This window comes from Euleptes europaea, chromosome 1 (assembly GCF_029931775.1).
Source record: "Euleptes europaea isolate rEulEur1 chromosome 1, rEulEur1.hap1, whole genome shotgun sequence".
NCBI lineage: Eukaryota > Metazoa > Chordata > Lepidosauria > Squamata > Sphaerodactylidae > Euleptes > Euleptes europaea.
This window is the reverse complement of record NC_079312.1, coordinates 13,824,609-13,883,309: the sequence shown is the minus strand read 5'-3', so window position 1 is coordinate 13,883,309 and position 58,701 is coordinate 13,824,609. Positions and strand designations below refer to the sequence as shown.

Here is a 58,701-nt window from a genome sequence, read left to right as displayed (position 1 = left end):
GAAGTTGGCCCTGTGACTGCCGTCACATCGGGTTTGGTCCTCAGTGTGCCGGATATGATCTGAATTCCTGATCTCCGTATCTCCACAGACACCCTTGTGCTTGTGCACACACTCAGAAGGACGATCCGTGGACTCTGCTGTGTAAGATTTTGGCAGGGAAATTCAGGAGGATGAGTAAGCAGCACGCAACTACAGAAATTAATGTTTGCCCCTCCTTCTCTTTTTTCTCTCTGGCAACAGTGCTTTCCCTCACCAAGTTTGATGGGACACCCTGGGCAGAAGAAGAGGAAAGGGCAAGCTTCCTGATTCCATATTCTCAGGACTCAGACAAAAGGAACCATTGTGAAGTCACCAGTACAGGTGGGAGAATCCACTGGTCTATTACCCAGTGCCATCTAATCAGAGGACTGTTCCTTCCAGGCTGCTACCTGAAGGTTTAACTGCCCACTATGCTGTTTCCATGCCCACCTCAGGCCACCAGTGGTTCCTGTCAAACCAAATGTGCCCAGCAGGGAGCTACATGTTGGGTGCTCACAGGCTTTCAGAAAACTTTATTCTCAGGAACCTGATTGTGCTTACACTTTCTACTCCTCATACAGTTTTCTTGACTGGAAATGGCTCCAGTGAGCCACTGATTTATGATATTAGGGAAATGTACCCCATCAGTAAGCCTGAATAACCAGATACCTGTACCTTACATGCATGCTCTGGACCATGGGGGTTTCAGGTTGAAATTTCTCAGGTGTGTGAGTGAGAGGGGGGTCCAATTTAGGGTTGCCAACTCCGGGTTGGGGAATATGTGGAGAGGGTTTGGAGGTCGGGGTTTGGAGAAGGGAGGGACTTCAATGCTCATTTTCTCCAGGTGAATTGATCTCTATTGGCTGGAGATCAGTTGTAATACTGGGAGATCTCCTGGACTGGAGGTTGGCAACCCTAGTACAGTTTGAATATGAAACATGATGTGTGGAGTGAGGGGGCTTAATCCTCCCCCCCACCCTCTCATGCCATCTTCCCAACTTGAATTGGACCCAGGTAGCCTTTAGTTGTTCTTCCAGGAAACCTTACATGTAGGCTTATCAGTATGCATATTTTTTCTGAATAGGGCAAATAATGGCTCCACGGACTGTTTCAGGTGGGAGAAAATGGTGCAGGGAAGAAGAATTTAATCCCCTTCTCTTCACCCACTGCTGTCCCCATCCAAACTGGGCCTCCACACAGCTGAGATTTATGTTTCAAAATCGCCAGAAGTGCTGTGTTGTGGTTTGACAGGGCCCACAGCAGATCCAGAAACAGTGTAATGGTTACAACTTAGGGTTGTTGAGAGGATAAAATGGAGGGGGGAATCCTAACATCCTCTGAGGAAGACCAAGGTAAAATATAATAGAATAAATTAAAGTCAATGTTAGCGGATCCTGTTGTTGACTGGCGACAGTTTTACAACTAACAGGTTTCATTCCTTGGTGTCCTTTAGCCCATATTAAAACACACCAAGCGGGAGAAAGTCGAAAGATTTATTATTCAGCTGAAAAACAGGCTCCAGTTCGAAGCAGAACCACTTTTAGTCCAGCATAAGATTATAAACTTGCCAAGATGTCAATCATTACAAACATCATGTTCTCCTTCTCTTTACATCATTCTTTCCCCACCTCAGACATACAAAATCATGTTAAGCCCACATTACATCTTTCCATACGACCCATTATCAGAAAATTGAGGCAGCTTTGCCTTTAGGGTGGGCAGTTTACTATGCTAATGAAGCAAGGCCTCTATACTTTGGCCTTGGCCAAGATAGCAACCTAATCCACATTTACTGAGACAATGAATGCCCAGAGGAGTTCTGTGGGAGGTGGGTATTCATCATTCTTTCTTATCTCCTGTTTCTTTTTGCAGTTACTTTGCAGCTATTGTATACCAAAGAGTCTTTCATCCATTAGCTCACGGTTTTGTGGCTGCCTTTTACTCAGTCTAGCAAAAGCATTTTAATTTCTTTAGTTCATTTTCTCATTAACCCTTTGGTCAAGCCTACAATGTCAGGGAATCCCAGGGGAGCTGAGTGCTTCAACCCACAGTACTGTAGAATGGGAAAGCAGAACCAAAAGTCAAACTTATATGTCTCTCCCCAATCCTTTATTCCAGCCCATGTTTTTGAAGGAAATACGAACAGGATGGAGAATAATCTACTGCCGGACAATTTTGTGCAAGACAAACCTCATGAGACTTCTTTCAGAAGCGCAAAGGACATACCTCTCCAGAATCATGGGGGAGGGGATTCGGCTGGGCATCCACGCAGATCACTGAGACAGCAAAAAAACCAAACCAGAGCCAAAGAGGAGAAACCCATTACTCCTCAGAATGGCTGTCAGGATGTCAAGAAAACTGCTGTCCAGAAGAAGATCGGTAAGGATGGGAGGCAAAAGGCATGTAACAAATGTGGAAAACTGTTTAGTTCAAGTATCCTCCTCCTTAAGCATAAGAGATCCCACATGGGCACAAAGTCTCAAAAATGCTCAGACTGTGGTAAAATCTTCAGCCGGCACTCCTACCTTAAAAAACACAAGAGAACCCACAGAACGGCGAAACTGTTCGACTGCTCGGACTGTGGAAAATCTTTCCATCGGCGTTCCCATCTTGCTTCACACCGAGGAATCCACACGGGAGTCAAACCTTACAAGTGTTCAGATTGTGGGAAGAGCTTCCGGCGGGGACCTGACCTTAACCGGCACCAGAAAATCCATACAGGAGAGAAACTGCATACATGCTCAGATTGCGGGAAGAGTTTCCTACTGAGTTCGAGCCTCTCTAAACATGAGAGGACCCACACGGGAGAGAAGCCGTATAAATGCTCGGACTGTAAGAAAAGTTTCAGCCAGAGATCTCACCTTATTGTTCACAAAAGAACCCACACGAGGGAGAAACCGTTCAAGTGTTCATTCTGCGGCAACGGTTTCAGTCAGAGGGCTCATCTCACAGCGCACCAGAGAACCCATACAGGAGAAAAACCCTACAAATGCTCTATCTGTGGCAAAAACTTTAAACTGAACTCAGCATGTATCAAACACAAGAGAAGTCATCCTCTGGATGCTCAAATGATGAGGGATGTTTCTGTCTGATGCGAAGAATCCATGTGGGGATTCAAACCATACAAATGAGTCACTTCAAGAAACTCTTGCATGAAGTGAGAAGAAAGAACTAGTTAGGTGTAGTGGTTACAGTGTAGGATTAAGAGCAGGGAGTTCTGGGTTCAAATCCCCAGTCAGCCATGAAGCTTATTGGCTGACCTTGAGCCATTCAATTTGTCTCAGCTTGGTGTAGTGACAGCGTGGTGTAGTGGTTAAGAGCAGTGGTTTGGAGCAGTGGACTCTCATCTGGAGAACCAGGTTTGATTCCTCACTCCTCCACATGAACGGCAGATGCTAATCTGGTGAACTGGATTTGTTTCCCCACTCCTTCACATGAAGCCATCTGGGTGACCTTGGGCTAGTCACACTCCCTCTGCCCCACCTAACCTCACAGGGTGTCTGTTGTGGGGAGGAGAAGGGAAGGTGATTGTAAGCCAGTTTGATTCTTCCTTAAGTGAGAAAGTCGGCATATAAAAACTAACTTTTCTTCTTCTTCAGTTTACCTACCTCATAGGGTTATTCTGAGGAAACAATACCGTGGAGAAAAACACATACAAGGCTACAGCTATGAGGTGTGTCAGGATTGATTTCCACAAGACAGAATTCACAGGGCCTGGATTATAGAGTGAACTCGAACACTGCCATATACAATTGGTATATTTTTTCTTCTCTCCGCATGCTGTTCCTGCTACAGATTGGCACCACGGTGTGTAGGAGATTCAGCCTCTCTCCCACATGGTGTTATTCTTAACAGAAACACTGTGAAGAAGGCACTGTTTGGCCTTTTGCACATAGGAATGTAAGAACATAATCCAGGAGGAGCCCTGCTGGATCTAAACCAGTGGTCCATCTACTCCAGAATCCTGGTTCGTATACTTGGCCAACCAGGGAATGGAGGCTGAGACCTACCTTTGTTGTTACTGACCCCCCCCCCCAACACTGGTATTCACAGGTACATTGCTTCTGAACAAGGAAGGTCCCTACACTAGTGGCCATCACTAGATCCTGTGGATGTGAATTCCACAAGTAAATTGTTCTCCATTACTGTGAGGAGCTATCCTAGTGTATATGTGTGGAGCAACACACATGAAGCTGCTTCTACCGAGTCAGACCTCTTGGAGAGCCAGCATGGTTGTAGTGGTTAAGACTGGTGGTTTGGAGTGGTGGACTCTAATCTAGAGAACTGGGTTTGATTTCCCACTCCTGCACGAGGCCAGCTGGGTGACCTTGGGCCAGTCACAGTTCTATTAAGAGCTCTCTCAGCCCCATCTATCTCACAGGGTGTCTGTTGTGGGAGGGGAACGGAAGGTGATTGTAAGCTGGTTTGATTCTGTTCTCAGTAGGCATATAAAAACCTACTCTTCTTGGTCTATCAGGGTCCGGATTGTCTACTCTGACTGGCAGCAGGAGCTCCAGAATCTCAGGTCAAGGGTCTCTCACCCACCCCCACTGCCTGGCCCTTTTAACTGGAGATGCCGGGGATTGAGCCTGGGACCTCCTGTATGCCAAGCAGATACTCTACCATAACCCCTAACACCCCCTCTCCGTGTGTCACTTCTGATCTCAATATAAGACCACTTCCAGGAGCAAGACAGACCTGGGTTTGAACAAAGTAGTTCTACGCTGTGGAACTAGGGATCTGGGAGATTCCAGGTTTGAACGCCCACTTTACCATGGAAGCTGGGTGACTATGGGCTGGTCACATGCTCTCAGCATGATCTACCTCATAAGGTTGTTGTGAGGATAAAATGGGGAGGAATAATTATGTTGCAAGCTATTGTAGCCCCCCCCCCCCGAATTGGGGAGAAAAATGGGGTATAATTAAGTAAGTAAATAAATAAGTTCTGTCACCATCTAGATCTAAAGTGGGAATGAGGTGATAGAGCCCTGATGCAAGAAAAAGGACTACACCGCGTTAGACCTGCAACTGGGACATGCAGCTGTGCCTGTAAAGCAGCTGGCAGCTTATAGCAGCGTGCAGGGCCAGATTATTAGAAATTGTTTGGCTCTCAGAGTTTTTCACTGAAAAATTGGCACTGACCTTTAGAAACACAGCTTTAGGAAGGATGTGAAAACCAACCAGATTGCAGCAAGATGTGAGACAAGCATTTCGAGGTTGCAGTCTTCCCTTCGCTGAAAATCTTTAGTTGATGCTTTTATATCCTTGTCTCAATTCCCTCATTTGTAACATAGGAATGGTAATAACACTAGCCTGCCCTACAGGGTTGTTGTAAGGGTAACTGAGGCAAACAGTATAAAATAGTTCAGTAAAAAATGCCTGTTTCTAACAGAGACACCTTCAGGGACTTCTCTGTTCCAGGTACATAGGAAAATACAACTAGGTGAACCAGAAGTGTTGACAAAGGTGTGAAACACCCCCACCCTAGGATCGCCAGCTCTGAGTTGGGAAATATTTGGAGATTTTGGGGGTGGAGCCTGAGGAGGATGGGGTTTGGGGAGGGGAGGGACTTCAATGGAGTATAATGCCATGCAGTCTGAGTAATAAAGAATATCTGTACCTATTTTGCACCATCGGCCTTGGCTTTATTTTTTATCTTCTGTAACTGGTGGGGCCTTTTTATTTCTCTTTCCAACCCTAATGGCTACACCCCCCTGGCTCTCAAAATGTTCACCAACAGGAGGCTCCATTTGTTTGTGCTGGAGTAAGGTGACTTGGCATGCCTGGACACTGGGGGGGGGATACATTATGCTCGATGTGCATATTTGTTATCTTCTTAATGAATGAGATGAACTTCTCTCTGACTCCTCCTCCTCTTACTGTGTCCTTTGTCCTCTCTCTCCTGGTGGACCTGCCATCTACAGTTCTCTCATGCAGAAGCCATGCCTTCTTATTTGCGCACACATAGAATCAAAGAGTTGGAAGGGACCACCAAGGTCATCTAGTCCAACCACCTGCGCAATGCAGGAAATTCTCAACTACCTCCTAACATGACACTGTTAACTACTTAACATGACACTGGATGCGTTGGTCAGTTGCGATAGGGAATAATATTCTTTAGATTAGGCTACTTTCTCCTTTTGATGGCAACATGGAAGTGAAGTGAACCTACCTCAATAAATGTATGTTTTGCCTTTTTGCAATTATACTTGCTTGGAGTTTATTTGCTGCACCTGGTTCCACGCTTCTACGACGGTGCAGCTTTGCTATATTAACTAATACATATCCTCAGTCATTTGCTCACTAAACAGAAGACTAATTGCACAGAAATATCGGAAGTATCTATGAAGACAACACGATGCAATGTAAGGGGGGAAAGGAAGATTTTATTTTAAAATATGCAACCATACTACTAACAGCAGCAATGAACAAGGAGTCCAGAAAACCATAAGACCTTACGCCAGACCAGAACCCAACAGTAAGCTGCATTAAGGCCCATCAACGTGCACTGCAGCAAAATATTTTAGAGCAGGGGTGGGGAACCTTTTTCCTGCCAAGGGCCATTTGCACATTTATAACATCATTCGGGGGCCATACCAGGTGTAGATCTCCCAGTGTGCGGGGGAGAGGCTAGAGTTGCCAGGTCTCCGGCCACCACCTGGAGGTTGGCAACCCCAGGGGACACCACGCAGAGAAAGCGTGGAAGGCGCCCCCGCTCCTCCCCCAGGTGTGAGGGCAGCCAGCTGTGGGCCCGAGCAAACGAGGCACCAGGGGGGCGCAGCCCACAGTCGATCAGCAAGGGAGGAAGGAAGGAAAACAGAGAAAGAGGAAAAGGGAGAAAGGGAGAAAGAAATGGAAAGAGGGGGAGAAAGAAAAGGATGGAGGGAGACAGACAAAGAAAGAGACAGAAAGAGAGGGAGAGAGAAAAGCCTTCCCCCCCACACACACACACCGGCCCCACGCGACCTGGCCCCAGGCTCCATGCCCTCCCACCCCCAGAGTCCACAAAAGGCCCCCCAAAGCCCGATCGGCTCCTGCGCGCATGCTCTGCTGCCAGGAACCACGGGCCTCTTTTCCCCCCTCCCTCTCGTTGCTCAACAGCCGACAGGCAGCAAGAGGGGCTTACAGTGTGCCCCGTCGATCCTGCACGCTGCGGCTATAGGGGGCAGCCTTGGGGGAAGCGTCCCTCCCCCTCCTCTTGCCGGCGAGAGGAGGTCCAAAGGCCGCTGCAGCGCCCCTGCAAGCCGTAGCCCCAGGAACACCCTCAGGCAGGGCCGCCCTGTGCCGCCACGGCGGGCCCCCGGAGCTCCCGAAATGTCCTCGGGGGCCGCATAGGGCCCCCGGGCCTGAGGTTCCCCATCCCTGTTTTAGGGGGTATGATATAACCAATAACTTTCTTAACTCCTACAGTCTCGGTACTGCGCGTACTGAAGCCTGATTCTGCGCATAAACTAACTCATCAGTCATGCTGCTTTCAGCAGGACGTACTTTTCAAGCAAGTGTAAACAGAATGTCAGGCTGAGCAGCGAACATGTTAGCTTACTTAATTCCCTGCATGGATAATTAACTCCAAATGGCTACCTGAAGCAAAACGGATCAACTCAAATTTAAATGAAAAAAGGCTATTCTGGACAAATACGGCTAAATCCAGGTTTACGAGGTCTTCTAAAATATTAAACATTATGGCAAAGAATGGAACAAACAAAAAGGGAAGAAGAACTCAAACTAGACAAAGAACTTAAAAGTTGAGCTGAAAATTATAATAAATGATAACAATTGGCCAATAAGTTTTATCATTGATTGATGATATACACATCCATACGACATTGGAAATATATTATAAGACCTCTGTGTATATGCCAATGAAAATCCCATATTTTACAACAAGTGACAACGAGCCACATAATACAGAAGGTTATTACTTTACAGCATACCTTTATTTGTATTTCTGGATGTGTTTATAAAATATGTGAATGTATAATTGACTACTGAAGGCAGCCGCATAGGCCGAAACACATTTGGTTTATTTATTGGTCATTTACATTGATTTTGTATTATTAGCTATGTTGAAAATTAGCAACTATTTTTATATATTCTTTTAATTGGCCAGCCTGAATATTAAAGGCCCAGTGTTTTTTAATTCAGTGTACATTGCTTAATAAATAATATCACTATTTGGTTATAATTTTCAGCTCAACTTTTAAGTTCTTTGGCGAAGAATGGAGCCAAAAATTCTAGAGATATTTTGAAGCAAGTGTCATGGGGTCAGCCTACCTACACCTCCTCAGACGAGGAGTCCACAAGCTGCAAGGAGTAAAGGCAAGGAGTAAAGGACAGGCAAGGAGTAAAGCCTAACATTTTAATGTTCATTTCACCCAGTGGGTTGCATTTCTAATTCACTAAAGGTGTGTGCTATAAACTTAATACAGATTCTACACCTGTTTTACCTGTTATGATTGCCCCAAAGATACTGTAACTGAGTAAGGATGCTAAAAAATTTCTGTTAGAAATCCTAGTTCCAAAAAAAGCAAAGATGCCTTCTACTGGGCAGTGGTATGAAGAGGAGTGGAAGCTTTTAATTTTAGATAAAACACGGTATCTTCACAACTCAAAGTAGCAAATAACTTATCTTAACTCTACAAACTTTTTAAATAGATGGCTGCCTTTTCTAGAACAAGTGGAAAAAGGGGCATCACAAAGTAAACGATACTCACGAAACTATTGTATGATTTGCATTTATTAAGTTCTGCTAAGTGAATACAACAAATGGTATGAGTTCTGTAAAAAGTACTGATGTATAATATTGGAACATATATTGGAACCAAGTATTGAAACATATCTCGACTGTACAATGTTTAATCTCTTGTGGTTGTATTTTTATTTTGTTGTTGTTGTTATTATAAAATAAACTTAAAGTAAAGAGTTAAAAAGAAAAGAAATCCTAATTCCTCTAGTACTACAGCTGTCAAGGTTCCCTGGAGTAAACGGAATGACCATTAAACCATTTAAGGTTGCAGATATGCCAAAGTGCTCATGTTCTACAAAGATGTGGTTCAAAAAACTATGATCTGAAATCCAGATTTATATGCTGAATTGCCCACTCAAGCCAATCCCTGCATCTAAATGTTAGCTTACCTCATAGTCAAGCCTTCGCTATTGGTCCTACTAAGTCCCACCTAAAACAGACAACGACATCACTGATGAAACATGTATACAAATGGAACTTATCCCAGCCATTCACATCTTTGAGTATTTAGGTTGCTTTCAAATACCCTTTCCATAAATATCCATTCGGAAAGATTCTCATAAGTGCTTTGCAGACTCCCAAAATGGTTTCATGGCAGAACCATGTCCACCCTCTGTAGACTCACATGGGTTTTCATCTTGGATTCTCAACCATGGAGTTGGCACAGTGGAACCAATATTCAGAGTACCGCTTAAGTGCTTCTCTCGTGTATTTTCTTGTGAACAGATACATAGGAACTCTGACTGAAGCACTTACCGCATTCAGGACACATATAAGGCTTTTCCCCAGTGTGGATTCTATGGTGCACGGTAAGTGCTGATTTATGAGTAAAGTTCTTTCCACATTCATGACACCTGTAGGGCTTTTCTCCGGTGTGGATTCTCCTGTGAGTAATGAAGGTAGACAGAAGGCGGAAATTCTTCCCACATTCTAAGCACTTGTGGGGTTTCTCTCCTGTGTGGATTCTTTGGTGAAGGTGGAGAGATGCTTTTTCACTAAATCTCTTCTCGCATATAATACACAAATAGGGTTTCTCTCCACTGTGGCTTCTTTGATGGGAAAGGCAATGAGAATTCTGGCTAAAGCTTTTCCCACACTCTGTACATTTGTAAGGTTTCTCTCCTGTGTGAGTTCTCAGGTGCCTAACAACATTCGATGATTGAGAGAAACTTCTTCCGCACTGAGGACACAGATACGGCTTCTCTCCTGTATGGGCTCTCTGATGTTTGACAAGATCTGCACTCCTAGACATAGTTTTACCACATTCAGCACATTTCATGAGATTCTTCACTGTATGGCTTTGCTGATGACGCCTCAGGTAAAGGTTTTTACTGAAACACTTCCCACATTCTTTACATTTATGAGGTGGTTTGCCTGTGCAGTTTTTCTGAAGTGGGTCAGTTGGTCTGTTCCATCGATCGGTTTTACCAGGTAGGTGCAGAACAATGTCTTCACATTTCTCCAAAAGTGTTTTGTAAGTAGCGTGTTTTACTTGTTGCCTTGTGACAGATATTTTGGCTTGCTTTTTGGACTCGCACCTGTTCTCAAAAGCATCACTTGCATCAGATACTGGAAGAAGATTCCCTCCGGGCCTTGCTTCAGCATCATTTACAATCACAACTTTTTTAACTAGGACAAAAAGAAAAGGCAGACATGATTAACTTCACATACTTGCCTAAATGTATTTGTATCACTCCTGCACGTGTCCTGCTTCAGGGATCTGTGCCTGAACCCCTTTGATTGGAAGTGGAGCATGTGAACCAACTCCCCTGAAAAGCACTCTGTGTTCAGAGTGATCCCAGGTGATACGAAACTTCTGTCTGTAGCACTAGAACGATGATGGTTCATTCAGTCATATGAGCCATCGCTGAACATTACAATAAAACATGAGCAAATATTCCCTATTTTCCCTGGATTTGTTTCCCCACTCCTACACACGAAGCCAGATGCATGACCTTGGGCTAGTCACACTCTCTCAGTCCCACCTACCTCACAGGCAGTGGGGAGGGGAAGGGAAGGTGATTGTAAGCTGGTTTGATTCTCCCTTGAGAGAAAGTCGGCATATAAAAACCAATTCTTCTTTTATTTTCTTTTAAATATTTTTAATCAATATGTGATTAATACTGTACCTAGTTGGAACTTGAGCCCTTGACAAAAGAAGGGTAAGGTTTCTTTACTACTGTAGATATCTTCTCAGTGGGCCTGAAATGTTAAGAAATGACTCCATGCAAAGCAAACATCAGGACTTGGAGGAGACAGACTCTAGTCTCTGCTGCAGATGAGGTATGGGGGGGAGAAGATGTGTGCCTGTGTCTGGGAAGAAAGCGTAGTTTAAGAAATGTAAAGAGAGATCCAGACAGACCCTGCTGAGAGTTGGCTGATCTCCTTCTGAGGACTTGATGTGGAGTCATCTACTAATTTAGAAAATTTATATGCCACCTCTCCAGAGTTGTCAGCTTCCAGGTGGGGGCATGAAGATCTCCCCGAATTACAACTGATCTCCAGAAGACAGAGATCAGTGCCCTGGGAGAAAATGGCTGCTTTGGAGGGTAGACTGTATGGCATTATACCCTGCTGAGATCCCTGCCCTCCCAAAACCCTCACACACACACACCCCAGGCTCCACCAGGAGTTGGCAACCCTACCAGAGACCTGCTCGAGGTGGCTTACAACTAAGATAGCAAAAGAAAGACTTTTAAAAAATAAAAAACAGGTCAACACAATTAAAACAAGCCAGGGCTTAACAACAGTGTAAAATACACATGGCCAAAGATCGTCTTCCGATTCGGAAGGTAAGCCAAACAGCGTCTCCGATGTGATGTTAAGAATGACAGCGTGTGTAATGGGAAAAGAACTGCTGAATAAGAAATTGAAGAGCTTCGTGCTCAAGTCCAGCTTCTCCAGGAGCGGGTCCAATTCTCTCAAGGGCGGCTGATGAAAGAAAGAGTTCAGGAAAAAGGAAGCCAGCATCCTTTTCTCGCAGTGGATTGGACTTTTTTTGTGATTTTAGTGGACTAGATATCAATGACTGGACAACTGGAAGCATTTTCACTGGACTGCTCAAAACTAATGTGGAAAAGAACCATTTCTAAAATATTATATAATAGTGTATGTTAGCAGGAATAGGTTGCAATTTGATAAGTTTGCTTTTTGGCCATAGTGCTGTTTTCTTTGCATAACTCACTGGCTCAGCACAAGTTTGGTTTTGATATAACTAAAATACACACCAAGCAGCCTAAAACGATGTAGATAAAATGATCCATGGTCCAGAAGCAGACCCTGACATGTTTAAAAGACAAAACCCCTTAATTAAAAACCTGGGTAAAAAGGAACTTTTTAGCCTGGTGCCTAAAAAGGAAAGTAAGGCAGGGGCCAGGCGAGCCTCATGGAGGAAGGCATTTCAAAAACGGGGCCACCACTGTGGATCTATTGCTCTACAGAAGTCTCTCTTTGGCTCCACCTGTGCTCTACTCATCTATCTTTAAATAAAGCAGATAGCAAAAAAAAAAAAATCTAAGTTTCCAGTACTCTCTCTCCTACAAAGAAAATGACCCGGGGAATCATTGTCCCTGCAAATTCTCATCTCTAACAGGAGGAGGAGGAGGAGAGTTGGTTTTTATATGCTGGCTTTCCCTACCACTTAAGAGAGAATCAAACCGGCTTACAATCTCCTTCCCTTCCCCTCCCCACAACAGACACCCCGTGAGATATTTGGGGCCGAGAGAGTGTGACTAGCCCAAGGTCACCCAACTGGTGTCATGTGTAGGAGTGGGGAAACCAACCCAGTTCACCAGATTAGCCTCGGCTGCTCACGTGGAGGAGTGGGGAATCAAATCCGGGTCTCCAGATTAGAGTCCACTGCTCCAAACCACTGCTCTTATCCACTTCACCACGCAGAAGTAGAACATGTGTAACAATATACTGATTTCCTTTTGTCTGTGATAAATTGGTGTCCGCTGAGTGCTGTTCAGTTCTGGTAGTATATTTTTTCAGAAGCCCAAAACAAACAACCACTCATTGGGAGTGAAATGATTGACCTCAAAACTGACTTGCAGATTACTAATACAGAGGTTCAAAGAGTTAACATCTTTATGGTTTGTGTCATTCTGCCAATGGTCAAGTTACGCCTTGGTGATATTTATTTATGCCCCATCGAGGACTCAGTAACCCAAAATAGATAATAACTCGATCACTGCAGTGCTAAGGTGCATCAGGAGAAAGCAGCCTAAAGAACAGAACTACTTTCCCATGCACATTCCTTGTCAAACACCATGTATCGAATGACGCTGTTCCTCCAACAAAACAGCATTTTTGTTTGTGAAAGAGGGGGTAGACATTTCTGCCAGTTCCCCTATCTTACCCTCAGACCCCACTTTGCCCTGAAGGGACCCCAACCCCATCCCCAGAACAAGATGTTGGGGGCTTAGTGGAATGCAGAAGAAGATGGAAGCAGGAAAGCCCTGCTCTGCAACCTCTGCAGACGGTTATTTACATGTCATGACATCTAAATAATAAATTGGCTGGACGCAGCGGAGATTAGGGGTGTGCATTCGGATATGCCAAACTGAAAAAAGCACCATTTGACTGGCGCTGAAAAAAGCCCAAACCAGAAAAAGTAAAAAAAAAAAATGCCTTTTTTGGCTTTTGGGGATTCTATAGGCTTCAATCAAGGCAAAATGCCTCGAATGAAACTGGTGGGAATCTTTGCAGGGATATGGGTGGGCTGTTTTTTAAGGTAGGGGCATCAAATTTGCAGCACAAGTGCCGGTGCCTCGCCTTAGAAGAACCTCCAAGTTTGGTAAAGACTGGATCAGGGGGTCCAATTTTTTGGGCCCCCAAAAAGAGGGAAAAATGGGGGCCTATAAAATTGAAGACCCTGGCCCAATATTTACCAAACTCGGGGGTTCTTCTAAGGAGAGGCACAGGCAGCTAAACTGAACATTTGGTGCCTCTGTCTTAAAAGTCAGCCCCTCCAAGATATTCTATAGACAAAAGATAAAAAACAGATTAAAAACAGCCCCTCAAAGATATTCTGTAAACTAAAATAGACCTATGTCAGACCCAAGAATCATGCAGAAAAAAATTTCCTATAACAGGAAGCCAGTGGAGAATCTATGCAGCACTCTGGGGGGGGCGGGGAGCGTACCTGCTGGTATTTCGGCTTCCTCAGAGTCCTGGACAAACTCCTCTTTCACTATGCAAGAGTGGAAGTAATCTTTGGGAACAGAAGATCCTTCTGCAGCTATGGAACAAATCAAGAGAAAAAGACATTTTTTTTCTTATATATACTTCAAATAATCTAACGTCAGTGGGTATTTACTATACTTGTGTGGGGGGAAGAATTTGAATTTGGGAATCTGTCTTACAGCGAGTCAGACCGGTGGTCCATCTAGCTAAAAATCTACTCTGACTGGCAGAGGTTCTCCCAGGTGTGTGGCAGAGAAAGATGTTTCCCAGAAGCTCCTACCCGAGATCCCTTCACTGAAGATATTGACGGCTGAAACTGGGGCTTTCTGCATACAAAGCAGGGGCTCTAACCACTGAGCCATAAACCCACTGCACAGCACAAAGGTTGTGATATGGAGAACTCATCACATGGGGACAGGGGAGAAATCAGACCTGCAGTTGCTGGTTCTTGGAAGAGCTGTGCATTACCTGTAATGTCTAGTTGGGCTCCGACATGGCTACTTTTCTGGAAGTTCTACCCGCAATGACAGCCATATGCCTTTTACTCGGATTGTGTCCTTCATTAGACAGAACTGAACAGGAATGTTCCTACAGAAAAAATTCTAAGAAATACCCTAAAATGGCAACTTTGTTGCCTCGCTTCCCCCAGTCCTTACCAGACAAGAGGACACCAGCACACCGTCCCGATTTCTCAGAGCTCTGGAGGAAGACCATCTCGCTTGGATGCTGCTCGGAGTTGAGGAATGGCCCAGGAACCCGAAGTCCTTCCGGGTGGGGTAGGGGGGACAGAAAGCATTGTGAAGGCATTTAGTCATTCCACAGATGTTTGTGCACAAAGAATGTGCCCACACCGGCTTTGTGAGGGGAAAGCTATTTCTAATGCTCAAGCTACCTACAAGATACCTGCTCTGAAATCAGCATGAAGCTGTAAAAAGACACAATGGAAAGAAGGAATGTGAAGAAATAGAAATGGACGGGTGAGGCAGTAGATTTTTCAGAGGCATGGAATGAAAAACTGGGATATCCTGTCTATTTTCCAGGGATGTGACGGTAAGAGGTGGTCCTGTCAAGGGGATTAAAGCTGCAGGAGGCAGAAGAGCCCCTTGTATTTCTTCCAAATGACCAGAAAGATATTCCCTGAACTGCAGAACAGTGAGGGGGCTCCAACTCCCAGCCATCTTGGGCCCACCGAGTGCTCTGAGGGTATCCAGAACAGAGTGGATGTGGGCCTGGCTTGGTTCCCACTGGGACCCCATCTGAGCTGGCGATAATTAAAACAAGAAGCATTTTATTCTCAGCAGTCCTCTCCTAATGCCTAGGGACCACCCTTCAAGGCATCCTGCTTGGTTTCTCTAGTATGTAATGATGCTTCCTGCATGCACGCCACACGAGGTATTGTCCTACACTACACCATGCTGGCTCTCCTGGATCTTGCTTGGATGTTTCCAGGGGGTGGTTCTGCAGGGCCTTAGGCAGGGGACTTTTCCCGGCCCTGTCCCAAAGATCTTCCTGTCTGACACCCTTTTACATAAGAACGTAAGAAAGGCCCTGCTGGATCAGACCAAGGCCCATCAAGTCCAGCAGTCTGTTCACACAGTGGCCAACCAGGTGCCTCTAGGAAGCCACAAACAAGACGAATGCAGCAGCACCATCCTGCCTGTGTTCCACAGCACCTAATATAATAGGCATGCTCCTCTGATACAAGAAAGAAAGAGAATAGGTATGCAGCATGACTAGTATCCATTCTAACTAATAGCCATGAATACCCCTTTCCTCCATGAATATGTCCACTCCCCCCTTAAAGCCCTCCAAACTGGCAGCCATCACCACATCCTGGGGCAGGGAGTTCCACAATTTAACTATGCGTTGTGTGAAAAAATACTTCCTTTTATCTGTTTTGAATCTCTCACCCTCCAGCTTCAGCAGATGACCCCGCGTTCTAGTATTATGTGAGAGGGACAAAAACATCTCCCTATCCACTCTCTCCAAACCATGCATAATTTTATAGACCTCTATCATGTTACCCCTTAGCCGCCTTCTTTCCAAGCTAAACAGCCCTAAGCGTCTTAACCACTCCCCATAGGACAGTTGCTGTAGTCCCCTAATCATTTTTTGGTTGCTCTTTTCTGCACCTTCTCAAGCTCTGTAATATCCTTTTTTAGGTGTGGTGACCAGAACTGTACACAGTATTCCAAGTGTGGTTTCACCATAGATTTGTACAAGGGCAGTATGATATCAGCAGTTTTATTCTCTATTCCTTGTCTAATTATGGCCAGCATGGAATTTGCCTTTTTTACAGCAGCCGCACACTGGGTTGACATCTTCATTGAGCGATCCACTACCACCCCAAGATCCCTTTCTAGGTCTGTTGCTGCCAGCACAGATCCCATCAGTGTATATGGGAAGTTGAGATTTGTTGCCCCAATATGCATTACTTTACACTTACATTGAATCTCATTTGCCATTTTAATGCCCATTCTTCCAGTATGTAGAGATCCTTCTGGAGCTCTTCACAGTCCGATTTTGTTTTAACCACCCTAAATAATTTGGTGACATCTGCAAACTTGGCTACTTCACTGTTTAACCCCAACTCCAGGTCATTGATGAACAGGTTGAAAAGCTCTGGTCCCAACACAGATCCCTGAGGCACCCCTCTGCTCACTTCCTCCATTGTGAGAACTGACCATTGATTCCTACTCTCTGCTTCCTATTTTTCAGCCAACTCTCAATCCATAAGAGGACTTGTCCTCTTATCCCATGACTATGAAGTTTGCTTAGCAGTCTTTGGTGGGGGACTTTGTCAAAAGCTTTTTGGAAATCCAAATACACAATGTCCACAGGCTCATTCCTGTCCACATGCTTATTGACGCTTACATTCCCTTGGATTCAACCAGGGACTCGCCCCATGCAGAACAGGAGCTCTGACACTGAATTAGGGAACCCCCTCCTATCCAATTTCCAGTCTCCTCCCCAATGTTCCTGAGCCTCCGTGGGAGAACCAAGAGTTGCCGAAATGGAAGGGCTGGGGAAGAGAAATGGACCTGCAGGGCTCTGCTCGGATACATTTAATTCTGAATTTTTTAAGGCATTTGTTTGGAGGGCCTGTGACACATGTGGAAGGAAGAGGCACATTCTGTCCTCTGTGATGGATGAGCATTTGTCCTGAAGTGAAAGAGGGACTCTGGAAGAACATAGGAAAGGTCATGCTGGATCAGACCAAAGTCCATCAAGTCCAGCAGTTTGTTCACACAGTGGCCAAGCAGGTGCCTCTAGGAAGCTCACAAACAAGGAAGCTCCTGCCTGTGTTCCACAGCACCTAATATATTAGGCATGGTCCTCTGATCCTGGAGAGAATAGGTATGCATCAAGACTAGTATGTTCCTCCCTACCCTCACCGTCCACGCTCATGATAAAAGGGAAAAGGCCCTTACCCACAGAAATGGCAGACTCGTAATTTTCATACATGACTTCCCAGTAGAGGGCTCTTTGGGCCGGATCCAGCAGAGCCCACTCCTCCGGCGTGAAGAACACAGCCACCTCCTCGAAAGACATTGGAGGCCTCTGAAAGGCAAATATTAGCGGACATGCCTCATTCCCAGAATTCAGGAAAAAAACACTACAGACTACACAAGTCAGCAGCAATTTTAAAAACTACTGTTTTGCATGTTTAAATATTGCAATACATAGAGGTGGCATTTTCACACAATGATTCTGCTTTAAACATCTTTGTCTGAAAGAGGTGTCCTGTGCTACTCTAAATCTTGCATCCAGTGGGGCTAAATACACTCCTTATATCTTTGTTCTATTTCTCCCCTCCCCAACACAGCTAAAATAAATTCAGACCAAACCGTGATCCTTAAAGGAGAACAGAGAAATGTGGGGCACAGAACATTAACCACAAAGATGCAGGCTCGAACCCTCCAAGGAATACCCGCGTTATGACGAGTGGCAGGCAATGGCAAACCACGTCTGAGTGTCTCATGCCTTGAAAACCCTATCGGGTCGCCATAAATCAGCTGTGACCTGTCAGCAAAATAATAATAATAATAGGAAGAAGAAGAAGAGTTGGTTTTCATATGCCGACTTTCTCTACCACTTAAGGGAGAACCAAACCAGCTTACAGTCACCTTCCCTTCCCCTCCCCACAACAGACACCCTGTGAGGCAGGTGGAGCTGAGAGAGCTCTAAGAGAACTGTGACTAGCCCAAGGTCACCCAGCTGGCTTCATGTATAGGAGTGGGGAAACTAACCCGGTTCACCAGATTCATCTGAAAAGATCTGGGGCTGAAAAGAGCAGCGAACGTACTGCAGTCAGGTTTTGTATTACGAGGGGTGGCTGGATGTCAAACTTAAAGGAATAAAAGGGGTCATTAACTGGATAAAAAAGATGCTGGAATTGACGATGACGAAACTTACAGCCTTGATAAATCAGAATGATAATGATAATGAACAATTTTGGGGGGAATGGGGAGGCTTGGAGAATGTACTGTGAAAATTACTTTTTAACGGGACCATTTAAAGGATACTCACTGATCTAATCCCTTACTTATATTTTGTGTTAATTTTTATACTAGGTATTGATTTCATAATGTTGGATATGATAAGAATAGATACATTTAAATAATATTGGGATTAGTTCCGTTAGCAAAAGATTATACAATTTAATTTTTGACGGGAGAGGGGGAAGTCATTTGATTGTCAAACTGGAATGATATATGTTTTTTTCTTTATTATCATAATTATTATTATATTGATTTTTTGGATATATTAAATGAAGAAAAATAAAAATTGGTTCTCGTAAGTTATCCGGGCTGTGTGACCGTGGTCTTGGTATTTTCCTTCCTGACGTTTCGCCAGCAGCTGTGGCCGGCATCTTCAGAGGAGTCACACTGAAGGACAGTGTCTCTCAGTGTCAAGTGTGTAGGAAGAGTAATATATAGTCAGAAAGGGGTTGGGTTTGAGCTGAATCATTGTCCTGCAAAAAGTAACAAAGGTAATGTGCTAACCAAAAAGTAACAAAGGTAATGCGCTAACCATAAAAAATAAAAATTATTTTTTTAAAAAAGGGGGGTCTTTAGAAACGAGAATCGACTCGGACTGGTTACATGAAACATATATACAAGTGCGTTAAGCCTCAATCTCTCTCCCCACAGGCTCCCTCCATCCCACCGGCTCTTTCTCTTCGTTTCTCCTTCATTCAGTTCATCCACAAGTCTTCATCCCCTCCCTCCCACCCAGCCAGCCAGCCAGCCACGCATTCATTCATTCATCATTCATTCATTCATTCATTGTTGCACAAGATCTCAGAAACTCACAATTCCTTCCAAGATGCAAAAGCCCAATTCTCCCTCCCCATAGGGAAAACGCGGCAGAGGAGAGACCCTTTTCAATTCCATAACCTTTCACTCGAAATCCGGAAGGCGACTAAAAAAAAGGGGAGGGTTGAATGTTTGCTCACTCCGCTTGATTGACTCCTACACCAAGAAAATCCTAGACGAACCTCTTTCTGGCTTGCAGGGGCTTCTGGGAAATGTAGTTCGCAGCTGGAGAAGGCCCTGCAACAATAAATCCTCGGAGATTTTGTCGGAAAAGATCTTTCCCATCTTGCACCTTCCTCCCTTATTCCTCTGCTTCCAAGCTTTCCCCACGGGCGGCTGGTCTCTTATGCAGTCGTCCCAATGCCTTGGCCATGACCACAAACGAAGTGTGCCTGAGTTATTGTATCAATTCCCAATGACAATAACACAGTAGGAGGTTGATGGTTCAAAATAGTCTGTTTATGAGGCCCAATAGACATACCAGGTGAGAACTGCCCCGAGGCGCAGGACACTTCCCACACCGAACAAAGGATTGCAAAAACCTTTATCGCCTCTGGTCAGGGGCGTTACAATTGCGTAGATTCAATGCACATTGGGTGTCTATTCCAATATCTCATTAGAATAGACTATAGAGATTGCCCCAGCCTGTCTCTAAGCAAGCCCTTGGTCTTGTGATCCACATTCCTAACAGTGAAGGTAAGACACTGTTTTTCTCTACTGGGGAAAGCCCGTACCAGGCAAGCCATGTAATCTGTTGGCCTCTTACAGTTGGGGAAACCAATGTTCCCAAAGCTTCCATGTGTGTGCAGAATATATATGTGGCTGATGCTATTATCTCATACCTGAGAATAGCACCTCATACACCTATGAGTGTTTATATATATATATTATATATATAGTGTAGATAGATAGATAGATAGATAGATAGATAGATAGATAGATAGATAGATAGATAGATAGATAGATAGATAGATGAAAGCATATATGTTATCCCATAAACGAAGTTTATAGGCCAGTGATGGCGAACCTTTTAGAGACTGAGTGCCCAAACTGCAACCCCAAACCCTCTTATATATCGCAAAGTGCCAACACGGCAATTTAACCTGAAGAATCCCCCTGAAGGAACCATGCAAAATAACAGTGGCGGGTTAGCTATGCACATGCTAATGGTTATGCAAACAGGAACAAAGGAGCAGGCGAGTGGGAGGGGTGGAATTTCTCCTTTTGCTTCGAGACCGTGAATAGGCAGTTTTAAATTTGCATTTTAAAAAAGAGCTTTTAGTGAACATCAAAACTGACCATGCATAAATGGCCAGGGTATCTGTTGTGGGGAGGGGAAGGTGATTGAAAGCCGGTTTGATTCTTCCTTAAGTGGTAGAGAAAGTCGGCATATAAAAACCAACTCTTCTTCAAAGTGAAACTTGATATTTGTAACTGAACCATCAGGGAAAGAGGTAAATGATTGGGGGAGAGACACCTGGCAACCCTAAGGCAAATATATGAAGCAAAACCTGCTCTATATTCAGAGGGTTCCGTCTGAAAAAAAACTCTGCAAGGGGGCTTATTGTTGAGTTCTGAGGATCTGGATGGGGAAAATGTGCATCTGAATGGCAAATCCAATGCAAAACCTCCCATTCATAAATGGCCAATAACCCCCCATGCAGAGTTTTGAATCAAACATTGCTTTCCCCACCCCCCACCCCCGACCTCCTCCTCGCCGCCCGCCTTGGCGCTGCCGGCCCTCGAGCGCGCATTCAAAACCCGGCCGTGCTGTGAGGGGAGGGGGAGGGGGAGGGGGAGGGTGGCGCTTTACCTCACACACCACCTCTCTTGTGTGTGTGTGTGTGGGGGGAATAAACCAGAAATGGGGCGGTGAGGAGAGGCTTCGTGGTCGACCTTTGGTGGGGGTGGAGCCTCCTCTGCCGGCACGCGGGTAAGTGGCTCGGGACGGGACCGAAAGTCCAGGCGGGCGAGGCAGCGACGGATGGAAGCGGTGGAGAGAGAGCCAGCCCGCTTCCCGAGGGACGGGGCGAGGAACCGGCAAGCCAGCAGCCAGGAAAAGACGGAGCGCAGAGACGCGGCGGCGCGCTGCCGCACCCCAGCTGTAGCCCCGCCGCCCGGTCGCGCCTGCGCCAGTCAGAGGACTTGGCTGGGGGCGTGGGGAGGAGGGCAGGATGTTTCAGCCCTAATAAGGTCTTGGGGGCGGGACTAGAGGGAGGGCTGAAACATCCTGCCCTCCTCCCCACGCCCCCAGCCAAGTCCTCTGACTGGCGCAGGCGCGACCGGGCGGCGGGGCTACAGCTGGGGTGCGGCAGCGCGCCGCCGCGTCTCTGCGCTCCGTCTTTTCCTGGCTGCTGGCTTGCCGGTTCCTCGCCCCGTCCCTCGGGAAGCGGGCTGGCTCTCTCTCCACCGCTTCCATCCGTCGCTGCCTCGCCCGCCTGGACTTTCGGTCCCGTCCCGAGCCACTTACCCGCGTGCCGGCAGAGAGGGCTACGCGTGCCAGGTCGGGCACGCGTGCCATAGGTTCGCCAACACGGCCTTATACATTACTAAATAGCTTCTATTTATTGTAATATTGAGCTGTGTGCTGTTTATTTCTGCAACTAACGTTATTCAGCATAAGTAACCTTTGTTTAGTGTTGACTAACCTCCAGGTACTAGCTGGAGATCTCCTGCTATTTCAACTAATCTCCAGACGACAGAGATCAGATCACCTGGAGAAAACGGCCGCTTTGACAATTGGACTCTATGGCGTTGAAGTCCCTCCCCTCCCCAAACCCCGCCCTCCTCAGGCTGCGGCCCAAAAACCTCCTGCCAGTAGCGAAGAGGGACCTGGCAACCCTACACATTCATGAAGGAGAGGTCCGTCAGTGACTTCTAGCCATGGTGCCAAAATGGAACCTCCATATTGAGAGGTAGTCAACCTCTCAATACCAACGTGTGTGTGTTAAATGCCGTCAAGTCGCTTTTGACTTACGGAGACCCTATCAATTAATGTCCTCCAAAATGTCCTTTTGTTAACATCCTTGCTCAGGTCTTGCAGAGTGAGGGCCGTTGCTTGCGCTATAGAGTCAATCCATCTCATGTTGGGTTTTCCTCTTTACCTGCTGCCTTTCCATCCTCATCCAAAGCTGCCATTCATATCCGCTACTGGGCCGGGGAAAATATATATCAATTCATCTTCTCAGGTGGTATGTTAAACTTAAAAGAATGTGTGATTTGCCCAAACTGATAAGTACTGTCAGGAAGGCGATAACAGTTCTGAGCCCATTGCTACAAATAATATAAAAATTTTATTATATGCTGCCCTCCCCCTACCAAGCAGGGCTCAGGGCGGTTTACAACAAGATGAAAACTTCGATGAATTATCTGCTCTTTCTGTGAAACTGCTTAGCAATTTACTCAAATACGTGTGAGTGATTTTATTATGATGGGTCCAGATAGGACCGTTGCTCTGTGGCAAATCAACAGGCATTTCCCCATGTTAAAAAATTCCTATATGAAAGACACTTCATGTAAATATTTAACCTGTTACTATCTACCTGCCTGTCATGAGCATATCCCACCCTAAGAACATAAGAAAAGCCATGCTGGGTCAGACCAAGGCCCATAGATTCCACCCTCCATTTTCACCAGGGGAACTAAGGTTGCCAACCTCCAGGTACTAGCTGGAGATCTCCGGCTATTACAACTGATCTCCAGCCGAGATCAGTTCATCTGGAGAAAATGGATGCTTTGGCAATTGGACTCTATGGCATTGAAGTCCCTCCCCTCCTCAGGCTCTGCCCCAAAAACATCCCACTGGTGGCAAAGAGGGACCTGGCAACCCCAACGGGAACTGATCTGTGTAGTCTGGAGATGAGCTGTAATTTCAGGGGATTCCCAGGCCCCACCTGGAGGCTGGTATCTCTAGATTCAGAGGTGAATCATGCAAATTAATTAACAAGCCTGATGGATTCTCTCTTGAACCCATCTGCCCCCAATTACATCTTCAGATCTGCTTCCTTTGTGCTGAACGTTTGTCTGGCCTCACAGAAACAGAGTTTGTACGTGACTGAGAGCCAGTGTTGTGTAGTGTGTTGGACTTGAATCTGGGAGACCCAGGATCTGATTCACACTCAGTCGTGGATGCTCCCTGGGTGACTCTGGGGTTGTCACTCCCTCAGCCTCACCTACCTCACAGGGTTGTTGTGAGGATAAGCAGAGGGCAGCTGAACAATGTTGTGAACTGTTTTGGGTCCCCACTGGGGAAAACTGGGGTATAGATAACACTGTGTCTTCAACACAGTTCGTAATGCCCTTTTCTTTCAGAGTTTTGGTTGCCGCGTAGGGTGCGTGGTGGGTGGTTTGAAAATGGGAGTGCTGGACAGTCACGTGCATAGTTAAATCTGTCAACTCTTTGTGACAGTTGAATTTCAAGAGAAACACCAGATGTCTGAAAAAGCCAAGCAATTAGATTTTCGACACATGTTGAGGCCACGTTAAAAAATTTAAGGATATTGTGATTACTGAAATCTATCGTAAGACCCAATGTTCACATTCCCAAAGATCCCAAGGCTACCTGTGGGGCTTCCCTTGGTCATAAGAACATAAGAAAGGCTATGCTGCATCAGACCGAGGTCCATCAAGTCCAGCAGCAGCATTATCCTGCCTGTGTTCTCTTGGTCCTGGTTACCCTTGAAGTTACTATACAAGCGTGTTTGGAAGCTGCAGCCTAACTAGCCTAACAACTAGGGTTGCCAACTTCCAGGTGGTGGCTGAAGATCTCCTGCTATTACAACTGATCTTCAGCCAAGAGAGATCAGTTCACCTGGAGAAAATGGCTGCTCTGGCAACTGGGCTCTATGGCATTGAAGTTGATCCCCTCCTCAAACTCTGCCCTCCTCAGGCTCCACCCCAAAAATCTCCCACTGATGATGAAGAGGGACCTGGCAACCCCACTAACAACTGTTCCAGGCAAATTAGTAGAAACTGTTATTAAAGACATTATTAGTAATCACATTGAGGAACAAAGTACAATAAGGGAAAAATCAGGAGGGCTTCTGCAAAGTTGAAATAAGTCCTGCCTCACCAATCTTTTGAAGTTCTTTGAGCAGGTTAACATATGTGATCCAGTAGCCATCCTACTCTGATCCAATAGCCATCCAGGAGCCAGCGTGGTGTAGTGGTTAAGAGTGGTGGACAATGAACTTCCGGTGCTGAGCTGGGCTGAGTGCTGCGTCTTCCCAGGGGCTCCTGGGGAGTATCCAAGTTTGCGTGTGATTTGGGGTGTTTTATTGCACCCCAACCCAGCCCTTGCAAGTGGGCTGAGAGGCAGGAATTCCCTGCAGCCATATATGCGGTTTGACCTCCTGAATACTCTGAGGTAGCTTTAATAAGCCCCCCGGAGTTTCAGACGTTTGGTCCCGTGGGCACGAAGGGATTGAAATCGCCAGCACGCAACTTCGGCTTTAGACTCTACCCTCCAGCACCCTATAAACATCATAAGGACTACATTAAGATTAAAGCCTCACCTCCGGGCGCCCAAGTGAGTAGATAAGAATCCTTCGTCTTTCACTGGCGTCATCGAATAACAGGGGGTTGAAGAAAATATTCCTGGTAACCGTTTTTCTCCCTTAATTGAACTGGATGATTTTGTTGTATGAGATCCATCAGATAAAGCAGCAGGAGCCTTATCAAACTGATCAACTTAAATTAAAACAACGAGCTTGAATGATTGATGTAAGATCTGCCAATCCGACGCGTTCTTAAAGGAAGGGGAGGGAGGAACTTTTGAGAAGTTACATGAGGAAAAAAAGGTCCTCCAGCCACGTGTACAACAAAGAGGATCCTTTGACCGGAAGACTCTGTGCTTTACCTCTCCACTGCTCTACAAATCAACAGGAAGAAGGTCGTAAGACCGGAAATTCGTCTTACTCGTGTTACACCAAAACCACTCCTGAAGGTAATAACCATAGAGAAGAGACGATAGAAGGTCTACGATTAGGTAATCCCTGGAATACTTCCTGGCTCAGCCGATCTAGAGCGTCTGGTAAAACTCGTTGGTATTTTTAACTTTAAAAAGTTTTTTTAAGTTTAAATACTTATTTTTTCAACCCGAAAAAGATATTAAGTTGGACAATAAAGTATTCTCTATTAACTACATGCTGGACTCCTGCTAGATGACCATCAAATTTTTAATAAAGTTACATACTCTGGAGCCTCTCCCTGATCTGGCTAAATACATAGCCCTGCTCTTATGAAATCAAAGGGAATTCTACTGAATTCAATCATGGAAAAAAAAGTACAGGACATGTTTGCTAAATATTCTGAGGCGACAATTAAACAATTAAAACAGATTTCTACACAGATGGCTCAATTGATTTCAGTGATGATGACTCTTGACCAATCATCACTGGTATGTAATCAGAAGTTGAATCTGGTTACAGAAGACATAAAAGTCTTGAAAATTCAAATGATGACTACAAATATGGACATACAAGCAATGGATTCTTCTGCCCAAAAAGTCACAGAAGAATATCAGGATATAAAGAAGAAGACAGAAGTTCAAGAAAGTAACCAGCCGGCGACAAAGAGACCAGACATACAAGAAATGGACTTTTCATTTAAAAAAGACATGGAAGGACGTGTGGATACAAGGAAGAAGAGAGCAGATCAAGGAACACAGATTGAAGCCACGATGGGGATTAAGCCCAGAAAGAATTATTTTTGGATATGCACCTTGCCTGAGGAAATGAGAGAAAACAAAGAAATCTTGTTCCCATACCTGACTGACTTATTTCAGTTACAGAAGGAAGTATTAGACCATGGTTAAAGGATTGACTTAAATATGATTGCTGGATTGGAAGGCTTTGACAGTGTGGACGGGTGGCATGGCTATTTTAAATTTATGTTAAATGGAAAGGGACAAAGGTTTCAGAATAAAGGGATTAAATCATTTTAACGCTAGAACTGGTGGAGTTGGAGAAACTGGGGAAAAGGGGAGTATTGAAGGAATCATTGTGATAATGTACAAGATCTGGGAATAATGGAAGGCTACTTTTTATTTTGATCCAGAATGTAAAACTTTATAAAACATGAAACTTTAGAATGAAATTAATGCTAGGATCAGTATATGTTAACGAAGGCTAATAATACTTTATTAAGAGGTAGATGGAGGTGATGGGGAAGTTGTCATATTTTTTATGTTTAATGGTAATTAAGACAACAATCAATATAATTGCGATTGTGACATTATTTTTACGCTGTTGTCAAAATTATGGAGAATTTATAGCTTTAAAAAATCAATAAAAATTTATAAAAAAAAAAAGAGTGGTGGACAATAATCTGGAGAACCAAGATTGATTCCTCCTTCACATGAGCGGCAGACTCTAATCTGGTGAACCTGGTTGGTTTCCCCATACCTCCATATGAAGCCTACTGAGTGATCTTGGGCTAGTCAGTTTTCTTAGAGCTCTCTCAGCCTCACCTACCTCACAGGGTGTCTGTTGTGAGGAGGAGAAGGGAAGGTAATTATAAACTGGTTTGATTCTCCTTAAAAGGTCGAGAAAGTTGGCATATAAAAACCAACTCTTTCTTCTTAACAACACAATCAGTAAAACCCACAAAGCATATAAAAAAACCTCTTCTCCTCCTCCTCCTGGACTTCCAAAAGGCTTTTGACAAGGGACCTCACCAAAGACTCCTGAGTAAGAGAAGCAGTCATAGGATAAATGGACGGGTCTTCTTCCCAGTTCTGTGGAAACTGGGAATGTTCAGCCTGGAGGAGTTTGAAGGGGAATATGATTACTCTTTAAGTATTTGAAGGGCTGTCATGTAGAGGAGGATAGGGTGCTATTTCTATTGGTAGTGGAGGATAGGATCTGTAATAACGGGGTTACATTATGTATGAGGAGATATTGGCAACCCTATGAGATAGGTTAGCTGGCCAAAGCAGCGGGAGGGTCTCCGAGAGAGGAAGGAATGGCCCTTCCTCCTTCTTGCCCCAGTGCCGTCCCCGCCTCCCACCATTGCGGCGGCGGCCGGAGAACGACAAGAGCCCCTCAGCTGCCACCCCCCCGTCTTTTCTTGCCGCCCGGCTGCGCGCCTTGGTTTGGCAGAGAGGGGGCTCCTCCCTCCTCCCTTCCTTCTCTCCACGGTGAGGAGTGAGGCGCGGCTGCACAGTCCTTGTTTCAGCCACCGTCGCCTTCCCTCCTCTGTCTCTATGGGCGACTGGAGCTGGGCAACCTCTCACCCCCCCACCTCCTCCTCCTCCTGTTGGCTCCGCCTTGCCCCAGGCGGGGATGGCGATGCTTCCTGGGTCGCTTTGCCCTCCCTGAGCCTCAGACTGAGAGTTTGGAGCCGGTCTGGCGCAACGCCTTCCCGCCCCCCGCGCAGGTCGCGTCTTGCCCGGCCGAGATCTTGTGGGGGAACTTCCAGGGCGGGGGGCGGATTTGGCGCCTTAATCACTGGCCCACTTGGAAGGGGTAAACTCTCCTCCTCGCCGCCTTCCTCCTCCTCGCCCCCCTCAGGCGGCTCCCAAAAGTCCAGCTCCAGGCTGCCTTCCTTTCCCAGTTCCTTCCTTCCTTTCTGTCCCTCACCCACTCTTCCTTCCTTCCTCCCTTTCATCCTTTCTTCCCCAGTTCCTTCCTTCTTTCCTTTCCCCCTTCCTTCCTTTCTCTCTGTCCCTCCCCCCACTCTTCCTCCCTTTCATCCTTTCTTCCCCAGTTCCTTCCTTCTTTCCTTTCCCAGTTCCTTCTTTTCTTTCTGTCCCTCCCCCTCTTCCTTCCATCCTTCCTCCCTTTCATCCTTTCTTCCCGTTCCTTCCTTCTTTCCTTTCCCCCTTCCTTCCTTTCTTTCTGTCCCTCCCCCACTCTTCCTTCCTTTCATCCTTCCTCCCTTTCTTCCCCAGTTTCTTCCTTCTTTCCTTTCCCCCTTCCTTCCTTTGTCCCTCCCCCCATTCTTCCTTCCTTCCTCCTTTTCCTTTCTTCCCCAGTTCCTTCCTTCTTTCCTTTCCCCCTTCCTTCATTTCTTTCTCTGTCCCTCTCCCCATTCTTCCTTCCTTCCATCCTTCCTTTCATCCTTTCTTCCCGTTCCTTCCTTCTCTTTCCTTTCCCAGTTCCTTCCTTCCTTCCTTTCTGTCCCTCCCCCACTCTTCCTTCCATCCTTCCTCCCTTTCATCCTTTCTTCCCCAGTTCCTTCCTTCTCTTTCCTTTCCCAGTTCCTTCCTTTCTTCCTTTCTTTCTCCATCCCTCCCCCCTTTCTTTCTTCCTTCCTTCTTTCCTTTCCCAGTTCCTTCCTTCCTTTCTCCATTCCTCCCCCCTCCCTTCCTCTACTAGCGTTTGCTGTTCTTTCCCTTTTCGGTTCTACATATTCATGCAATCGTTTTCAAGCATGAACCTTATCAAGAGTAAATTGAGAAGTTGTCTTATTGATGAGAACCTGTAATCATGCCTAAAATTAAAAACAACAACATACAAACCTGATTTACCCAAACTTTCCAAGGAGATGCAAGGCCATTGTTCACATTAAGTGTTTGTCAGTCATTGTCATGATTTAATTTTATGGATACCTTACTTACAATTTCATTTTTATCAATAAATAAGATCATTATTAAGTATGATATCAAGTTTTATTCAGTGTACTTATAGTTTAATTAAGACTTAAAACTTTAATTAAAGTTTATTAAGTTAATAAACAGTGTACCTACCTATATAGTTTAAGTTTAAGAAATTTGGCTCTCAAAAGAAATCTCAATGGTTGTACTGTTGATATTTGGCTCTCTTGACTAATGAGTTTGCCGACCACTGGGTTAGGCTGATAATGTGTAACTGGTTCAAGGTCAAGCCAAAGGAGGGGGCAACAGAAAACTCAAAGAAACAGACTAAGTAATTTTTTGAGGAAGCTCACTCCAAAAATGTAGGAGAACCTACACTTTAATAATAACAATGAAATATATTCACACAGTAAACACAACACACTAGAAACAGTTTCTCCAATGCTAAATACCCAGTAAACCAATACATACTATAAATACATGGCTCTAACGAGGCAAGTATTTATCATTTAACAAGTTCATCAAGAACAACCAACACATTTGTCACGTACTCAGTTATTCCAAAACAACAAAAGTGTTTTGGCTTCCACCTTCTTCAGTGGTGTAAATATACTGTATGTTACAAGCCACAATTTATCTCAACCTAAAAATGCTGATGACGTACAAATTACGGTTATAAAATTCCTATGCACAGTTGACACAACAATGTACATGACCAATGCTTAACCAGATGCGTTTCGGCCTGAGTAAGCCTTCCTCAGTGGTCATAAATAAAAGTATAGAAACACTTCCAGAAATAAACCTAATGAAATATTTTTATCTGATATTTTGTGTGGCTTGATGTCAATACTTAACCTCAATTTCGGGTCTTTCCACATGGGCAGTTGCTTACACAATCTGATGCAAAATGAACAATGCTTCCGGATGTGTGTACATCAACCTGTGATGAATCTAAATTTTGTTGTTCCTTTTTTTGTTGTTCTATTCTGACATACAAATGACATCAGAAAGATATGATAAAACAACAGATCTGCAAACAGCCTAAACAATGAACAACTAAAAAGGACGAAAATGAAGGGAAAAAACTAATTAAATGAAAACAGAAGTCAATGATCATTCAAAATATTACAAACTATAATGCAAGTTCATCAAAGAGACTGACGTATTTATTACAAGTGTCTTGATGACGAGCAAATGTTGCAAACTTCCAGTTGGGCTTGAAATTAGAGGGATTCTTGAAGTCTGCATTTATATGCTCTTGCTATACTCTCAGCATTTAGTCAGCTTCGCTTCTGTGCGAATGCTTCGCTGTGAAGTTTAATTTCATTTCTTGGATTTCTATCCCACCCTTTCCTGGCCAGAGTCGGGCTCAGGGCAGCCCACAACCAGAAAAATAACAATGCATACAACAGTACATCAAAGTAATACAGTATGTGTGTGCTAAGTGCGGTCAAGTTGCTTCTGCCTCCTTGTGACCCTGTGAATTAATGTCCTACAAAATGTCATTTTGTTAACAGTCTTGCTTAGGTCTTGCAAATTGAGGGTGATGTTTTGCTTTACATAGTCAATCCATCTCATGCTGGTTCCTCCTCTTTTCCTGCTGCCTTCAATTTTTCTTAGCAGCAATACCATATAAATTACACTAAGCACATAAGAAAAGCCATGCTGGATCAGACCAAGGCCCATCTAAGTCCAACAGTCTGTTCACACAGTGGCCAACCAGGTGCCTCTAGGAAGCCCACAAACAAGATGACTGCAGCAGCATTATCCTGCCTGTGTTCCACAGCACCTAATATAATAGGCATGCTCCTCTGATCCTGGAGAGAATAGGTATGCATCGTGACTAGTATCTATCTTTAATAGTAGCCATGAATACCCCTCTCCTCCATGAACATGTCCATCCCCCTCTTAAAGCCTTCCAAGTTGGCAGCCATCACCACATCCTGGGGCAGAGAGTTCCAGTTTAACTACGCGTTGTGTGAAGAATTACTTCCTTTTATCTGTTTTGAATCTCACCCTCCAGCTTCAGCAGTTAACCCCGTTCTAGTATTATGAGGAAGAAAAGCTTCTCCCTGTCCACTCTCTCCATACCATGCCTAATTTTATAGACCTATTATTTAAAATCCTTAAAAGTTTTTAACAAATCTAAAAATTTCAGAAAAATTCCAGATGTTGCCTCTTATGTTGATAATAATAAGGCAAACAGTCAGGAGGAGGAGGGATAGGGTAGGGAGGCCAGCTAAGATGGAACCGTTGCTGTCTTCAACCACAGGCCTGGCAGAACATCTCAAGTCTTGCAGGCCCCGCAGAACTGAGCAAAGTCCCACAGGGCCCAGGTCTCATTTGACAGAGTTCCGCCAGGCTGGAGCCAGAGCTGAAAAAGCTCAGGCTCTGGTCAAGGACAGCTGGATATATCTAGGGTCAGGGACTACAAGTAATCTGTTATTAGATGAGCATAATGCTCCTGTGGGGGTGTACTGGGAGAGGTGGCCCTGCAGATAAAAGAAGACGATAAGAAGAAGAGTTGGTTTTTTATATGCCAACTTTCTCTACCACTTAAGGGAGAATCAAACTGGCTTACAATCACCTTCCCTTCCCTGTGAGGTAGATGGGGCTGAGAGTGTGACTAGCCCAAGGTCACCCAGCTGGCTTCGGGTGTAGGAGTGGGGAAACAAATCCAGTTCACCAGATTAGTGTCTGCTGCTCATATGGAGGACTGGGGAATCAAACCCACTACACCACGCTGGCCCCAGACCGATCAGGGCTTTAAAAGGTCAGTACCAAAATCTTGAACCTGATCCAGTATTCAATGTGGAGCCAGTGAAGCTGGCGGAGCACAGTTGGATATACTCCGTGGGATCCCCATAAGGACCCATTCTGCTGCATTCTGGACCAGCTAAAGTTTCCAGAGCAGCCTTCAAGGGTAGCCCTGCGTAGAGTGAGTTACAGTAGTCCAACCTGGAGGTGACCATTGCATGGATCACTGTGACTACATTGGAACAAGACAGGTAGCGCATCAGCTGCCTAGCCCAGCAAAGATGGAAGAATGCCACCCTAGCTACATTTGTGACCTGTGCTGCCATTGAAAGGGAGGCAGCAAGAGTCACACCCAGGCTCCTACCTGTTGGTGCAGGTGTTAATTGCATCCCATCCAGAGCCGGGAGCTGATGTCCCACTTCTACCCCTCCCTGGCCCACACAGAGGACTTCCATCTTCAATAGATTCAGTTTTCCCCCTATTGTGACTCCTTTGGTGATGAGTAAGGGCAGTATTCCAACTGAAACTTTTCCCACACTCCAAGCATTTATAGGGCTTCACTGTGGCGTGAATGCGTTGATGTGAAGTAAGGTAGTCTCTCCGTCTGAAGCTCTTCCCACATTCCAAACACTGATGTGGTTTCTCACTTGTGTGAAGCAGGAAATGTAACTTCAGGCTTCCACTTTGACTAAAGCTCCTCCCACACTCTGAGCATTTATATGGCTTCTCCCCTGTGTGAATCCTTAGGTGACTCGTAAGGCTGGTGCTGTGCCTAAAGCTCTTCCCACACTCTGAGCATTTATGTGCCTTCACCCCTGTGTGAATTTTTTGGTGACGACTAAGGTTTGAGCTGTATCTGAAACTCTTCCCACACTCTGAGCATTTATAATGCTTCTCCACTGTGTGACTCCTCTGATGTAAAGTGAGGCTGTCCTTCCAAATGAAGTTCTTCCCACACTGTAAGCACTGATATGGTTTTTCCCCTGTGTGACTCTTCTGATGTCGACTAAGTTTCGCTTTCATACTGAAGCTCTTCCCACACTCCAGGCATTTATTTGGCTTCACCCCTGTATGAACACTTTGATGTCCAATGAGGCTTTGCTTCCTACTAAATTTCTTTCCACACTCCAAGCATTTATATGGTTTCTCCCCTCTATGTCTCCTTTTATGTATATTAAGGCTTGATTGGTGAGCAAAACTCTTGCTACAATCAGAGCATTTATATGGAGTCTCCCCTGTATGAAGTGGTCGATGAAAACTTAAGCCAGATCCACTACTGAAGCTCTTTCCACATTCCAAGCATTTATATGGCTTCTCCCCTGTGTGAGTCCTCTTATGTTTATTCAGGCCGGATTTCCCAGAAAAGCTCTGGCTACAATCTGTGCATTTATATGGCTTCTCCCCAGTATGAGTCCGATGATGTCTAGTTAAGTACATACTCAGAGAGAAACTCTTTCCGCATTCCAAGCATTTATATGGCTTCTCCCCTGTGTGTATCCTCTTATGTTGATTCAGGATTAATTTTCTTGAAAATCTCTTGCTACAATCTGAGCATTTAAATGGCTTCTCCCCAGTATGAATCCGTTGATGTACGGTTAAATACGTACTCCTAGAGAAGCTCTTTCCACATTCCAAGCATTTATATGGCTTCTCACCACTGTGTAGCTGGCGATGTATTGTAAGGTTTCCGCTCTGACTGAAGCTCTTTCCACACTCCAAGCATTTATATGGCTTCTCACCACTGTGTAGCAGACAATGTAATCTAAGGTTTCCACTCTGACCGAAGCTCTTCCCACACTCCAAGCATTTATAAGGCTTCTCACCACTGTGCAGCAGGTGATGTAATCTAAGGTGTTCGCTCCGTCTGAAGCTTTTGCCACACTCCAAGCATTTATATGGTTTCTCGCCACTGTGTAGCAGCCGATGTAATCTAAGGTTTCCACTCTGACTGAAGCTCTTCCCACACTCCAAACATTTATATGGCTTCTCACCACTGTGTAGCAGGCGATGTATTGTAAGGCTCCCGCTCTGACTGTAGCTCTTCCCACACTCCAAGCATTTATATGGCTTCTCACCACTGTGAAGCAGGCGATGTAATCTAAGGTGTCCGCTCTGACTGAAGTTCTTCCCACACTCCAAGCATTTATATGGCTTCTCACCACTGTGTAGCAGGCAATGTAATCGAAGGTGTCCACTCTGACTGAAGCTCTTCCCACACTCCAAGCATTTATATGGCTTCTCACCACTGTGAATCCTTTGATGTATTACAAGGCCTCCATGCCGACTAAAGCTCTTTCCACACTCCATGCATTTATGAGGTTTCTCACCTGTTTGGATTTTCTGACTTTTCTTATCACTGGCTTTTCTCTGCTTCCTTTCTGCTTCCTTTTTCCATCTCCACTTCTTTTTGGCTCCCTGTTGATTCCCAGGTTCCTCTTCTGCCTCCAGATCCTCCTCTTTTTCTGCAGACACCCCTCCTGGTTCCCTCTCATTCTCTGCCTCCAACTCATCGCCTGCTGGAAAAGAGAGACAGAAATCAAGTAAGACCCCAGGGAACAAGCACTGAGGAGGAGCACTGGTTAGCCTATAAGAGCTTCTGCAATTTCTAACCAGAAGCCAAGGACTCCTGGATGGGGACATGGACCAGAGCAGAGGGCCAAAGCAGGTGGGGAGGGGAAGGGATTCCGTCTTTCATTCCCTTGCTCTTGAAACCATAAAAAAAGAACAGTTAATAAACATTCAGCTTCACTTATTTCCTATTATTACTATAATAATAATATTTATTGGTACAGTCAATCAGACCAGTAAAAACTATACAACAATAAACCTCGCATGAACAATGTAAAAGAGCATTTTTAAGAAATGAGACATATTTATATAAATTTTAAGAACACTTTACATAAAAAGGGATGGGGGTAGAAAAAAAGTGCAACAAGTACCAATAGCATCATTCTAGCAGGAGTCTACGAAGCTTCATAGAGACCGCACAAAATTTGGCAACCTGAGTTGTAACCTGGGGGTTCTCGCCGCTTAACAATTTCCCGGTCTGGGAATCTTACCAACAATGGATAAATCATTTCAGCACGAGCATTTTCATGAAGAGGGCAGAACAGTAAGATGTGTTCTGTGGTATCAACTTGCCCACTGCCACACAGATAAAATCTTTGAGCCCTGGGGATTTTTTTATAATGACCCTCTAGTGAGGCTGAGGGCAATGCTGAGCATCTGGCAAGTGTGAATGCTCTTCTATGTCTATTTGCTTCAAGGGAAAGCAAATATGTGGCTGGTGCCATCAGGTATCTAGTTGTGGCTGAAGAAATAAAGGATGGTGTTCTAGTCAAGTCTAATCGGCGTCCAATGTCCTTAACTCTCTGTTTAACTGATGTTATAGCCTGGTCTAAGCTTAGTTCTAATATAGAGTGAGTAGAAAAACCTAGATGTGCTAATTTACTTTGGACACTTGCAAACCATGACGAGTGAAATTTGTCATGTAATATCAATGACGACAATCCCTGAGGGTTTTTGTTAAGTTTGAGCCATTTTATGATGGATGCCGTACAGATCCTATCCTCCACTCTAAGCATCCCTGTTTCCAAGTGAACCACAGAATTAGAAACACATTGGGGAAGCTGGAGAATGGTCCTTAAAAATTTAGATTGAACCCTCTCTAAGGAGGCTATGCATGTTTCAAGGTATCTGAGCAATACATAAGTTGGGCCAAGGTCTTTGCAGTTAATAGTTTCAAAGCAGCTGGTATAAATTGCCCACCCTTGGATCGATGAAATTTAAGTATGGAGTTCACAGATCTTTGGCCCTGATCAGCTGCATGCTTGCAGTGGGCACTCCTAGATCCAGATTATTGGATAATCACTCCTAAATACTTAAACTTAGTAACCTGTTCAATTTGCTAGTCATTTATTTTCCAGGTTCTAACTTTGGGACGCTTACCAAAGACCATGACCTTGGTCTTTTGGTAATTTATCTCGTGGAAATATTGTCGAAGGCTTTCACGGTCAGAGTTCATTGGTTCTCGTAGGTTATCCGGGCTGTGTAACCGTGGTCTTGGTATTTTCTTTCCTGACGTTTCACCAGCAGCTGTGGCCGGCATCTTCAGAGGAGTAACACTGAAGGACCTCCTTCAGTGTTACTCCTCTGAAGATGCCGGCCACAGCTGCTGGCGAAACGTCAGGAAAGAAAATACCAAGACCACGGTTACACAGCCCGGATAACCTACGAGAACCAATTATCTCGTGGAGTTCCCTGGCACAATAAGTGGCCAGTTTCCTTAGTGCTCTCCTAAGTCCTATCGGGGTTCTGGAAAGGAGGACCACATAGTCTGCATAAAGCAGTATAGGGATTGGTCGTTGAGCCAAGGTTGGTGGATGAAGATTGGGATCTTGAAAGAATTTAATTATATCATTGATGTAGAAGTTGAACAGTGTAGGGGCTAATATGCAGCCCTGTTTGACACCTTTAGAGGTCTTTATGGGGTCCGAAAGGTGACCCTGTTTGCTATATCTCACTTGGAGATTGGTGCCTTGATACAGGGCTCTGAGGAGGATTAAATGCCTCCAGTCTATAGATGTACGTTCAAGCTTTTCCCAGAGGCGCTCTCTCGAAACTGAGTCAAAAGCCGCTTTAAAATCAACGAAAACGGCAAAAAGTGGAGCAGGGCTAACTGGAGCATATTTCTCCGCCATATGTTGAATGACCAGACAGTGATCCATAGTAGAAAAGATAAAAAGGTAAAGGTCCCTTGTGCAAGCACCGGGTCATTCATGACCCATGGGGTGATGTCACATCCCGATGTTTCCTAGGCAGACTTGTTTATGGGGTGGTTTGCCAGTGCCTTCCCCAGTCATCTTCCCTTTACCCCCAGCAAGCTGGGTACTCATTTTACCGACCTCGGAAGGATGGAAGGCTGAGTCAACCTTGAGCCAGCTACCTGAAACCGACTTCCGTCGGGATCGAACTCAGGTCGTGAGCAGAAGCTTGGACTGCAGTACTGCAGCTTACCACTCTGTGCCACGGGGCTCCTACATAGTAGAAACCCCTCTCTTAAACCCAGCTTGTTCAATCCCAATTAGCTCTTCCTGTTCTAGCCAGGAAGATAATTTGCCTAAAAAGTGATTTGCATATATTTTGCTGGGGATACTTAAAAAACTGATCGGCCGATAGTTTGATGGATCGTCCCGACATGAAAAGCTGTGGCTGGTTTTAATGGAAATGGCTGTGCCACAACATCTGATCGTTTTGATGCGCAACCTGTATTCTGGACAACTCGAGCCCCCAAGCCCCCCCATAGTTTACGCCTATGCTGCCACACATTCACATAGGCCTCTTGAGCCTTGTCTCTGGGGATTTTTGATCCCTTGGAGAGTGAAGGAAGAAACTGGAGGCTTGTTTCTGTACAGGAGGTCTGCCTGGATGCCAGAAGTCCCCTTGTTTCATACTGAAAACTAATAAAATATTGAGCAGCATCACACTGACAGCTGAGGCCTGGCTTGTTTTGCTTCCGGGGGGGATGGGCAGGGGGGAACCTGCTTTGCTGTAAAAGAAAACAAGGTGGGGTCCATGGGGGGGACAGGAAATGGGGAAGGTATGAGAAGGGGTAGGGAACTTACTCCCAACCCAAATCTCCCCCTCAAGGATAACGTACTCACTTCAGGGCACAAAGAAGAGACCATTTTGGGCTCTGTCTCTTCTATTTCCCCAACAGGAAAGGATATTGACTCTCACCTCGCTCATCTGGGAAGGAAATGTTCTCTTGAGATCCTCCGGGTAAACTCTCCTGCGCTTCTTTTGAGGCAAAGCCTTCCTCTTCCTTCAAGGCCTCATCATCTATGTGAGGAGGAGAGAAAGAGGGAATTTTTGATCTATCAAGAGAGGAAAGGAGAAAATTTTTCTAGGATGACTCAGGGAAGACTGGAACGTCCTACAGAGAACATGGTCCTTTTTCAGGCTTCATGTCTGGACCAAAATGGAGGATATCATGATACAGAAGAAAAACTCAGAACAGGACATCACAGTTTTTCCCAGGTCAAATTAAAAAGGATCCCCGTTTTCAGAACCCTGAAGGGTCCCCTCCACAGATCCGAAGAAATACCTGCTGGTAGTTTGACTTCTTTAAAGTCCTGGACAAAATCCTCTTCCTTTTTCACTAGGCAAGAGAGGTTGCCACCATTAGGAATCAAGGATCTTCCTATGCCTGGGGAAATGTAAGAACACAGCATTTATACTGGACTTTTCTTATCTACAACTGCACATAATCAAGTTTTGAGAGGTATATCCTATGCTTACATTATCGTTGCAAGGACAAACCATAGTGGATTTTAATTTGGCATTGGCATGACTTCACAGTACTTTTGCCAAACTTTTGGGTCTTCCTTGGCTCTTATTTGGGGTTTCCCAAACCTCCTTGGGCTCTAACTTTCCTAGAAGATTGTATCCAAATGGATTTGGGGGAAGTCAGACAAAAACCCAGAGCAGGAGAAATCTGTATGATCTCATTTCTCAAACACTTGAGGATCCCCACAACAATGAAGGTACCTGCTGGCAGCTCTGCTTTCTCCTGGACAAACTTCCCTTCCTCTTTCACTAGGCAAGAGATGCGGTCCTCTCTGGGAATAGGAACTTTTTCTGAAATTTAGGAACAAATCACAAGAAACTGACCTTTCCTTCAACCCTTTTACACACTTCAGATAATTTAATGGGTATTTTCATCACCATCATCAAAATTTATTTCGATAACATAAGAACATAAGAAAGGCCGTGCTGGATCAGACCAATCAAGTCTAGCAGTCTGTTCACACAGTGGCCAACCAGGTTCCTCTAGGAAGCCCACAAACAAGATGACTGCAGCAGCATTATCCTGCCTGTGTTCCACAGCACCTAATATAGTAAGCATGCTCCTCTGATCCTGGAGAGAATAGGTATGCATCATTAGTATCCTTTTTCACTAGTAGCCATGAATATCTCTCTCCTCCATGAACATGTCTACTCCCCTCTTAAAGCCTTCCAAGTTGGAAGCCATCACCACATCCCGGGGCAGGGAGTTCCACAATTTAACTATGCGCTGTGTGAAGAAATACTTCATTTTATCTGTTTTATCTGATACAAAATCAGCTCCAGAAGATTAACAATTGGTTAGAATAAAAATAAAAGTAAACATATATAATGTGGTAAATATAAAACAGTAAATATAAATTGAGAGGGCAACAGAGAAGTATAAAGCCCTCCCCCATCAATCAGGCAAAGCTGCTAAGACTTAGTTGCATGCCCACAATTAAAATTTAGTGATTTTATAAATTATCTCCTGGGAAGAATCAGCAAGAAGGAGGCATAAAATTATTCAGATCTTCCCAATATGATTGGCAAAGCTGGAGCTATATACTGATGTCGAATATCTTTATAAAATGGGCAAGACAGCAGAACACATTCTAAGGACTCTACTTTCCCAGTATTACACAGACGGAGTCGCTGAGAAAGCGAGACATGATGGTATCTGCCTTCCAGAAGGGCTGATGGTAAAGCATTAAAACGTGACAGTGTAAAAATCCTCTGATATTTGGGGATCTCAAGGGACTTAAGACAATCTGCTCATTGAAAATATTTGGTATGCTGCAAAATAACTGGATATTTCTGTATCTGTGCCCCGCCTGATTGTAAGGCATGAGCCCAAAGCAACTATTTAATATTTTCTTTTGCTTTTTGGAGCCCAAGGTGCAATAGAACTTGGCTCCTGGAGTTTCTCCTCAACTGCTGTTAGCCAGGTTGAGTGGTATCTGTGGGTAAGGATCAAGGGCACTAGACCCTTAGGATTGAAAATAAGTTTGAGCCAGTAGGTGAATGCCAGTAACCACATCCATGTCTCCAAAGAGATTACTCCACCCTCTAGTCTGAGAAGGGCAGTTGAAATGCATCAGGGAACTCCAAAAATCTTTTACAGGAACTTAAGATTGTACAGCTTCCAGTAAGTGCCTTTCCTTGTACGTACAGAGCTGGGAGCCATACAGGATTTGGGTAATAACCTTTCCTTGAAAGACCCTGATTGCTACAGGGATAAAAGAGGCCTCTTTTGGGAAACAGAATCATAGGGTTGGGAGGGGCCATGCAGTCCATCTAGTTCAACCCCCTGCTCAATGCAGGATCAGCCTAAAGCATCCCTGATAAATCTTATAAAGGCGGAGGCTGTTCTATGGGTGGTCTCTACTGCATGCAATGCCTGAGCTCTCCAATGTACCATATTTTTCTGTGTATAAGACAACACTTTTTTCTTTAAAAAATTTCCCCAAAATTGGGGGTCATCCTATACACAGAAGCCGGCTGCTGCTGGCCCCGCCCATCAGCAGCCAGTTTGAACAGGGCAACAGGAGTCTTCTGCCCCTCCCTCTCTTCCCCGCCTGTCAGCTGATGGGCGGGGAAGGGAGGGGACTGCAGAAGAGTCCTGTCGCCCTGTCCGGCCCGTGTCCAGTGTTCAAACCGGTCGCCGCCCACCCAGCCTTGTTGGGTGGGCAGCGACTGGTTTGAGCACCGGATGCCAGCAGGCCTCTTTGGCCGCTTGCTCTGTTCCTGTCAGCTGTCAGGTGGGGAACAAAGCAAGCAGAAGAGTCCTGTTGCCCTGGCCGCCGGCTGTTCAAACCGGTCGCTGCGGGTGGACCGGGGGGGGGGGGTGACCTGGACGCCCAGGGCGACCGGCCTCTTTCCCTGCCTACTTGTTCTCTTCCCATGGGAAGAGAGCTAGCGGGGAAAGAGGCTGGTGGCCCTGGCCAGCGTCAGGCGTTCAAACTGGTCGCCGCAGGCACCTCCCATCAGCTGTCGGGTGGGGTAGGCAGCGACTGGTTTGAATGTGGACACCGGCCGGCCAGGGCCACCAGCCTCTTTCACCCCCACGTAAAAGACGACCCCTATTTTTTCCTTAATTTTAGGTTCAAAAAAATAGGGGTCGTCTTATACATGGGGGTGTCTTATACACGGAAAAATACGGTAAGTATTTTCTATACTTACATGAGGGAATGAATTTGAATTTGTAAGCCTGCCTTATAGTGAGTCAGACCAGTGGTCTACCTAGGTGAGTTCAATGGTCAGTTCTCACAATGGCGGGATTTGAGCAGTGGGGCCTCAGGGATCTGTGTTGGGACCGGAGCTTTTCAACCTGTTCATCAATGACCTGGAGTTGGGGTTAAACAGTGAAGTAGCCAAGTTGGCAGATGACACCAAATTATTTAGGGTGGTTAAAACAAAATCGGACTGTGAAGAGCTCCAGAAGGATCTCTGCATACTGGAAGAATGGGCATTAAAATGGCAAATGAGATTCAATGTGAGTAAGTGTAAAGTGATGCATATTGGGACAAAAAATCCCAACTTCACATATACACTGATGGGATCTGTGCTGGCAGCGACAGACCAAGAAAGGGATCTTGGGGTGGTAGTGGATAGCTCAATGAAGATGTCAACCTAGTGTGCGGCTGCTGTAAAAAAGGCAAATTCCATGCTGGCTATAATTAGACGAGGAATAGAGAATAAAACTGCTGATATCATACTGCCCTTGTACAAATCTGTGGTGAGACCACACTTGGAATACTGTGTACAGTTCTGGTCACCACACCTAAAAAAGGATATTACAGAGCTTAAGAAGGTGCAAAAAAGAGCAACCAAAATGATTAGGGGACTAGAGCAACTGTCCTATGGGGAGCGCTTAAGACGCTTAGGGCTGTTTAGCTTGGAAAGAAGGCGGCTGAGGGGAGACATGATAGAGGTCTATAAAATTATGCATGGTTTGGAGAGAGTGGACAGGGAGAAGCTTTTCTCCCTCTCCCATAATACTAGAACACGGGGTCATCTGCTAAAGCTGGAGGGTGAGAGACTCAAAACAGATAAAAGGAAGTATTTTTTCACGCAACGCATAGTTAAATTGTGGAACTCCCTGCCCCAGGATGTGGTGATGGCTGCCAGCTTGGAGGGCTTTAAGAGGGGAGTGGACATATTCATGGAGGAGAGGGATATTCATGGCTGTTAGTTAGAATGGATATTGGTCATGCTGCATACCTATTCTCTCTAGTATCAGAGGAGCATGCCTATTATTTTGGATGCGGTGGAACACAGGCAGGATGGTGCTGCTGCACTCTTCTTGTTAGTGGCTTCCTAGAGGCACCTGGTTGGCCACTGTGCGAACAGACTGCTGGACTTGATGGGCCTTGGTCTGATCCAGCAGGGCCTTTCTTATGTTCTTATGTAAGTGGTTCTGCCAGGTGTCAGTCAGAGAAAGGTCTTTCCCAGAAACTCCTCCCTGAGATCTAGCCACCGGAGATGCTAGAGGCTGAGCCTGGGATCTTCTGCAGGCCAAACAGGGGCTCTAACGCTGAGCTATGGCCCTTTGATACCACAGAAGGCTGTGATATCCTGATGTTATCACACACAGGAAGGAGGAAGAAACCAGAGCTGCAGCTGCTCTTTCTTGGAAAAGCATCTGCTGCCCTGTCTAGTTGGTTTCCAAAGTGGCTACTCTTCTGGAAGTTGCACACAAGAAAAAAAAGGTAAAGGTAGTCCCCTGTGCAAGCACCGGGTCATTTGTGACCCATGGGGTGATGTCACATCTCGACGTTTACTAGGCAGACTATGTTTACGGGGTAGTTTGCCATTGCCTTCCCCAGTCATCTTCCCTTTACCCCCAGCCAGCTGGGTACTCATTTTACCAACCTCGGAAGGATGGAAGGCTGAGCCAACCTTGAGCCAGCTACCTGAAACCAACTTCCGTCGGGATCGAACTGAGGTTGTGAGCAGAGCTTGGACTGCAGTACTGCAGATTACCACTCTGCGCCACGGGGCTCCTACATAAGAAAAAGGCCACAATAAAAACAGGACATCTTTTACTCCGATTGTGTCCTTCATTGGACAAAACTGAACAGGTGGAGCTCCCGTGGAAAAAAAAAATCTAAGGAATACCCTGAAATGGCAACTTCACTGTTTCACTTCTCCCAATCCTTACCTGACAAGAGGGCGCTTGCGCCCCTTCCCGATTCCTCAGAGCTCTGGAGGAAGAACATCTTCCTTGGATGCAGCTCAGAATCCAGGACTTGACCAGGAACCCAAAGTCCTTCCAGGGAAAAACCCAAAACATGAAATGATGTAGTCATTCCATAAATGTTTGCATGCCAAGAATATGCCCACACCTGCTTTAGGAGGGGAAAGCTATTTCTAATACTCAGGCTATCGGCAAGATACCTGAAATCGGCAAGATACCTGAAATGAACATCAAGCTGTAAACAGACACAACACTAGAAGGAATGCAAAAAAGGAGAAATCCTGGGATGAGGCAGTAGATTTTTCAGAGGAGTGGAGTGAAAAGCTGGGACATCCTGTCTGTTTTCCAGGGTTGTGATGGTAAGAGATGGTCCTGTTGAGGGGAGGATATTCAAGTGCAGGAGGCAGAAGAGCCCCTTGTTGGTCTTCCAAATGACCAGAAAGATATTCCCTGAACTGCAGAACAGTATGGGGCTTCCAAGTCCCAGCCCTCTTGGGCCCACTGAGTGCGCTGAGGGCATCTGACGGTCCAAGATTTTCCTGTATTGCACAGGGGGGTTGGATTAGATTACCTTTGGGGTCCCTTCCAGCACTGTGTTTCTATGACTTTCCTGTGAGAAATTACATAGGATAGCACTTTTCAACACTAGCGGGTCCCCCTCTACACATCCAAGGAAGTACCTGCTGGTAGTTTGGCTTCCTCTGAATCCCAGACAAACTCCTCTTCCTCTTTCACTACCCAAGAGCGGAAGTCATCTTTGGGAACAGAAGATCCTTCTGCAATTGCAGAACAAATCAAGAGACCTTTTTTTCTTATATACACTACAGATAAACTAATGTTAGTGGGTGTTTACTAAAATGGGGGCTATAAAATTGGAGACCCTGACCCAATCTTTACCAAACGTACGGGTTCTTGTAAGGAGAGCCATGGGCTGCTAAGCTGAACATTTGAAGAAGAAGAGTTGGTTTTTATATGCTGACTTTCTTTACCACTTAAGGCAGAATCAAACCAGCTTACAATCACCTTCTCTTCCCCTCCCCACTACAGACACCCTGTGAGGTAGGTGAGGCTGAGAGAGCGTGACTTGCCCAAGGTCACCCAGCTGGCTTCATGTGTAACAGTGAGGAAACAAATCCAGTTCACCAGATTAGTCTCCATCGCTCATGTGGAGGAGTGGGGAATCAAACCTGGTTCTCCAGATCAGAGTCCACCGTTCCAAATCACTGCTCTTAACCACTACACCATGCTGGAGCCTCTACCTCAAAAAAACATTCTGTCCAAGCCCCTCAAAGACTAAAATAGACCTATGTCAGACCCAAGAATCAGGCAGAGAAAAATTTCCCAGTATAGGAAGCCTATGGAGAATCTTTGCGGCGCTCGGGGGGGTGGGGGAAGTACCTGATGGCATTTCGGCTTCCTTGGAGTCCTGGACAAGCTCCTCTTTCACTATGCAAGTGTGGTAGTCATCTTTGGGAACAGAAGATCCTTCTGCAATTACGGAACAAACCAAGAGGAAAAGACACTTTTTTCTTATATATACTTCAAATAATCTAACGTCAGTGGGTATTTACTATACTTGCAAGGGGAAGAATTTGAATTTGGGAATCGGTCTTATAGTGAGTGAGACCAGTGGTCCATCTAGCTAAGTACCTACTCTGACTGGCAGAGGTTCTCCCAGGTGTCTGGCAGAGAAAGGTCTTTTCTGGACGCTCCTACCTGAGATCCATACACTGGAGATACTGAAGGCTGAACCAAGGACCTTCTGCATGCAAAGCAGGGGCTCTAACCACTATAAACCCTCTGCACAGCAGAAGGTTGTGATATGGAGAACTCATCACATGGGGGGCGAGAGAAATCAGACCTGCAGTTACTAGTTTTTGGAAGAGTTGTGCATTTCCTGTCATGGGCTCCAACATGGCTTCTCTTCTGCAAGTTCTACCAACAATAAAAACAAGATGCATTTTACTCGGATTCTGTCCTTCATTAGACAAAACTGAACAGGTGGGGCTCCCCCAAGAAAATTCTAAGAAATACCCTAAAATGGTGACTTAGTTGTTTCACTTCCCCAATCCTTACCTGACATGAGGACAGCTGCACACCGTCCCAATTCCTCAGAGCTCTGGAGGAAGAACATCTCCCCTGGATGCTGTTTAAAGTCGAGGAATGGCCCAGGAACCCGAAGTCCTTCCAAGGGGAACAGAAAGTGTTGTGAAGGCATTTAGTCATTCCACAAACGTTTGTGCACAAAGAATATGCCCAAACCTGCTTTGTGAGGGGAAAACTATTTATAATATTCACGCTACCTACAAGATACTTGTCCTGATATGAGCACGAAGCTGTAAACAGACACAACACTAGAAGGACTGTGAGAAAAGGAGAAATTGCAGGGTGAGACAGTAGACTTTCCAGAAGTGTGGAGTGAAAAATTGAAATGTCTATCTATTTTCCAGGTGAATGAGAGTAAGAGGGAATCTTGTCAGGGGAGAGGATATTCAAGCTGCAGGAGGTTCCTTCCTATCTTCACCGTACACGTTCAGGATAAAAGGGCTAAGGTCCTTACCCACAGAAGCAGCAGACTCGTAATTCTCCTGCATGACTTCCCAGTACAGAGTTCTTTGGGCTGGATCCAACAGAGCCCACTCCTCAGGTGTGAAGAACACAGCCACCTCCTTGAACGACATCGGGGGTCTCTGAAAGGCAAATATTAGGGGAGAGGCCTGATTTCCAGAAGACAGTCCATTCAGGAAAAAAACCCTATAGACTACACAAAGTAGCTGCAATTTAACAAAAAAATCAGACTCTGAAAATACTACCTTGCCTGTTTCAATCTAGCAATACACGGAGGTGGCATTTTCACATAATGATTCTTCTTTAAACATCTTTGCTTGAAAAGGGGGTTCTGCGCTACTCCAAAGCTTGCATCCAGTGGGGCTAAATAGACTCACCATATCTTTGTTCTATCCCTCCTCCCCAACTCAGCTAAAGTATATTCAGACCAAACTGTGATCTTTGAAAAGGGAAAGGAGAAATGTGGGGCTCGGAACATTGAACACAAAATATTGTCGAAAGGCTTTCACGGTCAGAGTTCATCGGTTCTTGTAGGTTATCCGGGCTGTGTGACTGTGGTCTTGGTATTTTCTTTCCTGACGTTTCGCCAGCAGCTGTGGCAGGCATCTTCAGAGGAGTAACACTGAAGGACAGTGTCTCTCAGTGTCAAGGGTGTAGGAAGAGTAATATATAGTCAGAAGGGGTTTGGGTTTGAGCTGAGTCATTGTCCTGCAATGTATCAAAGGTAACGTGCTAATCATTGTCCTGTAAGTATCAAGATAATGTGCTAATGAGGGTGTGGTATGTTAATGTGCAACCATTGTATCCTGAAGTGATCTATTAACATGTGGAATCCAAAGCTAACCCAACCCCCTTCTGACTATATATTACTCTTCCTACCCACTTGACACTTGAGAGACACTGTCCTTCAGTGTTCCTCCTCTGAAGATGCCGGCCACCGCTGCTGGCGAAACGTCAGGAAAGAAAATACCAAGACTACGGCCACACAGCCCGGATAACCTACAAGCACCAATTAAACACAAAGATGCTGCTTCTTTGAGGTTTCTAGGCATTTGTGCTTCTTGTCCTGACTGCAGTCTATGAAGCCTCTCCTCGAGCCGCATCTCAAAAGACGTGGGGCTGAAAAAGAGCCACGAGCTGCAGACAGGTTTCTATATTACAAGGGGTGGCCGGATGTCACGTTTAAAGAAATAAAGGGGGGTCATTAGAAATTAGAATAAACTCAGGTTGGTGATATGAAACTTATATACAACTGCGTTAAAGACGCAAGCAATTTTGTTCTGGAAGCCTGTGTGTGTGTGTGTGTGTGTGTGTGTGTGTGTGTGTGTGTAAGTAATTTTGTTCTGGAAGCCTGTGTGTGTGTGTGTGTGTGTGTGTAATTTTGTTCTGGAAGCCTGTGTGTGTGTGTGTGTGTGTGTGTGTGTAATTTTGTTCTGGAAGCCTGTGTGTGTGTGTGCGCGCTCTGCACAGGCTCCCTCCCTCCCACCAGCTGTTTCCTGCTCTTTTCCTTTGTTTCTCCTGCATTCAATGCATCCACAAGTCATCCCCGCCCATCCGCCATTGTTGCACAAGATCTCTTGGGTGGGTGGGTGAGTGGGAGGGGGATTTAAAAACTCACCATTCCTTGCAAGCTGCAATCGCCAAACTCTCCCTCCCAGTGGGGAAAACGCGGCAGAGGAGAGCCCCGACTTAATTCCATACCGTTTCCCTAGAAATTTGGAAGAAGAAAAAAGGGGGGTGGGTGGGATGTTTTCTCCCTCCCCTTAATTTGTCCGCGCTGTCAAGGAAATGCAAGACCGGCCGCTTGCCGGCTCGCAGGGGCTCCTGGGAAGTGTAGTCCCCACCCCGGGAGCAAAATGCAATGGTCAACCCCGAAGCTCGGTGCAGGAAAGGCCTCTCTTCCCCGTCCCCCCGGGCTCCTGCCCCGCTCGAGACCTCCTCCCTCGTTGCAAGCCCTGCAGACCAAGCCGGGGAGGCAAGGCAGAGGGAGTTGGGGAGGTTTCGTCTGGAGAAGAGGAAGGATGCGATTTGCTCTCTTTAAGCATTTGAAGGGAAATTTGACAGTTCAAAACTTTCTATTCCTTGGCTCCACCATCAACCCAAAGGGAGACTGCAGCCAAGGAATCAGAAGGCGATTGAGACTGGGAAGGGCAGCCATGCAGGAGCTAGAAAAGATTTGGAAGTGTAAGGAGGTGTCCCTGGCCACCAAGACTAGATTAATTCATGCCACCGTATTCCCTGTTACTATGTATGGGGGTGAAAGCTGGACAGTGAAGAAAGCTGATAGGAAGAAAATAGATTCCTTTGAAATGTGGGGTTGGAGGAGAGGGTTACGGACTCCGTGGACTGCCAAAAAAACAAATCAGTGGGTTCTAGATCAAATCAAGCCTGAACTGACCCAAGAAGCTAAAATGACTAAACTGAGGCTGTCGTATTTTGGTCACGTCATGAGACGACAAGGGTCACTGGAAAAGACAGTCGTGCTAGGAAAAGTGGAGGGCAGCAGGAAAAGAGGAAGCCCCAACAAAAAATGGATTGACTTAATAAAGGAAGCCCCAGCCTTCAGTTTGCAAGATCCGAGCAAGGCTGTCAAAGATAGGACATTTGGGAGGACTTTCATTCATAGGGTCGCCATGAGTCGGAAGCGACTTGACGGCACTTAACACACACACAAGCATTTGAAGGGCTGTCACTTAGAGGAGGGCAGGGAGCTGCTCCTGTCGGCAGCAGAGGGTAGGGTTTGCAATAGTTTGCAATAGTGGGTTTAAACTGCGGGGAGGAAAGCTACCGGCTGGACATTAGAAAGTTTTTGCAGTAAGAGTTGCTCAGCAGGGGAATCGGCTACCCAGGGAGGTGGTGAGCTCCCCCCTCGCTGGCAGTCTTTAAGCAGCGGCTGGACAAACACTCGTCGGGGATGCTCTAGGCCGATCCTGCTTTGAGCAGGGGGTTGGACTAGATGGCCTCGATGGCCCCTTCCAACTCTATGGCCACTTTTGCACGGTCAATTTTGATGCTCGCTCCAAGCTCTTTTTTAAAATGTGACTTTGAAAATGCCTATTCAGTCTTTTTTTAAAAAAAATTTTTAATTTTCTTATTAAGTCATTTAATTTCAATATTGTCATCTTCAGAGTTACATAAAATAAAACAATTTCAAACTAATCAGCCTAATCAGTATTGACTTTTCTGACTTCCCCTCTCCCCTCCTCTATCAAATTATTATCTATATAATCCCCTCTGTATGTTTTCTAATTCATTATATCATTTCTATAAACTACATATACTTTAATTATTGAATACTTCATCCTTTCAACATTGATCAGTTGAATTAGATTAAATCATGGCCTTTAACATTTCCCATGCCTATTCACGGTCTTGACACAAAAGGAGAAATTCCACCACCACCCACTCGTTTGCTCCTTTGTTCCTGTTTGCATAGCCATTAGCATATGCATAGCTAACGTGCCTCTGTTGTTTTGCATGGGTCCTTGAGGGGGATTCTTTGCGGCCAACACCAAAGGTCACGTTAAATGGGCTCTTTAGTAATGCGAAGCAGGTATGCGCTGGCTTCGCAGTCACTTCCAGAATGACAGTTCAGTGTGCAAATTCAAAAAAATATGCAGGGCAATTCAGCCTGGAACACACTGCTAATTACTATGCAAAAATGGCCTATGATTCTATAAGCTATTCCCATGGGCAGCTGGTCTCTCATTCCTCAGGACATTGGTGTGAGAGATCCCCCTCTCTGAGTTTGCTTCTCCAAATCAGTTGCTCAGACGTTGATACAGAAACAATAGATTTATTGAAGCCTTCAGGAGATGAGACAGGCACAGGTAGAAAGTTGCAAGTGAGGGGCTATACGGGTTTACAGAATATATTGACTCCAGGGCACTGGGGCACTGGGGTTCACACTTATTGTTATGGGAAGTTACAAGCTTGGCATAATACAAAACATCAGACAGATCCCAGGAAGTCTGGGCGGCTATCACACTTCCAAGGCCGCATCGGCCTGAGGGAGTACTGGCAGGAAGAACAGCGGGGGGGGGGGAAGATACATGGGCCATCAGGCCTGGCGCCTGAGACCAGAAGGTGTGAACTGCTTTTACGAGTTCACTGATAATACAGCAGGTGATGGAAAGCAGAGACACAAAGACAGAGACCCTCACATTCTGCCCCCCTTAAGGCCCCCCCCCGGGGTCCCCGAGAGGACGAGGCTTATCGGGATAAGCAAGGTGGAATTCCCGGACTAAGCGAGGAGCCGCCATGTGGGGTGCGGCCACCCATTCGTCATGAGCGGAGCCAAGGTTTTTCCAGCGAACAAAGTAAAACAGTTTCCCTTTCTTCCATTTGGAGTCTAAAACCTTGGATATTTCCAAATGGGTGTCCCCTCCTACTACGGTAGGAATCTCGTGTGCGGGAGGGGGGTGGAACTGGGGGGCTGCCACATAGGGTTTGAGGAGGCTTATATGAAAGACTGGATGGACTCCTTTCAGAGTTTTTGGGAGGTCCAGTTCCACAGTAACCTCGTTGATTACTCTGGTAATGGGGAAAGGTCCCACATAACGGTCGCTCAGTTTTTTGCAGGGGCGAAGAGAGCGGAGGTTTTTGGTGGACAGATAGACTTGCTCCCCCACCTTGAGTTCCCATCCCGGAGACCGGTGTTTGTCTGCTTGTTCCTTGTACTTGCTTTTTGCCCTTTCCAGATTTTTGAGCAACCATGGCCAGGTGGATTTAACCACCTGAATCCACTCCTGAAGGTCAGGGGTAGACTGGAGCTCTGGCGAGACGGGGGCAGAACCGAAAGGGCCGAAATCCGTCCCGTATATAACTTGGAAGGGACTAAAGCCGGTAGAGGAATGAGGTGCATTGTTATACGCATATTCGGCAAATGGCAGCAGGTCGACCCAGTCGTCCTGGTGGAAATTTACATAGCAACGCAAATAACATTCTACCACCGCATTTACTCGTTCTGTTTGACCATCCGTTTGGGGGTGATAGGCGGAAGAAAGGCCCTGCTCTTCCACTCCCATTAACTTTAGGAAGGCCCGCCAGAATTTGGCAACAAACTGGACCCCCCGGTCGGAGAGGACCTTCCTCGGGATCGAGTGTAGCCTGAGGACGTGTGTGATGAACAGTTTAGCTAAGCCCTGGGCTGAAGGAAGGCCTGCACATGGAACGAAGTGAACCTGTTTGGAAAAGAGGTCTGTGATAACCCAAAGAACCGTTTTTCCCCGACTCGGAGGTAGGTCGGTGATAAAATCCATGGCGATGACTTCCCAGGGACGGGAGGGGCTCTCAAGCGGTTTGAGAAGCCCTGGGGGTTTTCCCATCCGTTTCTTGGCTGTGGCGCAGGTGGGGCAGCTGCGCACATACAACTCTACATCAGATCTCATACCGGGCCACCAGAATTGTCTTCGAACCAGGTGAAGCGTTTTTATGAAACCAAAATGACCCGCTAGCCTGGCACCATGTACAAGTCCCAATACTTCCTTGCGAAGAGAGGAGGGGACGTACAGTTTCCCCCCTTGCACCCACCAAGTGTTGGTACGTTCCAGACCAGTGGGGAGGAGATGATGCTCCTCCTCCTGCAAGGAGGCGTCCCGGAGTCGCTGTTGGAAGGCTTCCGGGATGCCTTTGAGTGTAGGGGGGGTCTCCGGTGGTCGGGCTTGGGACCGGGTGGTGACGGCTAAGCTAGGAACTTCCCCTCGCTGCTCGGGAGTGAACAGGGAGTCGACTGGGCGATCGAAATCGTTGCGATACTGGGGAAGTCGTGACAAAGCGTCGGCTAGGGCATTTTCTTTGCCAGGGACATGTCTGAGAGTGAACCGGAACTTAGCGAAAAATTGGGCCCACCGAACCTGTTTGGCATTGAGTTTTCTAGCCCCCTTGAGGGCCTCAAGATTCTTGTGATCGGTACACACTTCGAATGGCAGTTCGGCCCCTTCCAAGAAGTGTCGCCATATGGTAAGGGCATGTTTGACCGCTGCTGCCTCCTTCTCCCAAATGGCCCAGTTGATTTCAGACTGGGAAAACTTCTTGGAGAAGTAGGCGCATGGTCTCAACCGTCCCCCCTCATCCCTTTGCAATAGGGCCCCGCCCATGGCTACATCCGAGGCATCCACTTGCACCACAAAAGGCTTGGTGCAATCTGGGTGAGCCAAAACGGGTTCGGATGAAAAAAGTAGCTTCAAACGTTCAAAAGCTAGCTGGCACTGGGGGGACCATTGCAAACGGGCTGAGGGAAGCGCGGCGCTAGCCCCCTTGTCCTTGGTACGCAACAGGGCAGTGAGGGGAAGCGCAACTTGGGCAAAGTTAGGAATGAAGTTCCGGTAAAAATTGGCAAACCCCAAAAACTGCTGAAGTTGGCGGCGGGTAGTGGGGGGTTCCCAGTCCCGCACTGCCTGGACCTTGGCGGGGTCCATTTCCAACCCTTGGTGGGAGATCACATACCCCAGAAATGTAATGGAGGGTTGGTGGAATTCACATTTGGACACCTTAGCATACAGTTTGTGCTCCCGCAGCCGCTGGAGCACCTCTCGCACTAGGCGCACATGGTCTTCCATGGTTTCAGAGTAAATAAGGATGTCATCGAGAAATACCACCACCCCCCGAAACAGCAAATCATGCAAAACCTCATTAATTAATTGCATAAAGACACTCGGAGCCCCCGAAAGTCCGAACGGCATGACTAGGTACTCAAACATCCCAAAACAACTGGAAAAGGCCGTTTTGGGTTCGTCTCCTTCTTTGATGCGAATGCGGTGGTAGGCTTCTACCAAGTCCAGTTTGGTGAAGATTCGGCCCTCCTTTAATTGTGCTAGAAGGTCAGGAATAAGAGGGAGGGGGTAAGCATTAGACTGGGTGACTGCGTTCAGTCTGCGAAAGTCAATACACAGTCTTAAATCTCCCGTCTTTTTCTTTACAAAGAAAGCTGGGGCTGAATAAGGAGCCTTGGAGGGGCGTATGAAACCCCTCGCCAGATTGACATCCAGATAGTCTCGCAACACTGTCTTTTCACTAGGGCTCATGGGGTAAACCTTTCCCTTAGACAGTTTGCCTTCCCCTACAATCTCGATGGCACAGTCCGTTTCTCTGTGGGGAGGCAGTTCGTCGCACTCTCTAACATCAAAAACATCAGTAAATTGCGAGTACTCAGAGGGTAATTGAGGAGAGACTGGGGCGGGGGACCCTACCAGTGCGGCGGCTGGAGTCCTGAGTACCCGTTCCTTGTCATGCAACCCACAGGGGTTTTCGGGGAAGGAAAGCACCCGTTTAACCCAATCAATGGAGGGATTGTGCCCCCTTAACCAGTTCATCCCTAACACCACAGGGGTTACAATAGGGGCGATAGTGAAATACAACCGTTCCCAATGTTCCCCCACGGACATAATCACGGCTGCAGTTCTGTGGGTCACCGGGCCCCGTTTAAAGTCACTCCCGTCCATTTGGGAAAAACGGAGAGGTCCCGGAAGCCGCTTGCGCCGGACACCCAACTTCTTGGCAGTTTCCTCATTTATCATGGTGCGGGCACACCCCGAGTCGACCAACGCGGGGACCTCTAACGGGGGACCCCCTTTGGGTAGGGACAGATGGACACGCACAAATACATTGTCCTCTTGGGCGCTTACCATCGGTGGAGCTCCTTGCACAACGATAGGGACGGTCTGCTGCGGAGCCCCCTCTACAGCAGACCGACGGCGTTTTTTGCCGGCTGTTCCCACTCTTCCTCCTCGCTGGAAGAGGGGGACGGGGTAGTGGCCTCCGGGGAGCCGTCCGAATCAAAGACGGTATTTGTAATCCGGGACCCCGATGGGACCGTAGAGTCGGATGCCCCATCCTGGGGACGTGCGTGGAGAGCGGAGGGTGCGCCGGAGCGCCGGCTCAGTGGTCCACTTCTGCGGCGAGGCTGGCTGTCGGCGGCCGGTTTCGTCGGCTCGGCCTGGGTTTGGCGGGGAGGGGTCGGACGGCCTGAGCGAGAGGGGCATTGCGATGCAAAGTGACCCTTTCCCCCGCAGATCAGGCAGACGCCGGCCTCGAACCGCTTGCGGCGTTCCGCGGCCGAGAGGACCCCGCCACCCCCTTGCCGGAGTTCCCGGCCACGGTCACCCCGGGGCCTGGGGTCTCGCCCAATCCGTTGCTTGGACAAGTTCAGGAGTTGTTTGCGATTCTCGATGTCAGCAGCATGGCGAACCCAACCTTCCACATCCGGGGGGTTCCCTTGCATGAAGGCCCAATGTTGGAGGTCTGGGTTGAGACCCTCCCTGAAACATTGTACCAAGGTAGCCTCACTCCAGTCCAGAATTCGGCTAGCCAGTGACTGGAACTCACTTGCATACTGCGCCACCGACTTAGTCCCTTGGCGCAGTTGCATCAGGGAGGCTTTAGCCCGCTCACCTAGAGTCGGGTCCTCAAAACGGTTTCGGAGTGCTACCATGAACTCGTCCAGGGTTCGCAGCACCGGCGAGCGGAGTTCATACTGCAACACCATCCAGGCAGCCGCCTCCCCTTGCAGTAAGGAAGCCACGTACTGCACCCGGGACTCCTCAGAAACGAAGGTTCGGCCTTGTTCCCGCATAAAAATGTCTACTTGGACCATAAAAAAGGTCAACTGGTCTCCCGACCCGTCATACGTGACTTTCAGGTCCCGACGGGCCGGGGGGGCCGGGGTTGCGGGCGGAACTACCGGCGCCCCGTCTGGGGGAGCACCGGCTGGAGGTTGCAACTTCAGCGCATCTAGGGTCGTGGCCATCTCACCCATTACGCGTTGCATGATCTCCATCTGCTCCTGCATAGCCCGGCGGTCTTCCTGCCACTGCTTTCGTTCTTCCTCCATGAGGGCCTCTTTGCGGGCCGGGTCCCCTTCGAGTCCCGTGCTGGGGAAGGCCAACCGGCGATCCTTCGCCGCAGTCCGCGAGAGCGACCAGCCCTTGGGAGAGTCCAGCCAATAAGTAAGCCCCCGGGGACGTCCGTCCCGATCTTGGTCGGGGGCGCGACCCTTCGGTTTCTTTGGCTTGGCTCCCTCCTCCTTCGGGTCCGGCTTCTCCGGCTCGTCCGGTTCCTTGGGGGCATCGGGGTTAGGGGTGGTGTCCTCGTCGGCTGACATTCTGTCCAAAGCGGTACAGCTGCAGTCCGAGAGGCAAGGACTTGCAACTTAATGTGAGAGATCCCCCTCTCTGAGTTTGCTTCTCCAAATCAGTTGCTCAGACGTTGATACAGAAACAATAGATTTATTGAAGCCTTCAGGAGATGAGACAGGCACAGGTAGAAAGTTGCAAGTGAGGGGCTATACGGGTTTACAGAATATATTGACTCCAGGGCACTGGGGCACTGGGGTTCACACTTATTGTTATGGGAAGTTACAAGCTTGGCATAATACAAAACATCAGACAGATCCCAGGAAGTCTGGGCGGCTATCACACTTCCAAGGCCGCATCGGCCTGAGGGAGTACTGGCAGGAAGAACAGCGGGGGGGGGGAAGATACATGGGCCATCAGGCCTGGCGCCTGAGACCAGAAGGTGTGAACTGCTTTTACGAGTTCACTGATAATACAGCAGGTGATGGAAAGCAGAGACACAAAGACAGAGACCCTCACAATTGGAAGAGAATGTAATGGCCAGGAGCACAGGTGGCTTTAAAAGGGGACTAGACACACTCATGAAGGAGGTGTCCATCAGTGGCTTGTTGCCTAAAGGGAACCTCCATATCCAGAGGAAGTCAACCTCTCAATACCAGTGCTAGGAGGCTAAATGGGGGGGATAAGCTCTGGCTTCTCTGCCCTCTTGCTGGCCCTCCAAAGGAACTGGTTGCCCACTGAGATGCTGGACATAAATTTGCCAGCCTCCAGATGGGGCTGCCTGGAGTCCTCCTGGAATTACAACTGATCTCCAGACTACAGAACAGCAATTAAAGGCCGGGGACTGGTGAGCTGGTGTGATGCTGGTGGGTTGACATAGAGCTGCCAAGTCCCCAGTGGAGCAGGGGATCTCCACCCCGGGCTCCCATTGCCCACTGCCACTCTAAGCAGCAACAAGGGAGGAATTTTTTAAGTCAGCATTGCCAGAATCACAAAGTCACTTCCAGGGAAAACCTAGAAGGGATGGCAGATAGCTCTAGGAATCAATGGAAAGTGGCAATTCCTAGAGCTACTCGCCATCACTTCCAGGTTTCTCCTCCGAAATGACATCATCACACCGGGTGACTCCATTTCCCCAACCACATCCGTCCCCAACGGTTCAGCCGGTTGCCAGGCTCTGCCTGGGTTGCTTAGCTTCCGAGATACAATGAGATCAGGCTAGCCTTGGAAGTATCCAGAGGTGGGAGTTGAAGGGCAAGAGCCAAAAGGATCCTGGCTCTTGATCTGCAGCCTGTGACCTTCACGGTGCACCCCAGTGGATCCAAGACCATCATCCCTGGCTCTTCATCCCCATTTGAACTGCTCTCACCCATACGTAGCTCCCAGAGAGAAATCAACTGCTGATCAATGGGAACCCCATCCAAATTCCAATATTTTGGGAGACGAACCCCAACCCTCTTATCGCTTGAGATGGAAAACAGGAGTTGAAGATCTGCTGTGGCCAGTAGAGATTGCCCTGTCGAGAGGAGAGCCTCTCACCCCCCCAAGTCCCATTTTGGAGGAAATACTAAAGTTAAGGCATATAGAATTAAAATGGTTTCTGCTGTTTAAACTCACTCATTTTCATCACTTGCCTCCTTTTGTGTTTTCTTTCCACAGGTATTCAAAAGCAGCCCACAATGTGATTAACAAAAACACAGCAAAGAGATTAAAACCACAACTTGACCAACATAACCATCACTGTAGATTTAGAAATACAGAAGCCAGTGCCCCCACCCCCAAAAAAAGACAGAACTGGGGGGGGGGGGTTTCAGAGATGAAGGAAAAATCCAGCTCCTGCTTTATTCGAGGAGTTAAACAAAGGGCCTGAAAACGGAGAGGCAAATGGGTTCGTGCAGCAAAGGAAGTATCATCTCAGTGGCAGAACCTCTGCTTGGTATGCAGAAGGTCCCAGGTTCAATCCCTGGCATCTCCACTTAACAGGATCAGGCAGGAGGTGATGGGAAAGAATCTCTGCCGGAGATCCTGGAGAGACACTGCCAGTCTGAGTAGACAAGGTTGACTTTGATGAGCCAAAAGGTCTGACTCAGAAAGGCAGCTTCATATTTGTTCACAACGTACCACTATACTTTCTCCTGCCCCTATCAAATTTTAACCCAGTTCTTCCCCAAACTGACTGCAGTGAATGAGGAGCAGATGGGGCATAAAGGTTATGATGACTGACCAGCCCTGAAGTTGTTTTTATAACAGCATGAGGATTTGAACACAAGTATCCCCCCACCCTAATCTGACACCTAACCACTGGTTCCAGATGTACTGTTGAGATTTCCTCCTCAAAGGGAAAAGAAAATCACAGCTCTGGAGAGTCAGTGTTGTGGTGGGACAAAGTCTGGATGCCGATGGGTAGACTTGCCTCTCCCTCCAAAAGACAACATGCCACAGAAGTGGCCCCTCCCGACTGGTAAGGAAGATTAGATGCCCCAGAGAAGTCAAGGGATCTGGCTGGAGAAGGAGGAGAAGAGTTGGTTTTTATATGCTGACCTTCTCTACCACTTAAGGAAGAATCAAACAGGCTTACAGTCACCTTCTGCTCCCAACAAGAGACACCTTGTGAGGTAGGTGGGGCTGAGAGAGTTTGGAGAGAACTGTGACTAGCCCAAGGTCACCCAGCTGGCTTCATGTGTAGGAGTGGGGAAACCAAGCCGGTTCACCAGATTAGTCATGTGGAGGAGTGGGGAATCAAACCCGGTTCTCCAGATTAGAGTCCACCACTCCTAACCACAGCACTTCTGTTTGGGTCCCTGTCTCCAAGGCACTGGTCCTTCCAAGACCAAGGTCTCTGTGATTGATAGTCCCTCCATATACACACATACGACTTGCATTTTACTAAGCAAACAGTAGAAAACAACATTAAAGCCGAAGAGAACAGAGAAGACTTCAGGAACTTTTGAAACATCAAGAGGAAATAAGGCCTAGCTGGCTTCGGTTGACAGGGAGATTCACAGGTACGGTGCTAGTAGAGAAGGCCATGACCCAAGTATTTATGCACGTGAGCCCACGGGCCTTGCTTTCTTCCTTCTTATCAGATTCTGTTAGATTTCAGTTAACGATACAGTGTCTCTGATCAAGTTTCATTGAATCATCGTTGATGCAGGAGTATAAGCCGCCATGAGAGAGAGCTGCCTGTGGTTCCTCTGTATGCCCTGCTGCTCTATGCCCTACCCCTTCTGGTTGGTGAGTGTTCTCAGACATCCATCTCAGCAGAAACATGGGCAGTGGGGTCTTGAATGGGAGGATAATTACATAATGAACAAAAACTTCACAGAGCAAAGTCTGAGTGCACATCCAATATGGATTTAGAAAAGATCCCGCTTTAATATGAGGTTCACTGGCTGTTACATAAGACACATCCTCTAAAATACTTTCGACAGTTTCTTGTCTAACGACAGTAGAAAAGAACAAGAGTCTAGTAACACCAAAAGTAACACCAAAAGTAAGACCAACAAAATTTCTAGCAGGGTATGAGCTTTCGTGATCACAAAAGCTCATAAGCTCTTTAAGGTGCTCCTGGACTCTTGCTCTTTTCTACTGCTGACAGACTAACATGGCTACCCATCATGATCTTGTCTAATAACTTCAACACCTTGCTAGTTAAAGCTGCATTTTGGAAGTCTGAGGGATTTCCTGGCTGTGCGCAGAAAAATCTGCTCCCTGCTTGACTCATTTATTTAAAAGATTTCTGTGCTGCCTTTTCCACCCAAACAGGGTCCCCAAGGCAGTCAACATCCAAACATTAAAGCATTTCAACATTTAAAAATGGCACTTAATATCTATCAGCAATGTCATCGACATAGTTGAATATCCAATCGCAAACCTGCAAGAAAAGCACCCATACAGGCATATCTCCAGCCACTTTGCCTCACAAAATGTGATGCCTTGCTGGAGCCAGAGAGGTTTCCGCTGATTCAAGTGGCCCTTTTGGTGGAGAAATGCAATCAGCTTTGCAGAGCAGAATGCATAAGAAGAGACCTGTTGGATCAGACCAACGGCCCATCTCCTCCAGCATCCTGTCTCACACAGCAGCCGACCAGTTCCTCTGGAGGTCCATCAACAGGGCACAGAGGCTAAGGCCACCCTCTGATGTTGCCTCCTGGCACTGGGATTCAGAGGTTGACTGCCTCTGAATGTGGAGGTTCCCTTCAGTCTCCTTGGCTAGTAGCCATCGAAGGACCGATCATCTACAAAACTGCCTTTCCTCCCTTTAAAGCCATCGATACTCGCAGCCAGCAGTACATCCACTGGCAGCAAATTCTACAATTTAATCATTCGTTCTAAGTCCTTTTGCCTGTCAACTTCACTGGTTCTAGTACTTTAAGAGAAGGAGAAAAAAATTCTCTTAACTACTTTCTCCTGGGATGCCCTCTTCTGCCCCCTTTACCAAGTTTGCAATATCCTTTTTAAGCTATGGTGACAACCAG

At 46.5% G+C, this 58,701-nt stretch overlaps 1 protein-coding gene across 1 annotated transcript; it reads right to left on the bottom strand.

Annotated features, from left to right (window-relative positions):
* Nucleotides 1-12,953: 12,953 nt before the first annotated feature.
* Nucleotides 12,954-45,265, bottom strand: LOC130493533 (zinc finger protein 665-like). The gene is made up of 13 exons (XM_056867299.1): nt 45,145-45,265; nt 44,661-44,768; nt 43,983-44,072; nt 43,265-43,360; nt 42,549-42,656; nt 38,111-38,200; nt 37,301-37,402; nt 33,301-34,077; nt 32,123-32,880; nt 17,347-17,512; nt 14,608-14,715; nt 13,911-14,006; nt 12,954-12,964 (listed from the first exon to the last, which is right to left on the bottom strand). The coding sequence occupies exons 1-13, from the start codon at nt 45,263-45,265 to the stop codon at nt 12,954-12,956; spliced, it is 2,631 nt and encodes an 876-aa protein (XP_056723277.1).
* Between the last annotated feature and the right edge of the window lie 13,436 nt (nt 45,266-58,701).

Excerpts from the sequence above, each read along its gene's own strand:
- LOC130493533 (XM_056867299.1), bottom strand. The coding sequence starts at position 45,265 with ATGTCGTTCAAGGAGGTGGCTGTGTTCTTCACACCTGAGGAGTGGGCT. Across the intron at positions 37,403-38,110 it reads GAAAGCAGAGCTGCCAGCAG|ATGATGAGGCCTTGAAGGAA; the intron begins GTACCTTCATTG and ends CTCCTCACATAG. Across the intron at positions 32,881-33,300 it reads ACATTGTCTGCTACACAGTG|GGGAGAAGCCATATAAATGC; the intron begins GTGAGAAGCCAT and ends GGACTCACACAG.